The sequence below is a fragment of the Salmo salar genome, chromosome 11, assembly GCF_965601325.2.
Source record: "Salmo salar chromosome 11, fSalSal1, whole genome shotgun sequence".
Lineage (NCBI taxonomy): Eukaryota > Metazoa > Chordata > Actinopteri > Salmoniformes > Salmonidae > Salmo > Salmo salar.
The window spans coordinates 98,880,428-98,950,749 of NC_138301.1; the positions used below are offsets into that span (position 1 = coordinate 98,880,428).

At 42.3% G+C, this 70,322-nt stretch overlaps 3 protein-coding genes and 1 long non-coding RNA gene across 6 annotated transcripts; 1 reads left to right on the plus strand and 3 right to left on the minus strand.

Annotated features, from left to right (window-relative positions):
* Positions 1 to 12,890: 12,890 nt before the first annotated feature.
* LOC145859208 (uncharacterized) lies at positions 12,891 to 26,039 on the minus strand. Of its 2 annotated transcripts, XR_014379447.1 has the most exons (3): positions 25,281 to 26,039; positions 15,592 to 15,642; positions 12,891 to 15,443 (listed from the first exon to the last, which is right to left on the minus strand). It is a non-coding gene; the product is annotated as an uncharacterized LOC145859208 (long non-coding RNA). The 2 variants fall into 2 exon arrangements; XR_014379446.1 differs by having other exon boundaries at positions 12,891 to 15,642.
* A 141-nt stretch (positions 26,040 to 26,180) lies between these two features.
* On the plus strand, positions 26,181 to 27,988 carry LOC106563252 (fatty acid-binding protein, liver-type). Its single transcript, XM_014128669.3, has 4 exons — positions 26,181 to 26,445; positions 27,239 to 27,411; positions 27,739 to 27,828; positions 27,899 to 27,988. Exons 1-4 carry the CDS (start codon positions 26,379 to 26,381, stop codon positions 27,947 to 27,949), a joined length of 381 nt encoding a protein of 126 aa, XP_013984144.1. The 5' UTR covers positions 26,181 to 26,378; the 3' UTR covers positions 27,950 to 27,988.
* Positions 27,989 to 28,124: 136 nt separating this feature from the next.
* Positions 28,125 to 37,254, minus strand: LOC106563251 (histone-lysine N-methyltransferase SMYD1). Of its 2 annotated transcripts, XM_014128668.3 has the most exons (10): positions 37,009 to 37,252; positions 32,304 to 32,480; positions 31,885 to 32,092; positions 31,526 to 31,656; positions 31,408 to 31,446; positions 30,034 to 30,229; positions 29,227 to 29,319; positions 28,964 to 29,127; positions 28,690 to 28,858; positions 28,125 to 28,541 (listed from the first exon to the last, which is right to left on the minus strand). In XM_014128668.3, exons 1-10 carry the CDS (start codon positions 37,140 to 37,142, stop codon positions 28,320 to 28,322), a joined length of 1,533 nt encoding a protein of 510 aa, XP_013984143.2. In that variant the 5' UTR covers positions 37,143 to 37,252; the 3' UTR covers positions 28,125 to 28,319. The 2 variants fall into 2 exon arrangements, with proteins under 2 accessions (XP_013984143.2, XP_045545951.2); XM_045689995.2 differs by lacking the exon at positions 31,408 to 31,446 and having other exon boundaries at positions 37,009 to 37,254.
* Positions 37,255 to 38,775: 1,521 nt separating this feature from the next.
* Positions 38,776 to 42,275, minus strand: spr (sepiapterin reductase). Its single transcript, NM_001140274.1, has 3 exons — positions 41,774 to 42,275; positions 41,173 to 41,463; positions 38,776 to 40,386 (listed from the first exon to the last, which is right to left on the minus strand). The coding sequence occupies exons 1-3, from the start codon at positions 42,117 to 42,119 to the stop codon at positions 40,196 to 40,198; spliced, it is 828 nt and encodes a 275-aa protein (NP_001133746.1). The 5' UTR covers positions 42,120 to 42,275; the 3' UTR covers positions 38,776 to 40,195.
* Positions 42,276 to 70,322: the final 28,047 nt, after the last annotated feature.

The window sequence follows — 70,322 nt, forward strand, 5'->3', positions numbered from 1 at the left end:
AGTCAACACATCTTCTAAACTTCCATGTCTTGTTTCTCTCCATGAATTAATCCAAAAATGTGTACGCCACCATGTTGTTTACTTCAAATCTTCTCATTGACCAAGACAGGTGAGTGTCATGCGGCACTTTGGGGTGTACAGCCACCTGTCTCAATCAATGAGAGAAAATTTGAAATAGACAAGTTGGCGGCGTACATGTTGTTGGATTACTAAATGGATAAAACATTTATTTAATTTAAAGATGCAGAAATGCACTATGCAGAAATCACTCCGGCATTTCCTGGTTGCTAAAATTCGAATAGTTCGCCAAATTTCATTTTGTGAGTAAATAAACAAGTATAGTGCAGAGAATCATTGTACCATCTAAACCGCTGTAAAATATATTTTCCATAACCAAAAATATAGTATTTTCAGCTGATGTCCAAATTTAAAGTAAAAGACGCAAAAAGTAAACTTAACAGGAAGCATAAAAATAGCGCACATAGAACCGATCTACCGATTCTTAGACTTGCCTTCAATGACAGATCTATAACTGATATTTCTATGTGAATTTGCTGGGGGTCGCCCAAAAAGTTACATATTGAAGCATTAAAGGGTAGGTAGCATAAACGTAACCACATGTAACATTAAGGATTTGTATTAGTATATGCATCACGGTGGAAAAATCTGCCATGCTGTCCTAGAGCAAGGCAGTTAACAACCAATAATAACTGCTCCCTGAGTGCCGATGACATGGATGAAGGCAGCCACCCCCACCTCTCTGATTCAGACGGGTTGGGTTAAATGGACACCCACCTGTCTCAATCAATGAGAGAAGATTTGAAATAGACAAGAAGGCGGCGTACACATTATATGATTAATAAATGGATTACATTTTTTAAATTTAATTTATAGGGTAGGTAGCATAAATGTAACCACATGTAACATATGTATCTTAATTAGTGTACGCATCAATGGGGAAAAATCAGCCATACTGCACTTGAGCGTGGATGTCATGGACGTCGATTAAGGCCGCCCTCCTTTATTTTGGTACTGTCCATATGTAGCTTGTTTTTGGTCACAGGTCCAGGAATGGCTGAAGAATTGCAACATTTACCTAGAACTAACGCTGCGGATAGCAATACTGGGTGATTTCAAAAGTCATAGTCAATCGATCAATAATATAATAATTATTTTAGCAAAAAAATGTATCTTTCATTTACAATCTGTAGAAGCTATGAGAATCGAAAAGTTCAGTACTTTTGTGAAGCATCACAGCACAGTTGAAAAATATACTGCTCAAAAAAATAAAGGGAACACTTAAACAACACAATGTAACTCCAAGTCAATCACACTTCTGTGAAATCAAACTGTCCACTTAGGAAGCAACACTGATTGACAATAAATGTCACATGCTGTTGTGCAAATGGAATAGACAACAGGTGGAAATTATAGGCAATAAGCAAGACACCCCCAATAAAGGAGTGGTTCTGCAGGTGGTGACCATAGACCACTTCTCAGTTCCTATGCTTCCTGGCTGATGTTTTGGTCACTTTTGAATGCTGGCGGTGCTTTCACTCTAGTGGTAGCATGAGACGGAGTCTTCAACCCATACAAGTGGCTCAGGTAGTGCAGCTCATCCAGGATGGCACATCAATGCGAGCTGTGGCAAGAAGGTTTGCTGTGTCTGTCAGCGTAGTGTCCAGAGCATGGAGGCGCTACCAGGAGACAGGCCAGTACATCAGGAGACGTGGAGGAGGCCGTAGGAGGGCAACAACCCAGCAGCAGGACCGCTACCTCCGCCTTTGTGCAAGGAGGAGCAGGAGGAGCACTGCCAGAGCCCTGCAAAATGACCTCCAGCAGGCTACAAATGTGCATGTGTCTGCTCAAACGGTCAGAAACAGACTCCATGAGGGTGGTATGAGGGCCCGACGTCCACAGGTGGGGGTTGTGCTTACAGCCCAACACCGTGCAGAACGTTTGGCATTTGCCAGAGAACACCAAGATTGGCAAATTTGCCACTGGCGCCCTGTGCTCTTCACAGATGAAAGCAGGTTCACACTGAGCACGTGACAGACGTGACAGAGTCTGGAGACGCCGTGGAGAACGTTCTGCTGCCTGCAACATCCTCCAGCATGACTGGTTTGGCGGTGGGTCAGTTATGGTGTGGGGTGGCATTTCCTTGGGGGGCCGCACAGCCCTCCATGTGCTCGCCAGAGGTAGCCTGACTGCCATTAGGTACCGAGATGAGATCCTCAGACCCCTTGTGAGACCATATGCTGGTGCGGTTGGCCCTGGGTTCCTCCTAATGCAAGACAATGCTAGACCTCATGTGGCTGGAGTGTGTCAGCAGTTCCTGCAAGAGGTAGGCATTGATGCTATGGACTGGCCCGCCCGTTCCCCAGACCTGAATCCAATTGAGCACATCTGGGACATCATGTCTCGCTCCATCCACCAACGCTACGTTGCACCACAGACTGTCCAGGAGTTGGTGTATGCTTTAGTCCAGGTCTGGGAGGAGATCCCCCAGGAGACCATCCGCCACCTCATCAGGAGCATGCCCAGGCGTTGTAGGGAGGTCATACAGGCACGTGGAGGCCACACACACTACTGAGCCTCATTTTGACTTGTTTTAAGGACATTACATCAAAGTTAGATCAGCCTGTAGTGTAGTTTTCCACTTTAATTTTGAGTGTGACTCCAAATCCAGACCTCCATGGGTTGATAAATTGGATTTCCATTGATTATTTTTGTGTGATTTTGTTGTCAGCACATTCAACTATGTAAAGAAAAAAGTATTTAATAAGATTATTTATTTCATTCAGATCTAGGATGTGTTGTTTAAGTGTTCCCTTTATTTTTTTGAGAAATCCAAAATGGATGGTGTTAAGAGATAGATGGGAGGGGTTGAATGGAACTGAAGGGTGGGACTAATAACAACAAGATAACCAATGTAAAACATACGGGGTCTGTAAAATGTATATAGGTTCAGAAATGTGAAATAGCACAGTTACAAATAGAAATCAAACTGGTTGGACATCAGAAATAGAGGAAGGACTAAAAACAAACAAAATATTACTATTGATAAAATAGATTGTGTCTGTAAAATGTGTATAATATGTATAAACTGAAGGTACAGTGGGGGAAAAAAGTATTTGATCCCCTGCTGATTTTGTACGTTTGCCCACTGACAAAGAAAGGATCAGTCTATAATTTTAATGGTAGGTTAATTTGAACAGTCAGAGACAGAATAACAACAAAAATATCCAGAAAAACACATGTAAAGAATGTTATAAATTGATTTGCATTTTAATGAGGGAAATAAGTATTTGACCCTCTCTCAATCAGAAAGATTTCTGGCTCCCAGGTGTCTTTTATACAGGTAACGAGCTGAGATTAGGAGCACACTCTTATAGGGAGTGCTCCTAACCGCAGCTTGTTACCTGTAAAAAAGACACCTGTGCACAGAAGCAATCAATCAATCAGATTCCAAACTCTCCACCATGGCCAAGACCAAAGAGCTCTCCAAGGATGTCAGGGATAAGATTGTAGACCTACACAAGGCTGGAATGGGCTACAAGACCATCGCCAAGCAGCTTGGTGAGAAGGTGACAACATTTGGTGCGATTATTCGCAAATGGAAGAAACACAAAAGAACTGTCAATGTCCCTCGGCCTGGGGCTCCATGCAAGATCTCACCTCGTGGAGTTGCAATGATCATGAGAACGGTGAGGAATCAGCCCAGAACTACACGTGAGGATCTTGTCAATGATCTCAAGGCAGCTGGGACCATAGTCACCAAGAAAACAATTGGTAACACACTACGCCGTGAAGGATTGAAATCCTGCAGCGCCCGCAAGGTCCCTCTGCTCAAGAAAGCACATATACATGCCCGTCTGAAGTTTGCCAATGAACATCTGAATGATTCAGAGGACAACTGGGTGAAAGTGTTCTGGTCAGATGAGACCAAAATGGAGCTCTTTGGCATCAACTCAACTCGCCGTGTTTGGAGGAGGAGGAATGCTGCCTATGACCCCAAGAACACCATCTCCACCGTCAAACATGGAGGTGGAAACATTATGCTTTGGGGGTGTTTTTCTGCTAAGGGGACAGGACAACGACACCGCATCAAAAGGAAAGATGGACGGGGCCATGTACCGTCAAATCTTGGGTGAGAACCTCATTCCCTCAGCCAGGGCATTGAAAATGGGTCGTGGATGGGTATTCCAGCATGACAATGACCCAAAACACACAGCCAAGGCAACAAAGGAGTGGCTCAAGAAGAAGCACATTAAGGTCCTGGAGTGGCCTAGCCAGTCTCCAGACCTTAATCCCATAGAAAATCTGTGGAGGGAGCTGAAGGTTCGAGTTGCCAAACGTCAGCCTCGAAACCTTAATGACTTGGAGAAGATCTGCAAAGAGGAGTGGGACAAAATCCCTCCTGAGATGTGTGCAAACCTGGTGGCCAACTACAAGAAACGTCTGACCTCTGTGATTGCCAACAAGGGTTTTTCCACCAAGTACTAAGTCATGTTTTGCAGAGGGGTCAAATACTTATTTCCCTCATTAAAATGCAAATAATTTTATAACATTTTTGACATGCGTTTTTCTGGATTTTTTTGTTGTTATTCTGTCTCTCACTGTTCAAATAAACCTACTATTAAAATTATAGACTGATCATTTCTTTGTAAGTGGGCAAACGTACAAAATCAGCAGGGGATCAAATACTTTTTTCCCCCACTGTAGAAGCCTAAGTGTTATTGTTTATTAGTTTACTCCAATTGGGGGAGGGGTGGTAGGGTTTGCGGGGAATAATAAAGGTATATTCCAAAAAAAGGTGTGTATATGTATGTATGTCTGTATTTTTTTTTTTACCAAAACAATATATGGGGGATTGGAAATGATGCAGAGAATTACAGCAAAAAAAAAAAAAAAAAAAAAAATGTATGAAAATGTATGAAATTGTATGAAATGTATGCATTCCCTACTGTAAGTCGCTCTGGATAAGAGCGTCTGCTAAATGACTAAAATGTAAATGTAAATGTACATTGATGGAAGCAACAATCTATCCGCAATATTAAAGCTGATCCACCCGCTGGGAAAAAAGGAAATAAAAGGCCGCCCTACATCACACCTCCTCGTGATTGGTGGATTGTAGCTCACGACAGCCAACACTCTGTCTGCATGGCTAGTGGCTAATGTTAGCCACCTCAAGCTAGCTAATGCCACATTCCAAACAACTTGGAACTCTGAGACTTCCTACTTAAGTGCGTTCAAGATAACTGGAAACCCTGGGAAAAACCGAGCTCCGACAGGGAAAAATCGTTTTGAAAGGTCATCCAACTCAAAATTCCAAGTCGGGAACTCGGGTATCTTTCTAGAACTCTGACTTTCCGACCTGAAGATCACCGATTTCGTGTCTTGAATGCATTGAAGTCGGAATTCAGAGATTTCCCAGTTCCGAGTTCCCAGTTGTTTTGAACACGGCACCAGTTGTCTTGAAAGTACCGTAAGGCAGGGTAAATTCTCCATATGAGGTTGAGAAATGGTGCATTGTGGGTAGTTTAGAAGATATCCGGAAATAAGTGAATAAATAAATAAATATGTTTTGGGGTTACACCTGCATTGCTTGCTGTTTGGGGTTTTAGGCTGGGTTTCTGTACAGCACTTTGAGATATCAGCTGATGTAAGAAGGGCTATATAAATAAATTTGATTTGAAGGTAACCAGATCATTACTAAGTCTTTTACATTTACATTTTAGTCATTTAGCAGACGCTCTTACCACACTGTACTTTGAGTAAAAACTCATGCTTTCTAGCCTTTAACAACAAAGCATTTTCTAATTTCAAATGAATCCCCTGCAACTAGAAATTGACGTTTAGAAAAGGTGTTGTCTTCCAAGTCGGGAATTGGGGAAGTAGCGCCAAGTAAAGGTTGGTCCAAAATTCTCAGTGTTATGCTTTACCTATTGTGTAACAGCTTCATTAAGGCATTCACATATCACTGCCATTTCAAAGTGTTGCTACTTTTTCCTTCAAGTAAAATCATTCAAATATGAAATCGATTACAGAGTTTAAAGACACATCAAATATAAGATTATATTAGGCAACTGAGAAGCAATTTATTTTTCGTTGTTGTTGCTGAAAGAGGCAATTTGCTGAAGACCCTGAAAAGGGCACTATGATGGCGAAACGTTGGTGGGAGCTTTTTTCTAGTGTGCGGCTGTTTAATTTTATAGCCTTCAGTATTATGTTATGTTTGATACTGGAGCTCTGAGGCATGCTTCTAAATTGCTAAACAGCCAATTTTGAAGCAGTGCGCCGATAACTGAGCTGTAATAAGAACTAGAGACAGCCTCCAAAATGGGCAACCGTTGTTTTCAACATAATTTACTCACGGTCACATACACTGATCCGTGGCTGCCACCATTTTACTAGTTCCGGATTTACTGGGACTACTTCGCCTGCGCTGTTCAAATTTCAAGTTTCAATGTCACATGTAACAGGTAGAGTGAAATGCCTTTCTTGCAAACTCAAAACCCAACAATGGAATAATCAATAACAATGTGTTACAACCTGGCTCAAGATTGTTTGTTACAATGAGAAACCACACACTGAGTAAAGGAATAACAAAATCGATTTATTCCATAAATAAAGTAAACACAACAATAATCAGATGAGGCATGAAGGTCAGTAAATTAGGTGTCAACTGCCAAAACAAACAAAGGCATGCATAGAGAGAGGAATCTCTTGCTGAATGGGGAAACAGTGGCTTTATGCCACAGCTGAGCTTTCACAGGTGTGCCCCATCAGCACTGATGACCCTCCCAGCTCCGCCCACCTCTCCTGCTCTGCCCACCAATCTCCTGCAGGGAGTAAGCGCAGCAAAACCCAGCAGACAGAGCAGGGATGGGCCGTCACAAATGTATTACCAGAAAAAAGCACGAGAAATAAGAATAGGAAATATGAAATACACAATAAAGTAAGTAAGCATACTATATACAGGAAATATTTAAAAAGTCAGATCCAATACCATATTTACTTGTGCAGGGATACTGGAGTGATGGAGGTAGATATGTATGGGGTAAAGGAACTAGGCAACAGGATATAAGATAGAGTAGTAGCAGTTTGCATGTGAGTGGGTGTGCGGGTTTGTAGAGTCAATGTAAATGTATGTGCATATTGTGTGATTGAGAAAATGATGGAGTGAGTGTTTGTGTGTGTAGGGCCCTGTGATTGTGCATAGAGACAGTGCAATATTGAAATAAAAGGTCAATAAAGATACAAGGTCAACTCAGTCCGTGGAGCTATTTTGTTATCTATTTATCAGTTGTAGTGTTTGGGGATAGAAGCTGTTCAAGAGCTTGTTAGTGTCAGACTTGATGCACCGGTACCTCTTGCCGTGCGGCAGCAGAGAAAATCGTCTATGGCTTGTGTGGTTGGGGTCTTTAATGATTTTCCGGGCCTTCTTTTTACACCGCCTGATATAGAGGGCCTGGATGGCAGGGAGTTTGGCCCCAGTGATGTACTGGGCCCTCCGCACAACCCTCTGTAGCGCCATGAGATTGAGGGCGGTGCTATTGCCATACCAAGAAGTGATGCAGCCACTCAATATGCTCTCAATGGTATAGCTGTAGAACCTTTTCAGGATTTGAGGGCCCATGACAAACTTTTTCAACCTCCTGAGGGAGAGCGCTCGCCCCCCGTTTCCAGTAGTCCACGATCAGCTCCTTGGTCTTGCTGACGTCGAGGGAGAGATTGTTGCTCCGGCACCACTACCAGGTCACTGACCTCCTCCCTGTAGGCTGACTCATCATTGCTGGTAATTAGGCCTACCACTGTCGTGTCGTCAGCAAACTTGATAATGGTGTTGGAGTCATGCGTGGCCAGTTGTGGGTGAACAGGGAGTACAGGGGGGGACTAAGCACACAACCCTGTGTTAAGGGTCAGCGTGGTGGTGGTGATGTTGCCTACCCTCACCATTTAGGGCTGGCCCGTCAGGAGGTCCAGGATCCAGTTGCAGAGGGAGGTGTTCAGACCCAGAGTCCTAAGCTTGGTGACGAGCTTGGAGGGGACAATGGTGTTAAACGCTGAGCTGTAGTCAATGAACAGTATTCCTCTTATCTAGGTGGGTGAGGGCAGAGTGGACAGCAATTGAGATTGCGTCATCTATGGATCTGTTGGGGCGGTATGCAAATTTAACTGGGTCTAGGGTCGCTGGAATGGTGGAGCGAATGTGTGGCACACAACTTCCTCTGTCCTACAACCCATACTCCCCACCTCTTCTTTAACTGACCGGTGCAGAGGATAAAATTGCCTCCCCCTTACTACTTCCGCCCCACACCCTTTGTCAAAGATCGAGCCCTTTTGCCCGGATCAAGGACTTGACTTCCCTGCGGCCCAGCGGGACCTGAATATCTACCCCTCTCTCCTCACAGCACTCTAAGCCACCACATCGGCCTTCTCATTACCTTCCACACCCACATGGGCGGGAATCCAGCAAAAACTTGTCACCACTCCCATCTTTTCCAATCCCATTAACAGCACCATCATATCCACAAACAAGTCTCCCCTATCCTACCTGTCCGTCTTCACACTACTCAACACTGCAGCCGAATCAAAGCAGATCACCACTAAGGGGTTTCACCTCCTTCACCCATCTCAAACCTATGATCATGCCATTAACTCGGCCGAATACACGGACACAGTCAGTTAACCTCTTAAATACTCTAACATTGACATCTGGAATATACTCCCCAGCCCCCATCCTACCACTGACTGGATCCTTTGAACCATCCTTTGAACCACCAAAACGAATAAAATGGATTATCTATATACAGTTAAAGTCAGAAGTTTACATACACCTTAGCGAAATAGGTTTAAACTCAGTTTTTCACAATTCCTGACATTTAATCCTAGTAACAATTCACTGTTTTAGGTCAGTTAGGATCACCACTTAATTTTAAGAATATGAAATGTCAGAATAATAGTAGAGAGAATTATTTATTTCAGCTTTTATTTCTTTCATTACATTCCCAGTGGGTCAGAAGTTTACATACACTCAATTAGTATTTGGTAGCATTGCCTTTAAATTGTTTATCTTGGGTCAAACGTTCTCGCGTTGCCTTCTACAAGCTTCCCACAATAAGTTGGGTGAATTTTGGCCCATTCCTCCTGACAGAGCTGGTGTAACTGAGTCGGGTTTTTAGGCTTTGCTCGCACACGCTTTTTCAGTTCTGCCCACAAATTTTCTATAGGATTGAGGTCAGGGCTTTGTGATGGCCAATCCAATACCTTGACTTTGTTGTCCTTAAGCCATTTTGCCACAACTTTGGAAGTATGCTTGGGGTCATTGTCAATTTGGAAGACCCATTTGCGACCAAGCTTTAACTTCCTGACTGATGTCTTGAGATGTTGCTTCAATATATCCACCTAATTTTTCTTCCTCATGATGCCATCTATTTTGTGAAGTGCACCAGTCCCTCCTGCAGCAAAGCACCCCCACAACATGATGCTGCCACCCCCGTGCTTCATGGTTGGGATGGTGTTCTTCAGCTTGCAAGCCTCCCCCTTTTTCCTCCAAACATAACTAAGGTCATTATGGCCAAACAGTTCTATTTTTGTTTCATCAGACCAGAGGACATTTCTCCAAAAAGTACGATCTTTGTCCCCATGTGCAGTTGCAAACCGTAGTCTGGCTTTTTATGGCAGTTTTGGAGCAGTTGCTTCTTTCTTGCTGAGCGATAAAGGACTAGATTTACTGTGGATATAGATACTTTTGTACCTGTTTCCTCTAGCATCTTCACAAGGTCCTTTGCTGTTGTTCTGGGATTGATTTGCACTTTTCACACCAAAGTACGTTCATCTCTAGGAGACGGAACACGCCTCCTTCCTGAGCAGTATGACGGCTGCGTGGTCCCATGGTGTTTATACTTGCGTACTATTGTTTGTACAGATGAACATGGTACCTTCAGACATTTGGAAATTGCTCCCAAGGATGAACCAGACTTGTAGAGGTCTACAATTTTTTTGGAGGTCTTGGCTGATTTCTTTTGATTTTCCCATGACGTCAAGCAAAGAGGCACTGAGTTTGAAGTTAGGCCTTGAAATACATCCACAGGTACACCTCCAATTGACTCAAATTATGTCGATTAGCCTATCAGAAGCTTCTAAAGCCATGACATCCTTTTCTGGAATTTTCCAAGCTGTTTAAAGGCATAGTCAACTTAGTGTATGTAAACTTCTGACCCAGTGGAATTGTGATACAGTGAATTATAAGTGAAATAATCTGTAAACAATTGTTGGAAAAATTACTTGTGTCATGCACAAAGTAGATGTCCTAACCAACTTACCAAAACTATAGTTTGTTGACAAGAAATTTGTGGAGTGGTTGAAAAACGAGTTTTAATGACTCCAACCTAAGCGTATGTAAATGTCCGACTTCCACTGTATCGCTCCACACACCATCTCACGTCCTCATTTTGTGCATTCTGCCAGTGTTGCCAGGGACATGGATCTGTGTGGCTGCAGAATGGTTGGGGAGGGGACATTTTCTTTCCCACCACCAGTGGGAGAGGAGATCTGCAGGCACCAGTGACCACAACCACTCTCAGCATGAAAGGTCATTTTGTGTATGCTGTTGTATGCAAGTAACTTATTAAGAACTATATCATCTGTGCTCTAGCTATCTCTACATGTGCAACTCAGGAGATCTAGCAGTTAGTTGTATGATATTTTGTATTCAACACAATGCAATCACAACAATACATACCACTTGTTACAAAATGAAAAGTTGGTGAAAAAAGTTATGCAGCTATGATTTGCCTGTTAATAATTTTAGCTGTGTCCCAATTAATCAGTAAAGTTGCCTTGTATAACAAAATGTACACAAATTGTAAATGATACAGTATTTAATAAAAGCTTTATGTACAAGTAGTATAATATACCAACTCCAGGATTCTATAAAACACTCACATTGTATTTACATTGACATGAGTTATGTCAAAAATATTAGGAGTGATGTCAGATATACTGTACTGTTTGCTGTGACATTATAGGGGTCCACCTGTCTTTTCAACATGAGTACAGCATGAGGTACTTTCTTTCTGTCCTCCTACTCAAAAACAATCAACAAGTGCTGCATCAGAGTAAAAATGACAAGATAAAGATCTCCTTAGAGAAGTGGAAGGTTATGCATCCTGATGTAAATTATATGCAAATATGCTCTTATATGTATCATTTTGTACACTGAGTGTAAAAAACATTAAGAACACCTTCCTAATATTGAGTTGCACCCCTTTTTGCCCTCAGAACAGCATAAATTCTTTGGGACATGGACTCTACAAGGTGTTAAAAGCGTTCCACAGGGATGCTGGCCCATGTTGACTCTAATGCTACCCACAGTTGTGTTAAGTTGGCTGGATGTCCTTTGGGTGATGGACCATTCTTGATACACATGGGAAACTGTTGAGCATGAAAAACCCAACAGTTCTTGACTCACTCAAACCGGTGCGCCTGGCACCTACGACCATACCCCTTTCAAAAGGCACTTCAATCTTTTGACTTGCTCATTCACCCTCTGAATGGCACACATATACAATCCATGTGTCTCAACTGTCTCAAGTCTCCTCCCCTTCTTCTACAATGCCTTCCGAAAGTATTCACACTCCAACTTTTTCCACAATTTGTTGTGTTACAGCCTGAATTTAAAATGGGTTAAATTGAGATTTTGGGTCACTGGCCTACACACAATACCCTATAATGTCAAAGTGGAATTATGTTTTTATACATTTTTACAGATGTGCTTAATGAGTCACATAATAAATTGCTAATCTAATGCCTCGCAAAGAAGAGCACCTATTGGTAGATGGGTAAAAAAAAAAAAAAAGAAGCAGACATTGAATATCCCTTTAAACACAGTGAAGTTATTAATAACACTTTGGATGGTGTATCAAGGATGCAGTAACTACATTGTAGTTACTGCACAAAACTAACAAATGAGAGTGAAAAGGAAGCCTGTATATAACAAAAATATCAAATTGCATCCTGTTTGCAGAGGCACCGAAGTAAAACTGGAAAAAAATGTGGCGAAGAAATTAACTTTACGTACTGAATACAAAGCAAAAATCCAACAACACATCACTGAGTACCACTCAATATTTTCAAGCATGGATGTGGCTGCATCATGTTATGGGTATGGGAGTTATTTAGAATACAAATAAACGGAATAGAGTGTAGGTGTATAAAAATGTTGAATAATAATAATAAAGTACATTTATCAATCTGACTCCATTATTATGTGAATAAATGCAACATGCCCTGTACGTCACTGTAGGATCTAGCAAGATAGCGAATTATTGTATCACTGACTTAGTACTATAATGAACATGTGTCTATCTTGCACTGTTAAGCAGCTAATCCTGGCGACAAATGTTCTAGCATTCATTTGAGGCAAACAGATCACAGATGTCAAGGTGGTACCCAAGCATGTGTATAGTGTAATTAATAACTATCAATAGACCTACTAAATTATAAGCGTATAGTCAAAGATTTACTCTAAAATGAGGAATGCATTTACTCAATTCAACTAATAATCTATTAGTCAGGAAATAATTGACACAAACAATTACAGTGTACATGAAATACTTGATATTTTAAACTACTGAGTAAATTACTATTATCACCATTAGGCTAAGACTTAACGTGGTTACACGTGTCTTCAGTTCAGAATAATCTCTAAGAGAAAAAAAATGATGTCTGTTCCACACAGGAGCTTGGTAGCAACTTCTCAAAGTATGAGCAAATTCACTGCCCTTTTAACCAAATTCAAGCGGGAACGCACCCCCAACCTGAATTAACATTTCTTAGCACTTTGTTAGTAAAAACAAAAAGACAGGAACAACACACCCATATTCTAATCAACTCAATTTTAATGTTATGACCAGACAACAGGAATGTGCCTGATAACCAGTCAACTCAACATACAATTTCAATCCAGTCACTTTAAAAATACACCATCAAGAAAACATACAATGCAATAATACATATCAAAATGCATAGCTCTTTATGAAATCTTGAAACAATCCAAACATGACAATTTAATTCACACAGCAACATACATTTTGTCAATTCAAGTTTATCAGTCGTCGCACCTCTCCTGGCGTCAGACCTCAGGACTTCCTTGGGAACGTCTCTTCCCCGAGATTTCCACTGTGAAGGTGACACTCCTGTGAGATGCAAATATAAAGCCATCCATCCGGACAATGTCAAATTGAATCAACACGCCAGGCTGGCGTCAGCAAGCGGCATCATCGTTCACGCTCTATTTTTCGTCTACGAGAGCTAAGCACAGGCAAAATGCTAGAGGAAAACCTGGTTCAGTCTGCTTTCCAACAGAGACTGGAATACAAATTCACTTTCAGCAGGACAATAACCTAAAACACAAGGCCAAATATACACTGGAGTTGCTTACCAAGACACTCGCTTTGTGAGTCATTTTATTTTGGAATTGAACAAGTCAGCAAAACAAACACGGTGGAATGTTGACAAACACTGAAGGTCCAGAGAGACGTCCTGGATCCATTCCTTAGATACTTTAGTCCCAGAGGTCTTAACCTAGAGAAGGACTAAAGCATGCTTTTGTGAAGGACCCCATCGGTTTGTTGGTCCAGTGACAACCCCCCCCATTCGTACTTCTTGTTTACACATGGAGGGAGCTTACTAGCTCACTAACTGTTGTCCAAACCACTTGTTAGATCTCTTTGCCTAAGCTTTTTATGTTTTTTGCTGTTATCCCTAGTGTTGCTTAGCCCTGTTAACTTTCCAATACTCAACATATTCAACATGCATTATATAGTAATATATGTATATATCAATTACACCTACGGTAGTTGAAAAAAAGCTTTCCCAGTTTTCCAATATATTTTTTTACTGGTTCCACTTCTGTATTTCATTACTAGGTGGAGACAATGGCCATAGCACCCCACACCCTGAGTACCAGCCTGTAGGAAGACTGGGCTGTGGGCTGGAGCCCACAGGAAGACGTCTCAGGGCAGGCTGCGCTGACTTCAGACAATGAGCATGGCAGAATGGGCCCCAGCAGTCAAGTCTATGAGGGGATTGTGTTGCTGGAGCCAAGAGATTCACAATACCACAGGAACCCGAGGAGACTTAATCAGCATAAATTGGATTGGCTCGCTGTGGTTCCCTAACACTTGTAGGTTGATGGGAGTGGTATTGTGAGTGACCCGGGCCTATAGAGCGCCCGACCAGCGCTCTAACGTCCACGGGAATGGAGAGGCGCTGAGTGGGGATGCCCAGCTCAGACACCAGGGTAGCATCCCCAAAAAAACTATGTCAAACAATTGAAATATAACAGTCTTCTCTGATGTATAAAGTGTAATATTGGGATGCACTCAAAATTGAATGCATTTCAACTCTATAACTGGCATGTTAGAGGTGTCTTATTTCTTTATGCCCATAACCATGTGTGTGAGGTGTGTACTTTTGTTTCAAAGTATATGTGTTTAAGACTACCAAGAAACACTGTGTGACCCTGACTTAGGCCACTGCAGTAAAATGTTTTGAAATAACTTTCAGAAAGCAGTATGCAAGATTGATAATAGCATTAACAATAGTTTCTCCTATACTTCCAAAGCCATATGGTTATGCCTCTAATCATGCTGCTTATAAAACATCTTAGATGCACACAAGCACCATTGTCAATTCAAATGTAAAGGAGTCTTTGTATTTAACCAAGACACTATACCATTGAGGATCTGCTGCATGGTTTGTCGTATTGGATCCTCTGCTGAGCTGAAGTGTGGGAACATCGCCTAGTGATGCAGCCTGCAGCTCCACTCTAGTTAGCCAGGTAGCTCTGGTAGAGGCAAGGAAACAGCAGCGGCCAGCCTTGAACACAATTGAAATTGGATAAATGGTATGCGATTAACGTTAGCTGGAGGTGGAACACACAAGAGGACCTCAGGTATCTGGCATGTGAAAACAAACAGTAAATGACATTCACGCCAATGAAGAAAAAAAATGCAGGCAAACTGGGATAGAGCGTGGGTTTGTCGGTATTGGATTTGGATCCTCACTACTCAGCTGAGGTGTGGGAACGTTGCTTGGTGACGTCAGTAGCCTACAGTAGTAGTTTTCAGGAACAAGGGCTGTCCAAGCATAAACATGATCATTAACCCAAGTATCATGGACCTCTGACGCCACACTTTCCTCACTTACATCGACTATCAGTTATATCATTGTATGCCTACGTTACATCTGACACTAACTGGTGTCATCATGCAGATCCAGCATCACAGTAATATTGCTGTGACCAGCATCCTCAACAACGTTACTTACACAGTAAGTGTGATCATGTACAGCAGACGCTTTCGCATGATCAACGTTCACACTTACCTCTGTACCAACCGTATTCCTTTGTCTTTCAATGGGGCATTGTGACCCTATTGAAGATGATCAGGGAAGGAGAAAATGGTGGGCACAGCAGTCAGGATGAGGCGGACCTTTCCCTTGTCATCATGCTGAAAACACTCATGTTCAAAGTGATGGGCACAGAGTCGAGAGTGTTGGCTTTGTTTGCAATTCACCCACCTGAAATCTGCTACCCACTGCTGCAGCCTGAGCTTGTCATAAAATGGGAACCTGTGGAAAAAGAATGTATTTAATAGTCGGCTAGGTTTTAGCCAAGTGTAAACAGCAAACGACAGTGTAAACAGTCCTTACTTGACACTAAAAGGTTTTATTCTACACCCATTTGAATAGAAGAAAATATAATAATTTGTTTGTATAGATCTTCTCAGGGGACCTCGACCAAGTTTGGGAAGCACGTACCGAGACCACCTTTTCATCCTAATCTTCTAAAATAAGTTTGCTCAAGCAATGTAGACACATTAATCAATGTAATTACGCTCTGCCTTATTTTTACTTAACAATTATGAGCTAGATAGCAGGATAGTAATGGTGTTTACCTAGCCATCTATAATTGTGTTTGAAAGCTATTTAATGCGAATTTGACACACACTAGCTTGCTATCCTCAATCAACGACATTCAATGTGGGCTGGCTAACCAAGATACTAGCTATAGAAAATCACTAGCTAGACAAACTGCACAGATCAATTCTAAAACATTTTTTTTTTTTTAGGATAAAGTATCTAGCTAACGTTAGTTATAGTGAGGCTGAGTCACACTAAGCTTGTTAGCGAGCTGGCGATCTCACTAATAGCAAGATATCCAGCTAAAATGGATATACACACACACACACACACACACACACAAATACATATATATACACACACACACACACAAACATATACACACACACACACATATATACACACACATACATATATATACACACACACACACATATATATACACATATACACACACACACTACCAGTCAAAAGTTTGGACACCTACTCATTGAAGGGTTTTTATTTTTACTATTTTCTACATTGTAGAATAATAGTGAAGACATCAAAACTATGAACTAACACATATGGAATCATGTCGTAACCAAAACAAGTGTTAAATTGAAATATATTTTATATTCTTCAAAGTAGCCACACTGTCTTGATGACAGCTTTGCACACTCTTGGCATCATCTCAACCAGTTTCATGATAAATGCTTTTAAAACAGTCTTGGAGGAGTTCCCACATATGCTGAGCACTTGTTGGCTGCTTTTCCGTCACTCTCCAGTCCAACTCATCCCAAACCACCGCACTTGGGTTGAGGTCGGGTGATTGAGGAGGCCAAATTATCTGATGCACTACCATCACTCTCCTTCTTTGTCAAATAGCCTGGAGGTGTGTTGGGTCATTGTCCTGTTGAAAAACAAATGATAGTCCCACTAAGAACAAATGAGATGGGATGGCATATTGCTGTTGCAGCCATGCTGGTTAAGTGTGTCTTGAATTCTAAATAAAATCAGACAGTGTCGCATGCAAAGCACCACCACACCACCTCCTCCATGCTTCATGGTGGGAACTACACATGCAGAGATCATCTGGTTAGAAGAGGATAGCATAGAGACAAACAAAGAACATGAGGGAAAAAAAGGGAGAAAGGAATGTAATCTACAAAGTCTGATTTTCTGCGTCTCACAAAGACAGTTGGAACCAAAAATCTCACATTTGGACTCATCAGACCAAAGGAAAGATTTCCACTGCTCGTGTTTCTTGGCCCAAGCAAGTTTCTTCTTATTATTGGTGTCCTTTAGTAGTGGTTTCTTTGCAGTAATTCGACCATGAAGACCTGATTCACACAGTCTCCTCTGAACAGTTGATGTTGAGAAGTGTCTATTACTTGAACTAAAGCATTTATTTGGGCTGCAATCTGACATGCAGTTAACTCTAAAGGACTTATCCTCTTCAGCAATGACCTGCCACTGGCATTAAACAACGCATGTGTCCATGTATGCTGATGATTCAAGCATAAATGCATCAGCAACCACAGCTAATGAAGTCACTGAAACCCTTAAAGATTTGCAGTCTGTTTTAGATTAGGTGTCCAGTAGTAAACTGGTCATGAACATCTCTACAACTAAGAGCATTTTATTTGGTACCAAATCATTCCTTAAGTTGTAGACCTCAGCTGAATCTGACAGTGAATTGTGTGGCTGTTAAAAAAGTTGAGACTAAATTACTTGGTGTTACCTTAAATTTTAAAACTGTCATGGTCAAAACATATAGATTCAATGGTTGTAAAGATTGGTAGAGGTCTGTCCGTAATAAAGAGATGCTCTGCTTTTTTGACACCACACTCCAAAAAGCAAGTCCCGCAGGCTCTAGTTTTGTATTATCTTAATTATTGTCCAGTCCTGTGGTCGAGTGCTGCAAGGAAAGACCTAGTTAAGCTGCAGCTGGCCCAGAACAGAGTGGCACGTCATTGTAATCAGAGGGGTAATATAAATACTACGCATGCCAGTCTCTCTTGGCTAAGCGTTAAGGAGAGACTGACTGCATCACTGCTTTTTATAAGAAACATTGTTTTTTTCTGACCATTTCAACAGAACATCAACAATCAATTGGCAAAACTGAATATATACAGTACTTTCAGAAAGTATTCAGACCATGACTTAATTTTGTTACGTTACAGCCTTATTCTAAAATGGATGAAAAAAATAGATAAATCCTTACACACAAACAGGTTTTTCAAATGTTTTGCAAATGTATTAAAAATAAACAGAAATACCTACATAAGTATTAAGACACTTTGCTTTGAGACTTGAAATTGACCTCAGGTTTCCATTGATCATCCATGAGATGTTTCTACAACTTGATTGGAGTCCACCTGTGGTAAATTCAATTGATTGGACATGATTTGAAAAGGCACACGCCTGTCTATATAAGGTCCCACAGTTGACAGTGCATATCAGAGAAAAAAGCAGGCCATGAGGTAGAAGGAATTGTCCGTAGAGCTACGAGACAGGATTGTGTCGAGGCACAGATATGGGTACCAAAACATTTCTGCACCATTGAAGGTCCCCAAGAACATTTAAGAACCTCCATCATTCTTAAATGGAAGAAGTTTGGAACCGCCAAGACTCTTCCTAGAGCTTGACGCCCAGCCAAACTGAGCAATCGGGGGAGATGGGCCTTGGTTAGGGAGGTAACCAAGAACCAGATGGTAACTCAGACAGAGCTCCAGAGTTCCTCTGTAGAGATGGTTGTTCTTCTGGAAGATTCTTCCATCTCTGCAGCACTCCACCAATCAGGCCTTTATGGTAGTGGCCAGACAGAAAGACACGCCTCAGTAAAAGGCACATAACCACTCACTTGGAGTTTACCAAAAAGGCACCTAAAGGACTCTCAGACCATGAAAAACAAGATTCTCTGGTCTGATGAAACCGAGATTGAATTCTTTGGCCTGAATGCCAAGCGTCACGTCTGGAGGAATCCTAGCACCATCCCTACGGTGAAGCATGGGTGTGTCAGCATCATGCTGTGGGAATGTTTTTCAGCGGCAGGGGCTGGGAGACTAGTCAGGATCGAGGGAAATATGAACGGAGCAAAGTACAGAGAGATCCTTGATGAAAACCTGCTCCAGAGCACTCAGGACCTCACACTGGGGAGAAGGTTCACCTTCTAACAGGAAAACGACCCGAAGCACACAGCCAAGACAATACAGGAGTGGCTTTGGGACAAATCTCTGAATGTCCTTGAGTGGCCCAGCCAGAGCCCGGACTTGAACCCGATCCAACATCTCTGGAGACCTGAAAATAGCTGTGCAGCGACGCTCCCCATCCAACCTGACAGAGCCTGAGAGGATCTGCAGAGAAGAATGGGAGGAACTCCCCAAATACAGGTGTGCCAAGCTTGTAGCATCATACCCAAAAAGACTCAAAGCTGTAATCGCTGCCAAAGGTGCTTTAACAAAAGTACTGTGTAAAGGGTCTGAATACTTATGTAAATGTCACATTTCCGTAAAAAAAGAAAGTGTTATACATACACACACACACTTCTAAAAAAACATGTTTTTGGTTTGTCATTAGGGGGTATTGTGTGTAGATTGATGAATTGTTAATCCATTTTAGAATAAGGCTGTAATGTAAACAAAATGTGGAAAAAGTCAAGGGGTCTGAATACTTTTTGAATGCACTGTATATTGTGTGGGTATTTGTATTAGGGTGGTCATAGTTGGTCAGCTAACTTTAGTGTAATATTAGTAAACAAATGTTTTAGTATTACATTGTCTAAAGCTGTTCACTGAACACATCCCAAATATCATCTATACAGCTAAAAACTGGCATGTCAACAAATGTTGCCATTAAAAGTGCGCTTTTGCTAAGTTACTTTGGACAAAATCAAAAACAATTTTTTATTCATCTTACTACAGCTCAATTTGAGCTAATTCTGAAAGTGATTTATTTAGAGCAAATTCTGCTATACCTTAATAGTTCGATGGCCCTAGGCCACTTAAAGCGCCATACTTTATGGTACTGGATGTCCATGACCCACACATGCAGCTGTAAGATTACCTTATCTGACTGATAGCTAATCTTTGCAATTTAGCTCAATGGTTATTTGCAACCAATAGCACCCAACACAGAGAAATACGAGCCTTAGGTCATTAATATGGTCGAATCCGGAAACTATCATCTCGAAAACAAAACGTTTTTTCTTTCAGTGAAATATGGAACCGGTCCGTATTTTATCTAACGGGTGGCATCCCCAAGTCTAAATATTTCTGTCACATTGCACAACCTTCAATGGTATGTCATAATTATGTAAAATTCTGGCAAATTAGTTCGCAACGAGCCACGCGGCCCAAACTGTTGCATATACCCTGACTGCGTGCAATGAACGCAAGAGCAGTGACACAATTTCATGTTAGCAGGCAATATTAACTAAATATGCAGGTTTAAAAATATATACTTGTGTATTGATTTTAAAGAAAGGCATTGATGTTTATGGTTAGGTACATTGGTGCAACGACAGTGCTTTTTTCGCAAATGCGCTTGTTAAATCATCACCCATTTGTCGAAGTAGGCTGTGAGTCGATGAGAAATTAACAGGCACCGCATCGATTATATGCAACGCAGGACACGTTAGATAAACTAGTAATATCATCAACCATGTGTAGTTAACTAGTGATTATGTTAAGATTGATAGTTTTTTATAAGATAAGTTTAATGCTAGCTAGCAACTTACCTTGGCTTCTTGCTGCCCTTGCGTAACAGGTAGTCAGCCTGCCATGCAGGCTCCTCGTGGAGTGCAATGTAAGGCAGGTGGTTAGAGCGTTGGACTAGTAACCATAAGGTTGCAAAAACGAATCCCCGAATCCCCCCTGAACAAGGCAGTTAACCCCCGTTCCTAGGCTGTCATTGAAAATAAGAATGTGTTCTTAATCTGACTTGCCTAGTTAAATAAAGGTGTGTTAAATAAATAATAATCGGCCAAAAATATTGATTACCGATTGTTATGAAACTTGAAATCGGCCCTAATTAAATCGGCCATTCCGATTAATCGGTCGACCTCTAATAAAAACAATTTCTACTAGGGATGCACAATATATCGGTGAACATATCGGAATTGGACGATATTAGCTAAAAATGCCAACATCGGCATCGGCCCGATGTCTAGTTTAATCCTCTCCTCCCTTTCTGCATCCTTTGACTCTCTATGTCCCCCATCTTCCCGGCCGGCTCGGTCCTCCCCTCCTGCTCCGTGGCTTGACAACTCATTGCGAGCTCACAGAACAGGGCTCCGGGCAGCCAAGCGGAAATGGAGGAAAACTAGCCTCGCTGCGGACCTGGCATCTTTTCACTCCCTCCTCTCCACATTTTCTTCCTCTGTTTCTGCTGCTAAAGCCACTTTCTACTACTCTAAATTCTAAGCATCTGCCTCTAACCCTAGGAAGCTCTTTGCCACCTTCTCCTCCATCCTGAATCCTCCTCCCCCTCCACCCCTTCCTGCGGATGACTTCGTCAACCATTTTGAAAAGAAGGTTGACGACATCCGATCCTCATTTGTTAAGCCAAACGACACCGCTGGTCCTGCTCACATTGCCCTACGCTATGCTTTGACCTCTTTCTCCCCTCTCTCCAGATGAAATCTTGCAACTTGTGACGGCCGGCCGCCCAACAACCTGCCCGCTTGACCCTATCCCCTCCTCTCTTCTCCAAACCATTTCCGGAGACCTTCTCCCTTACCTCACCTCGCTCATCAACTCATCCTTGACCGCTGGCTACGTCCCTTCCGTCTTCAAGCGAGAGTTGCACCCCTTCTCAAAACCTACACTCGATCCCTCCGATGTCAACAACTACAGACCAGTATCCCTTCTTTCTTTTCTCTCAAACTTGAGCGTGCCGTCCTTGGCCAGCTCTCTTGCCATCTCTCAGAATGACCTTCTTGATCCAAATCAGTCAGGTTTCAAGACTGGTCATTCAACTGAGACTGCTCCTCTGTGTCATGGAGGCCCTCCGCACTGCTAAAGCTAACGCTCTCTCCTCGGCTCTCATCCTTCTAGACCCATCTGCTGCCTTTGATACTGTGAACCATCAGATCCTCCTCTCCACCCTCTCCGAGTTGGGCATCTCCGGCGCGGCTCACTCTTGGATTGCGTCCTAACTGACAGGTCGCTCCTACCAGGTGGCGTGGCGAGAATCCGTCTCCGCACCACGTGCTCTCACCACTGGTGTCCCCCGGGGCTCAGTTCTAGGCCCTCTCCTATTCTCGCTATACATCAAGTCACTTGGCTCTGTCATATCCTCACATGGTCTTTCCTATCATTGCTACGCAGACGACACAATTAATCTTCTCCTTTCCCCCTTCTGATAACCAGGTGGCAAATCGCATCTCTGCATGTCTGGCAGACATATCAGTGTGGATGACGGATCACCACCTCAAGCTGAACCTCGGCAAGACGGAGCTGCTCTTCCTCCCGGCGAAGGACTGCTCGTTCCATGATCTCACCATCACGGTTGACAACTCCATTGTGTCCTCCTCCCAGAGTGCTAAGAGCCTTGGCGTGACCCTGGACAACACCCTGTCGTTCTCCGCTAACATCAAGGCAGTGACCCGATCCTGTAGGTTCATGCTCTACAACATTACGACCCTGCCTTACACAGGAGCCGGGGCAGGTCCTAATCCAGGCATCTCCCGTCTGGATTACTGCAACTCGTTGTTGGCGGGGCTCCCTGCCTGTGCCATTAAACCCCTACAACTCATCCAGAACGCCACAGCCCGTCTGGTGTTCAACCTTCCCAAGTTCCCTCACGTCACCCCGCTCCTCCGCACACTCCACTGGCTTCCAGTTGAAGCTCGCATCTGCTACAAGACCATGGTGCTTGCCTACGGAGCTGTGAGGGGAACGGCACCTCCGTACCTTCAGGCTCTGATCAGTCCCTACACCCAAACAAGGGCACTGCGTTCATCCACCTCTGGCCTGCTGGCCCCCCTACCTCTGCGGAAGCACAGTTCCCGCTCAGCCCAGTCAAAACTGTTCGCTGCTCTGGCACCCCAATGGTGGAACAAGCTCCCTCACGACGCCAGGACAGAGGAGTCAATCACCACCTTCCGGAGACACCTGAAACCCCACCTCTTTAAGGAATACCTGGGATAGGATAAAGTAATCCTTCTAACCCACCCCCTCCAAAAAAAAGATATAGATGTACTATTGTAAAGTGGTTGTTCCACTGGATATCATAAGGTGAATGCACCAATTTGTAAGTCGCTCTGGATAAGAGCATCTGCTAAATGATGTAAATGTAATGCCGATGTGCAAAACCGATGTCAAAGCTGACATGCATACCTATATAACGTAGGTACATGACGTAATGACGGCAAGTTAAAGTTTGCGCTACACGTACAACACAGCATTCCTAATCTAGCCCACAATGTCTGCTGTGAGGATCGAACAGTCAACAAGTCGAGCAGTCATTTGAAAGAGTAAGAACATTTCAGCGAGACAACTCAAAGGCGAAATCCATTAATGCAAAGGTAACGGCATTCAATGGCCTTGACAATCAACGTTTCACCGACTGGTCCAGCACTCCGGTAGACGTTGCCCTACCGGAGTTACACAGTAATAGCGTCACTGCTATTAGCTTCTCGACATATGGAACGCCGTTTGGGTATTTGCGTGTCAAAAAAGCTACACGTCAAATAACACCATTTGACACGTTGAATAAGCTTTTAATTTTACACGTCAAATAACACACAACATTCTATAATAGAACTGTGTTCTGAATTTGCACGCGCAAGCAAAGCGCCACCACTATTATCAGTAGCACTGTCAAAGCTGTACAAAAAAAGTCTGCAAACAAGCAAACGCCGGCCACGAACGATGTGTTTACAATACCACGTTGGTAATAAAGCATTATTTGTTAGACCGCACTTCTGGGGTAGCTAGCTTTAGCTTGGTACCTAGCTAGCACCAATACAACCAGCCTGAAAACAATGACCAGTAGAAACTGCAGTCATTTTCATTATGATTTAGGAAATTCCTTGTAAGTATTAGCTAGGTAGCCACTTGTTGAAATTTAACTTAAGTTCATGAAAATAAATAGCTAGCCAGCTACTTAACCCTGTTGCCCAAAGCTAACGTTATAAGCAGCCAGCTAGCTTCATCTGGCTAGTGAGGCTCAACCAGACCGTGTTATGAAGCTAGCCACAATAAGGATTAGGCACAATAGTGGAATTTGCAGTTTGCCTTCAAAATAAAAGTATGTCTTTGAAAGCAATGCAGAAGGTTACAATTCGTGGAATCATGCCATATTTAGACTAGATAATGTTAAATTAGGTTGGAATGTGAAGCAATGAAATGGGGTATCAGTCTACTTTGTGACACACACAGAACAAATGTGAAGACTTTAGGCAAATATTAGTGTTGTAACTCTTATCGCGGGAATGTGACTGTGTGAAAACCTCCCCAGTCAGCCTATTGTGTGTGTGTTAAGCATTCTAGTACAGTTAAATAGTTAAAAGCTCGCTAAAAAATGTAATATCGGGATCGTTTTTTGGGGGGCAAGGAAAATATCGGATATCAGTAATCGGCCAAAAATGTAATATCCCGATATTACATTTTTTAGCGACCTTTTAACTGTACTAGAATTCTTAACACACACACACACAGGCGCTGCAGTCTAAGGCACTGCATCTCAGTGCAAGAGGCGTCACTACAGTCCCTGGTTCGAATCCAGGCTGTATCACATCTGGCCTTGATTGGGAGTCCAATAGGGAGGCGCACAATTGGCCCAGCGTCGTCCTGGTTTGGCCGTCATTGTAATTAAGATTTTTTTCTAACTACTTTGCCTTACACACACACACACACACACACACACACACCTGACCAAAAAGTTATTTTGTTTGCATTTACATATGGCCCCATTACTAGTTAAACATAGTCATGTGTTGTTTCGTTGTTCATTTGTTCAGTCGTTTCATTCTCATACTATGGAACGCCGTTTGGGTCTTTGCGTGTCAAATAACACTAATTCACATGTCAAATAAGCTTGTTGACCAATCACTAATTTCTACCATATAAAACCTCACAAACATTGTGGTGGTGTTAACAACACCAACCTCTCTCAAACATTGTGGTGGTGTCTGGGGACATACAGGGGATATGGATGCAGACAGCGCGTAAGTAGGTAACAACGTATTTTTAATGCGCAAAGAGTCACTTGGTGGACATTCGATGATGCAATTAGGTCATACATCAGATAACATTGGCAATAGGCTAGATTTGTAACTAGATTTGTTCCTACCAACCTAACGATTATTTTGATAACCCCCATGTAGCTATAGCTGAAACACGGACCAAATCGAAGTTTACCTTGTGTAAGATGTTTGCTGAAGAAGTTGTGTAAAATAAACATTTTGACTCTCGGGTCTGGTGATCGATAACGGTAAGTCACAGGCAGACAAATAAGATATCCACATGATCTGTGGAGTCCTGGCTTTCGGTGTGTACCAACTTACTCCGTGTTTATTTCGTTTATGCTTCACAACGCTAACCGGAATGTAGGTAGCAGCCATCTTGAAATGAGGTCATTGGCTCGGCCTGCCCTTATAAATGTGTATGCCCATATATTGTAGTAAGACGAGACGGCACTGATCAATAGCCAATATACTCAGTTTTCCGCAAACACCCTGCTTTTGTAGAAAGGGGTTACCGGTCTCATACCAGACTGAATTGAATTAAAACAAATATGGGGACTTTACAATTAAGAGTCAGTGCTTGACTTGGAATGAAATAGGCGCCAGTACTCATTTTAGGTGCCGGTAATGTTTACATTTAGGTACACGAGCTCCACAATCCTTTTGAGCTAATATTTTCTAAGGGTAAATGGAGCAAAACATTTGAGGTGAAGGTACTCGGGTCCGGTGAGCTCCTGCATAAATTAAACACTGGGTTAACCCAGTAAATTACTGGGAGCGTGTGACTCTTTTTTTATAACCTATTACAGTTTACTCGCCAGCACATCTACTGTTTTGGGTGTGCCCCAGCTGATATTTTTCACTATATGTTTTTTTGCCATTATTCAAATTATATACAGTGGACGTTTCAAAGGTAGATCTGATACGCACACAGTCAAGGATAATGACTCTCGGTGAATCAGTCATAGGCCAAGTGATAGGCCTAATTCGCCCTTACCAATAAATGTTTTCCAAATTAGCTTGAAACTATCGTCGGCATAGTTGAAGTTGATTGAAGTCCCCCGATTGCAGCTGTGGGAGAACCAGCTAATTGTCGCTCACGCGTTTCACAATTGATGAGCTCACCTGAAGCCACGTTGTAATTAAGTCACCTGATGGCCACGTAATAATTAAGTCACCTGATGTATCTATCTGTTGGTTAATAATTACCCCAGTCTTTGGTATATAAAGGTAGAAGGGTCTCTCCTACATTCCACCCGCTCTTAAGTTCACGATGGCCTTCACTGGGAAATATCAGCTTGAGTCTCAGGAGAATTTTGAGCCTTTCATGAAGGCAATTGGTAAGTAACAAACTATTAGTAGGGCTATGCTCTTGTCATAGACTGTATAAAACAGCCTCTTATGAATGTGCAAACAGTCAGTATTTTGTTCTGTGGTACTATCTTCTCAATTTCCACTGTCACACTTAGTGATAAGCCAATTTCTGACTGTTTCAACAGAACATCAACAATATAAATTGGCAAAACAATATTTAGAGTGGGCTGTCATAGTTGGTCAGTTAACTTACATTGAACACCCCAAAACTCTATACAGTTGCCATTTAAGTCTTTGTAATTTGTAAGCAATCAAGATGTAATGTTCTGGAATTAGTCTTATTACAGCTCAATTTGAGAGAATTTGGCATTTGCTTTATTTACAGCAAATTCTGCTGCAACTTAAACCTTTTCCTTAATAGTTTGATGGCCCTAGGATATTGCACTTAAAGTGCCATACTTTATGGTACTGATGTCCATGACCCACATGCAGCTCAGAAGGTCATCTGTGCAATGGTTATTTGTAACCAATAGCATAATCTGCACCCAAAAAACCTGCACCCAAAAATACTGCTTGGTCAGTTGGCTTTCTCATAACTATGGTGCTCCTCAGCTATGGTTATTCTTAAATCTAAAGATGTTGTCTTGACTACAAATTTCCAAATTGAAAAGCATGGATGTGTAATCCAAAGGGAACCTGCACACCATTGTGAACGGCTATAGGCTGAAAAGTAAAATGTACTAAGTTTTAAATAATAGTTTGTATATAGTTCAATGTGTACTGCCAACCCCTTTTAACATGTTCTTCCTCAACACTTAGGTTTGCCAGATGATCTCATCCAGAAGGGCAAGGACATCAAGAGCTTGTCGGAGATTGAGCAGAATGGAGACCACTTCAAAGTGACCGTGACCACGGGCACCAAGGTCATAGTCAACTCGTTCACAGTCGGCCAGGAGGCTGAGCTCGAGACTTTGACTGGAGAGAAGATAAAGGTGAGTTGGTCAACCAGACATGCCTGCAATTACTTGGCCTTGTGGGAACACCTGAACATTGGTTAACTTGTATTTGAGTTAAAATGACATGGGTGGGCTATTATGGTACTTGAGGGCCAAAGTATGCAGCCACTTTTCCAGTTCAACTTTTGCAAATGATAAACTGTTTCCTTAGTGCTTGTGAAAAAGTCTTGTTTCTCTCCCAACATCAGCTGTTTAATTTTATGGTTTGTGTTAAACCTACTTATGACAAGATGTAGTGCAGTAACTTGATGTAGTTTTACTCCTACATGGTATGTCATGCACTGACTCCTCTATCCTTCCCAGTCTACGGTGAATCTGGTTGGGAACAAGCTAATGGTCTCATTGAAGGGCATTGATTCGGTCACTGAATTCAATGGGGACACCATAATCGCTGTAAGTATGTGGTTGTTGGAACTGTAAACAAATGTAACTGCTGTAGACCCTAATCTGTGCACCTTTCCAGACAATGACGCTGGGCCCCATCGTCTACAAGAGGATAAGCAAACGCATCTAGGGATCTCTCAACCCTCTTTGAATAAATGAAGAAAATGTATTTTGACTTTGTGGTTTGTCTATAAAATTTATCTGTAGCTTTGCTTGGTAGAGCTGCAGTATATAGCACTAGATGACACTATCAATTATTCACTTACGTCTTATGTTCAATATTTCACATGGTACTTAAGCACATGGTTGGTACACTGATTCAATGTTTACTAGCATGAAGGTGGGAGCAATAATGATTTCACAGGTACTTTGAGCCTTACAGATGAAGATGAGGCCTCATATTGTAGTTCATACAGATGGCAATCTCAATGTTAAAAGCACGAACTTCACTACTTACTTAACAGAATATCTAGCTGTTGCAAAACTTGTGTAACCCACTTTCAATGTGAGAACAGTGATACTTTTGGGTAGATTTGGTGACTACTCTCATACCCTTGAAATGCAGTGTCTAAAAATGCTTGTGGCTGAGGGCCTTTGTTGTCATCAACACTGATTGCTTCAGCCATGGGCTTGTTCTGCAGGGCAGCCTCTCTCATGCTGTTGTAGACATGCTCATTCTGCTTGAAAATCCTCAGCTCCATCTCAGTCTGCATACGCATTGACTAGGAAACAAAGTCAGGGGTCAAAAGTCTGGTAGCGATTGAGGTAACACTACCTGACATTCTACACATTTCTTTTTAATTTAACATTGTGCTCTACTGAACAGGGCTGCCTTTAATTCCAAAAGTTAAATGACAAGGTATTTGGTACCTCAAGGTCCTTGGTAATGGCGTGGTTGGGTCCGTGGGTGACCATGAGGATGGCGTAGGCCTTGCAGATCATTTCATGGCCAACCTTGATGAGCCCTGCGTGCCAGTGGGTCACACCAGCACGCATGGTGGCCATGCCCAAATGGGCATTATTGGGGTGGTACAACTTCCTGCTCAGGGGATAAAGATTAGGTAAGGCTAAGTGAAATCACATTCCTTTCAATGATAGACATGCTAATCTTATGGGCACATTGGTCCCCTTTCCTGTCACTCACATGTAGCCCTCCACCAGTCTGCCTGCATATTCTGCAGCCTCTGAGAAGAACTGCAGGTAGGACAGTGCCTCACTGGCTGTACTCAGCATACGCAGGTGGTACAGGTGTGTATTACCCAACACAGGCTCCTGTTTGTCTAGACACTCACGACACAGCTTCACAACCTTTGGCGGGTAAAATAGAGTGAGTTATATGGGCAAGAGAAAGGTGGTTATTTATCAAGCTCCAATGCCGTTCCTAATGGTAAAGGATGGGCTTGTTACCTCGTGGAAGTCACCAGCAGTGCGAGCTGCCTCAACCTTGGCCAAGCACTCCAAACTGAACTCCTGTACCTCCTTTACCAGCTCATCAGAGGGCTGAGAGAATAGTTTGAACAAGTGTTAGTGTAGAACTATTTAGGGAACATGCACAGCCCCACATTCACAAACTATCATTGACAGTAAAATAAAGCTCATGACAAATGCACTACAAGTGACATCCACAACTCTGTTTCATTGAAGGACATGTTGCTTAACGTGTTGGTCCAGTAAGTAGTGACGCACCTGGTGACCTAATCGGCAATTTGCTCCAAGTCAATGCCTATACATGGATATATAACGTATATCCATGTCGTTGACCCGTGTCTAAAGACATGGCCATGTGCTGAGGGAGTTAGTCATAGGATTTAGCAATGTCTCAGACAATCAATTGGAATTCAGCATCAGGTGACCAAATCACAGATAACCAGAATAACTTGATTTATCAACTGCTACATGTATTTTGTTTTATGGTCTCAGCTGATGTTTAGAGTGGGGATCATGCGAGGCACGATTAAGTTGAGGGGAAGCATGGAACTAGACTCAACTGAATAGTAACTAGGCTGAAGTGTTTAAGGCCCCTGGGCCCTCAGAGGTATGATAATTTTAAAAGGTGCTTCTGATGCATCAGCTGAGAGGTACCCATCTGCATGCTAGAGTTACGTGCCCAACGTGAGTCTGGGTATGGCAGGGTCCAGGGACCCAGAACCCCATTGTTTGGAATGGAAGGAATTGACACCAACCCTGTCCTTAACCCGCCACTACTTTCCCCACCTTGTTTCCGTCGGTCTCCTTGGCAGCCATCTTTAGGTCATCCTTGAGGTGCTCACTGCAGCTTTTACATGTACAGTCAAAGTGGTACTGATGCTTCAGGGCGCGCTGGCGGTCTGTTGACACATTCAGGAAGTCCACGTAGCCCACCGTCAGCTCCTCGTTCTCAGCAATCTTACTCAATGCACGCAGCTCGATCCTGGGGGAGCAGGGCGGCATGGTTAGCCCTGGGCTTTAGTGTACCGGCTGCTCTAGGTTCAGCTCTAAATGTCACATGCTGGGCCATAGAACAGGCCCTAGAGAAGTTGATAAGCGGGATGCTGTAGTGTGATGTCATGGGAGTAACCATAGCGGAGGGTAAAGGGGTAGTGTAGCCCCTAGGAGGTCTTTGGACCTTTATGGCACAGGTGGTAGTGTGCTTTCCCTGTTAGGGTAGGGCTGTGACTGAGTTCAAGCCATCCTACAAATGTTCCATCTCAATTGCTACGATAGCAAAAGTGCAGGAAAGCTATTGCATTGACATAGTTTGCCAGGTACCTGGCAGCATTTTGGGTCTATGAGATAGGAAACTGTGAAACCTTCATTTGCCAGTCAGCAAACATAAACATCACTGATTGGATAGTCCTGGCTGCTCAAAGTTCAGAGAAGGTTATATTGATCGTTCAGAGTTCAATAACTTCTTGGACTGTTGGCTCCTGATGAGCAATAAATGAAGCTTTAGAGAAACATCAACAGCTAGCTTGCAGAGACAGTGGGGGTTTCCATTTCCCTCAACTTGAAGAAACATTCTATCAAAGCAGTTGGGGATTTTGCACTGACAGATGACCAAAAACACATCTCAGGTCATCACCACAATGCAGGCAGTCTAAAAGTAAAAAAAAAAAAAAAAAAGCATTCTTGTTATGATGGGATGTTTTGAAGTAATATTAAGGTAGATGACTGTTTGATTTCAGTCTCTCACAATAGACACTCAACAAAGCCCCAAGCAGGACAGCAATTCAGTCCTACTGGGAGCTAAACAAACCATGCTCTACGTTTTAGTTAGACAGACCCAATTTGTTGAGTTTCATAATATTTAGTTTTTCCCTCCTAGGGGTTAAATTTGAGACTTATGATAATTACTCTTTTGATCTTGTTCACTGAGCAAAATAGTCCTGTAGGCTACTGCTAAAGAAAAAAATGAGAAATATATGGAAAATCACATCAATGTCAAGGTTAGATTAGAATGCCTGAGTGTAATTTGGTACAGTTCTGTTTTTACTTCCTCACTATCATCCAGTGATAGAGGTTTATAACAGGTGTTAAAGAGATCTTTGAGGATCGGATGTTCAAGGTTCAAAGGTTAGACGTTAGCTCAAAGCAGGCAGGCAGACCCACCTCCTTTTAGAGTGGTAGGCTGTGTTCAGAGCTGACTGACTGGAAGAGAAGATGGCAGTCATAAAGTTTACAAATCACATAAATCTCACTCTTTATCTTTCTCTCTCGGGATACATACTTGCCATGGTTCAGGATGACAGTACAGTTGGGCCAGCAGTCATGGTTGACCAGACACAGGTTAGGGAACAGACCCACTCCCACTGCCTGCAGACCCCTCTGGTCACTCAGAGTAAAGCCATTACACTTGATCTACAGATGGATGGAGTGAGGGAGAGGGACAGATGGAATGCCAGAAACGAAGTGAAGAGAGAGAGAATGATAGAGGGAGAGACCAAGGTTAATGATGACAATACTTCACAGTACATAGAGTAAAATAACACATACTATAGTCATAATAGATTAACCAGTGATCTTGTATGTACTGTGCCAAAGTTTGAGAGAACTGGATGGTAAGATGACTAACTCAGTGATACGTACTATGCCAAAGATGTGTGAGATGTACTCCTTGCCATGCCTGGTTTTGGGACAGTAGTCCAGGAAGTTTTGTATGTCGATCTTGAGCTCTTTGAAGTCATCAGCGAGCATGTCGGCCACGTGGTCCTCCAGCTGGTCCACAGAAGTCAGTTGGCCGTCCGACACGATGCCTGTGTCCTTCTGTATGCGCCACAGCACACGGGCACTAAGACTGGAGAGGAACAGGGAGATTTACCATTAATTAGCATTATAGGGTTATATCAACTTGCCAAGGCATTGACAACAACCCACCCTGGTATTTCTTCCACTTACCCTTTCCCTCCATTCTCCTCCTACTCCCTTTTCCTTTTCCACCTCCTCTCTTCTTTAACTCTCTCTTTCTCCTCTCCCTCCCTTCACCCTCTCCCTCCTTGCCTCCTTACCGTACATTCTCATTAGGGGCCTTTTCGTACTTCTTGATGGCGGCACACTCCTGCTTGTGCTCATCCCAGCATGCAGTCTGGCAGGTTCGGTCACAGTAGTGGGCGAATTTACACTGGGCGCAGCGGTGCAGGTTGGACTGGTGACGGAAGCAGCTATGGCACACCTGCTGAGACAGACTGGGGGAAGGGTAAGGGAGGTCAAGGGTTAGAGGTCATGATTCCTTATGGGGTTGCCCAGCCCCCTGGCACTCTTGTAGTCAAACCCTGTTGCAGTCTCATGCTCCCTCCTATCCTTGTTACTTTACTTTAACTATCATATTCATATGGGCTAGATATGAACAAAGCAAGGCAATAACCAGTGGATGATATCATGGACTGATAATGGAGTGGATTTATTTAGCTAGCTATTTTCACTGTGGTGGGTCTCAAAGCCAGTGATTGTGTCCATTTGAAACTGGGGTTGATTAGATGGCCATGGTAGTGTGTGAAGCCAGCAGGTTGGAGAGGCAAATACCAGGGATATGTTGGTGTGCTGAAGAGTAGGCTTTTTAGGGATGAACGACGAGCTCTCATCAAACTGAGTGGGGAGCCATTTCTGTACCTTATCAGTAAAGAATAGGACCTGTTCTGTGTCAGCATTTAAATCTCTAAGTCGTTACTCCTTACCTCATCATATGTCCTCTTTCCTTTTTTTCTATAGGTCTTTCCTGGCTATCCTCTTGTTTCCCCTCACCCTTTTTCAGTGTCATCATACATATCCCAAAAATATTGGCTCGTATTACTTGTGATATATTTACGTAATGGGCTATTCTGAGATGACATTACAGAAACATGATGACATTCTCCACACACTTTCCACACGCCTCTCTCTCCTCTTCTCTCTCTCTCTCTCTCTCTCTCTAAAACTCTGTTTGTACTTCATCTGAGAATGTTTCCACTGTCATTCCATGTACTTGTCGAGCTCCACCTGCTGGTTTTATATATATATATATATATATATATTTATTTATATAATATAATTTATATAATTTATTTATATAATATAATTTATTTATTTATATAATATAATTTATTTATTTATATAATATAATTTATTTTATATATATAATATATTTTATTTATATAATATATTTTATTTATATATATAATATATTTTATTTATATAATATATTTTATTTATATATATAATATATTTTATTTATATATATAATATATTTTATTTATATATATAATATATTTTATTTATATAATATAATTTATTTATTTATATATATAATATATTTTATTTATTTATGTGGGGTTCGGTGGCTAAGCTATTAGCCTCATCCATAGCTGGGAGAACTTTAGCTATTTATGGTGAAAGGTCTTGGTCTACTAGTCATATGAGAACTAGCCTATATTTCTGTTGACTTATTATAAAGTAAGGCCCTTAATTGTTCAGTAAACAAACTGAGTACATGACTTACTCTACCCATGACGGTTGAACATCAAGCACACATCAAAATATTTAAACAATGTGGACAACAACAAAGTTACCTTAAAACAATGCGTACTGTAATTCTCTTTGTGATTGTGCCTGTAGTTTCATAGTTTTCAATTAAAACAGACCCCAGCTGCCTAGGGGCCCCCACTTTATATAGCCTATATATTGAATAAATTCCTAAAATTAAAAATGTATATGAAATACATATTTTCAATTGTTGGATAAACATAATCATAGCAACTGTCTGGTGAAAAATGTGCCCTTTGGGGGTGGGGTGGGGGCTCAAAATGTCCCCTCAACAACAATATTCTTAAAACGCCCATGTAGACAGACACCTGACTGGTCCCAGCTTTCACTCCCTCTGATGTGCCAACAAACCGGTACCCGAGATCCCATTTCTAAAGTAAAAAAATCACACTATACACAAGGCTAGACTTCCTAAAAAAATATATAATAATCTAGCAGCATTCAAACCTACTTTCTGAACATGCATGTTGTACACAACTTCATCGATCTCTGAACTTTGCCTTAAGGTGAAGGCCGGTGAGTACAGTATGTTTTTGTATATAAAAATAGAACATTTGTGGCACACATTCAATATTCCTGGATAAACATGTCCTACTGCTCTGGACATTACTGTGTAGGCTAGACCCTCTAGAACATTTTTTTTCCTAGGTCTGCAAAAAGTTTTAGCATAGGTCTAGAAATATGTGTAAGTGACACAGCAATGCCAAAAACATCATAATACTTAACAGCGGTTGCTTAAAATAAACTGCTACACCTTGAAGACAAGCTATGGGCTGTGTGTGTGTGTGTGTGTGTGTAAACAGTTTATCCCATGGGTGTCTGGGAGTGTGTCTAATAAGAAATAACTAGTTTGTTAATGCCTGCACTGATTGTTGGCATGCTGAAAAGCTTCAAGAACACATGTGATCTTCTTTTCTAAGAAATATGAAATGACTGCCTGTTGATCTTCCTTCTGCTTTCCTGAATTTTCCAATACCTGTCTGATACATTTCAATCACTTGAAAGCATATTTAATTCATATTTAAATTCAGCATTACCTGATTTGACATCTGTGTGTTATTTATAAGGCCAGATTCAAAAGAATCATAAAATAATTTGGACAGATTTGTTTCCGATACGCCTAAGGTCCTAAAATAGAAAACAAAATAGTGTGATGGTCAATGATAACCCTATTTTAAAACAAATGTGTTAATATTGGAGTAAATACAGTACCGAAATGCATGTTTTCAGTGGAATGCACTGTACTTCGACATTGTGAAGGTCTGCCACATCTCTCCTTTGAAAGTGAACTGAGTCATTGGATTATTATATTTTCTTTAAGCAGTTTGGCTCATTGACCAGGTCAGAGTTTGTTTGAAGTTGTTGAGTGGTATGGAGGTTTTTCGCAATAAGCTGTAGATGTATGTGTTCCAGAGTAGAAATCCACAGTAGCTACTGAGTTATCTGAATGTGTTGTATTTATATGGTATTGGCTTTTCATTCTTAGTAGATCGTGATGCATTTGGCTGTTAAAATTCATTTTTTCCCCTCAAATCCTAGCAAAGCCCCTGTACATCTGCTGTTTAGTAAGACGTGGTTGGGCAGGGGGGAAAGTATATGGCACTTTGGTGGTTGTAGATAAGCAACAAACAGGTATTACAATGATACACTGTATAATCTTGTTAAACCTCCATCTACTACTGTACAGTTGGATGGTCACTGAATAAGACCACACTTTCAGTTCAGTGCACTCTGTTTTTATGTGTATATGAGTGTGTGTGTCGTGAGGTCACGGTCTCTATATTTGCTGGAATGCTGGTCACAGATATGCCTGCTTATGCTGCACTCTTAGCGTTCAGGAATTGAGTCATAATTGCTAATATTTGCCAGGTCGCAGTTGTAAATGAGAACTTGTTCTCAACTAGCCTACCTGGTTAAATAAAGGTAAAATAAAAATTCCAAGCATTTTTAAGGCTGGAGCCAAATTAATAGGAAGAATATCACAAATGCATTCAAATCATTTCCGCCAGTCATTTTGTGCGGTTTTGTCAAAGCCCCTTCTAACGAGTCATGCGCGAAAACAAATTCAACGTGCCCCACTGGCTATATAAACCTGTGGGTGCAAAGTCAAACAGCCCGCCTGCTGGTTTCGCGGTGACCACATGGTCCTAAGGAACACAGGTGCTTTTTTATTTTTTTACAGCCTGCTATTTAACCATCAAAAGGTTCCGGGCTGGACCAAAAACATTGCCAGTGACAGAACCTTGACAGTGAGTGAATCCTGCCTGGTAAGAACATAGGATTCTTTTTATGATCTAGTGTAACATATGTGGATGTGTGAAACTTACTCCTCGGCCGGCACCTGCGAATATCTAGCGTTTCGCGTGGCGCTGACTGGTAAGACGCTTCAGGAGGGCGGTCACGTGTGCTAGCAAGGCAGGGGTCCCGAGTTTGCGTCAGGTGTGGGCTGAATCGGATGAAGTGGTACTCTCTAAGCAAGCAGCGTGACGTCCTTTGCACTAGCTCCATGTTGATTTACAAAGCTTGGGCACCTACTACACTATACCCAACATTGAACCCAATGCTGAGGACCTCTCAAATCATACAAGTTAACACGATGAGCTGAACAATCCGCACTAATGCTAACGTTTTTCTGTGTGAAAAGCCACGATTTTGGGAAGAATAATGCTGAATCATGAATCTTGCACTCCTGGAGGCAAAGGACACACAGTATGACATCACTTTACTGTATATGAGTAGCACATTACTGAAAGTGTCAACAAACGCATTTGCAAGCATTTAAACAACAGGATGTGAAGTTTTGGACAAACTGAACTACCATTTATTTCAAGAATCTTTTGTTTGGTTGTAATATTAAACAGATATTAAAATTAATTACATTAATACTCGAACAGCAGGTAACCTTTTTAACCCAGCACCTGAGGAGTAACTATATGCTCATTCCACTAAGAGATACCAATACTATACATGGCCACCATGAATCAGGCCCTACCCGTCAAAGACATAGCAGAATGGATATTCTTTTTAATAAAAAGATCCACAATCTCAAATTGTTAAAGATATGCATTGATACAGGAACCATGTAGGTATCATTTGTGCATTCAATTTGGCTTTATTGCTGATAAATAATGGATGTGTGCATGCCACTGAGAGATTTTGCCATTATGACCCAAATCTCCATGCATTGGGCCCTACCTGTCGAAGACCACTGCAGCGAAGCTGGGCTCAGCGAACACTACCTCCCCAGCCCAAAGGTCTTTGGTGGTCCTAAGACCCCTGCCCTTCTCCCCAGCATCAAACACCTCTACGTTGTCCATATCCAGGTTCATTACCAAGTGGACAAGACTGGAACACCTCACAGATAGAGGTTAAAAAGAGAGGGAGGAGGAGTAGTGCTGGCTGGAGTGCGCTTCAAAAACGTTCAGCACCTGCCCTTCTCCTCAGCCTGACCCCGCCCTCCAAAAATAGACTGGCCTTCCTGGGACTGTACCATCTGTCTGTGTGTGTGTGTGTGTGTGGGGGGGGGGGGGGGGGGGGTGCTGTGGTAGTCTAGGGCCTTGAGAGTGGAAGTCCTGGGAAGGCTTACTCCATAGGAGGAAGAGTTGTATGGGTCTGCCTGGATGTCCTCCCCTTCTTTGGGGTTGGTTCAGGCCAGGCCCCAGTGGTATTTTGGTCTGGCAGCTGTGTCTGTCTGTCTGTGGAGGTAGGAGGCAACTGACTTGGAAGAGGCCTGATCAAACACTTCTCTCTGTTGCTTTTGTTTTCACTCTAGCTACCGTATCTGTCAGTACCACAGTCTGCAGTTTGCTCTTCTCTGCTTTGTCTCTGGCTCATTCACATTGGCTGTTCACACTTTCCTCTCATCCAGTGTCCCTTCCTCCCTTTTGTCAATATATTCATCTCAAGGACAGCAAGACTGTCATATATGAAGAATGGTCAATTGCAATTAAATACATTGTGCTGTAATTTGTAGTTATATAGGATAGCCCTATTTAATACCACACAATAAAACCTAATTGAAAGTCGTGATTTATAGAATGCTGTAATATCCTGTCTCAACAAACCAGGACTTGACAATGACAGATTTTGAATATATGCTGCATGGGTCATATTTTCCCTTTCACTTCACAGGGTGATTAATACTCTGAAAGAACACCACCTAAACAAAGCGAGGATGCTTCTGGGATTACACAGCCTTGTGAAGACAGACTGTTTACAGTGGGAGAGATGTGAGGGGAAGAGAAGTTAGAAAAGCAGTGGGGGGAGGAGAAGAGGATAGGATTCGTGTGCATGTAGCTCCTGGCAAATGTTCTTTGGAAGATGAAGATGGGAGAGACTTTAGACAGTGGCTCAGAGCATTTACCCTGTTTGTCCTGTTGTACTTAAAGGTCTGACTGGTCTGGTGCTGCAGAAACGAAACACTGATCAGCTGAGTAGGAAACTATGCAACACCATCTGTGAATATAAGATCATATACCACAAAGCATTTGAGTTCATAACAGCAGAATAACTGAATACTGTGATGTAAGCAGTCAAACGAGTATAATATTAGTTTCCACATAAAAATAAACTGCAGGAATTTTATTTTATATGATTTTCACTTTGCGGTTGAGCCGTTGTTGCTCTTGGATGTTTGCACTTCATAATAACAGCACTTACAGTTGACCGGGGCAGCTCTGGCAGGGCCAAAATTTTACGAACTGACTTGTTGGTTCCACGTTGAAAGTAACTGAGCTCTTCAGTACAGGACATTCTACTGCCAATGTTTGTCTATGGAGATTGCATGGCTGTGTGCTCGATTTTATACACCTGTCAGCAACGGGTATGGCTGAAATAGCCAAATCCACTCATTTCAAGGGGTGTCCACATACACTACATCTCCAAAAGTATCTGTATTCCTGACAGAGTGAAAAGGGAGTGGGTTACATTAATGGGTGTGTGGTTCAATACAAAAGGCCTTTAAAATGTCCCCAAAGTATTTTAAGCCAATACACAAATCAATCCATACAGTTACATGAGAATACAACAATTATAAGCAATATACAGTACTCAAACGCACACTCCATTTAACGAAAATGTCAACAGCGCATTTACAGTTCCCAACCACACTGAACACTAAAAAGTCCGCTCCAGCATAAAGCACTGGAGAGCGACAGACAGAGAGAGCGACAGAGACATAATGGTCTTGGCTGTTAACTTCCGGCTTGGAGTTGCACTCGTCTGCCTGTCTGTCCAATACACCGTTGGTTTGTCTGTCGCGCCAACCGAGAGCTCTCACACACAAACATTTACTTCCTCCTTCTTGATAGCTGGTGCGCTCTTAAAACCTCTTAAGGATCGGACCTCTTTTTTTCAACTTACGCCTAAAATGACATACCCAAATCGAACTGCCTGTAGCTCAGGCCCTGAAGCAAGGAAATGCATTTTCTTGGTACCATTTGAAAGTAAACACTTTGAAGTTTGTGGAAATGTGAAAGGAATGTAGGAGAACAACACATTAGATCTGGTAAAAGATAATACAGCAAAAAAAAATGTTGGTACCATATTTGAAATGCAAGAGAAAGGCCATATTGTATTATTAAAGCCCAGGTGCAATTTTGATTTTGGCCACTAAGATGGCAGCTATGTATGTGCAAAGTTTTAGACTGATCCAATGAACCATTAGAGTTTTGAAAAATAAATGGTTTCAAGACTGCCCAAATGTGCCTAATTTGTTTATTAATAACGTTTCATGTTCAAAACTACACTCTCCTCAAACAATCGTATGGTATTCTTTCACTGTAATAGCTGATGTAAACTGGACAGTGCAGTTAAATTAACAATGTAAGCTTTCTGCCAATATCAGATATGTCTATGTCCTGGGAAATGTTCTTGTTAATTACAACCTCATGCTAATCGCATTAGTCTACATTACCTCAACCGTCCCACAGGGAACCCACCAATCATGAAGAAGTTAAAGTGGTAGCGCACGGTGAAGGCTCTGCAGGATTTCACCACAACACTGAAACATATGCAATACCTCCATGAAATGCCACAAGTAGAGTGCTACAACTCTTAAAAAGCAAAGGCATTCATAAAAGTGCAGACAGGAAGAAAGCAATTATTTTCAGTAACTTCAGTAGGCCTATGGCTTTGGATGACGGAAACATCTTCAACCTTCCTTCTCTCCATGTTTCCTTCTGATTCGGTAAAAGGTTCACTTAATCCTTACCACCACAAAAACCAGTTTAGAATCAGATCTTATTAACCCAAAACCATCTTTGAAGCAAACTAACTAATCTGAACCAGTACCAGTTGTTCTGGCTATAAAAATTGTACCTACACCAGAAATATTCATCTCCAGTCTGAGCCCCACTGTGTCTTCTAGTCCCCCCCCCTCTCCCTACAGATCATAGAAATCAAGGTGTGCTCCGGAGGGGTAGTCATCCTCCAGCAGCACCTTCATTAGCTTAGCACAGGAGTCTTCACAGGTGAGTATCTGACCCTGGGAGAGCATGACTGAGAAGGACTTCCTCACGCCTGGGTCTGCAGTGCAGTCCCTGGCCTCCACCAGCATGTCTGTCTCCAGGGGACCTAGAGAAACACAGAGAGACAGGATCTAGTTTGGTCACAAGTCACGGGATGGTCATGTAAGAAATGACAAAAATTGCAATATCGTGAGAATGTGTAAAGTCATAATCCGTTTCAAGGGTAAATTTCAGCTGAATTGAAATTGACCCCATGGCCTGACCGTAACATAGCTAGGTTCATAGGTCAAAGACATCCGTAATAAGTCCATTCAGTGCTCTATTTCAAAATCAGTAGTCTTACTACCTAGGGATTAATTTCATCTCCAATGCCAGGTTGAATTAGTCTGGCTAACGCCAAACTCTGGAAGTCCTCCTGACTTCAGAGTCTGAAATGGCTATGATGTTCTCGGCACAATGCATCAAATGAAGGGGGCTGTGCTTTTACTGGTTGACTATCCTCTGTCTTTCTCACTCAAACACCCACAAGCAGCCACACACAGCCCCAGGGCACCACCCCCTTCCATTAAAATGGTTGGATTTTCAAATCCCAAAAATTTGAGGGGAAAAAAACATTTCAGGAAACCAATCAAATATGTCGCACAATTTCTGAGCGCATATGGCATTAACAAACAGCCTCCAGACCAGTGTGGTCACAGCTCACTCTGCGCTGTAAGTCACGTGGGTCGTGTCAGCCAGGCTAAGGTTGAATGGCTCTTGACAGACACATGAACGATGACCAAGTCAATTTCATATGCTTTTTAAAAATGTTATAACTGGAATAAAGGTAATTCAGGAGTGTGTACCTGAGGTGTATTGTTTTATTTATCAGGAGTTTAAAGCCTAAAGCTACCTGGGGAATAGTTGAGTACGCGGAGGTCCGACTCCTCCTCTGCCAGCACACGGAACATCATTGCTCGGGCTGCCTTGCCTGTGCAGTACAGCACCCAGGAGGGGAGGGGCTGCAGAGCACACAGCGAGCTCACGTTGACAACACAGCGCCGCAGCCCCTGTCGTCGTGGAAACACCTGCAGCAGGCCGGCTGTCAGGCTGAGGGCGGAGCTTACGTTGAGTGACAGGTAGGAGTCCACCTCGTCCATGTTGGTGAAACTCTGGGCATAGCGCGACACGTCTCCCAGAGAGGCTGGAGGGGGAGGGGAGCAGGGGGAAGGAATGGGAAAATGTCAGATTACACAACGGTTGAATTATATAATTGAATTGCAGTGTGTGGACTCGGCTGTATAGTCCGACTATATTGTAACTTTTGGGAGATTTGATGAGCACAATCAAATACTAATTTATTTATTAATCAAATCTAATAGTATCTAAAGATGTAAAAATCCTGAGACCTAATTTGAAAATCTATAAACTGAACACTTTTTTTGTTAGATAATTGTCATAGTTAGTAGACGTATGGAAGTCAGTAACCTGTTACAGGCGGATGAATAATTTACCAGCATTGTTTATCAGTATAAAATGGTCAATATCCTCGGAGGAAAACTCTTTCGCCGCCCTGACGACACTTTCCACCCCTTCTTTCATTCCCAGGTCTACGACAACACAACGAGTTACCAACCCTGCCCTGCCCGCATCCGACGAAGCCAAATTTTCCTGGAGTTCCCGTAATTTCTCATCGGAACGAGCCGCCAAAACAAGCACCGACCTCGGTTTGAGCAACAGTGAAATCTCTTTCGCTATGGTTCGGCCAAATCCTTTGGACGCCCCGGTGATGATGCACAGCGCTCTCCCTAGGTCCTTCGCGTCTGGTAAAATTACGTTGGAGGTAACATTGGCCTGCATTTTGTTGAAATGGGAGCGGAGATGTACAGCTTCTACTTATAAAGGCTGGCAGAGTTTTGTAAAGAACCGTTTCAAATAAATGTTTCAAATCGATTAGATTGAGGAACGGATATGGATGCCAAAAAATAAACATGAAGAATGAGCACGCCTCTTATCCCGCCCACTTTATGGTGTTCAAACAGATTCGCGATTTAGTTTGTAAAATTAATAAGCAAATGTTTTATTATATGCCTAGATGTGGGCTGTGCAGGCTAAAATGTGTTTTTATCAATGATGTATCATATTGTAGCGATATCCGCGCTTATAAACTGGGGTCGCTACATTATTTAAGGAAATGAAAAATGAAAATATAAGATAAGACAACCGAGGTAAAGACAGTTTCAAGTTGGATATTCGACGGATATTCGCGCTTTCAAACCTCAATAGCCACTTGAGCCACAGACTCCAAATAAGTGTCACGATGTTGGAAACATTGCGCACAACATTGCACAGGTCTTATTTTCACGATTTGGACATTAATTCGCTTTCCAAAGCTAATAAACATGTGGAAATGTGAGCAGCATTTTGTATTCCTAGTTGAATTAGTTAGGGAGCGTAAACAAAGAACACACATTTTTTTTACATTCAAATTTCAATAGCTCCTTGGTCATGTGACCTGGGGACTTCAAACAAGGTTCAGAATGTCCACAGACTACGCTTCTATATTGCACACCCTTTAGTTTGTCCATTTCCATCTCACAAGATTTTACATACATTTTTCAAAATGTAGAATTTCAAAAGCTCCTTGGTCATGTGACTTCAAACAAGGTTCAGAATGTCCACTCAGTGGGCCTACACATTGCACGCCCTTTAGTTTGTCAATTTTCATCTCACATGGTTTTACATGAATTTTATCAAAATTAAAAATTTCAATAGCTCCTTGATCATGTGACCTAATGTCTGCTGACTACCCTTCTATATTGCACACTTTTGTTTGTGTACTGTAAAATCACACATTTTAACATACATTTTTCATAGTTTCACATTTGCAATAGCTCCTTGGTCATGTCAATTACACACCTAAGAAGCATGCAGTGGATATACACCCATATTGCATAACCGCTAGTCATGTATCTTCTATATTGTTGTACATTAATATTAGTTTGACAATTAGGGGGTTCAGGCCAGTGTTGTCTTTACCCTTTTCTTTAATATTTATCTATAATAATTGGTAGTTCTAAGTACTTATTTTCCCTGTTTTTTTTTATTTTTCCACAGTATTTAACAGTGGTACACAATAGGAGAGAGACAGATAATATCTCCTTTCGTCGTTAATATCAGCCATAAAGGAAAAGGGCAAAGTACAGAGTCATGTTATTAATTGTCCAAAGCAGGGATGGAGAGTGAGCTGGTGAGGTAGGCTGCAGTCGGTTTGCTGGTCAATACATATACTGAACATGTAACCACAGTAATGGTGGCCAGTAAATCAATGAATAAAAATGTAATATTAACAAATTAAACAAATTGTAGAGCTTTAATCTTTTCCAACATGTCAGAAACTTCAAATAAGTATGAAACATTTCACAGTGTTAACTTCTCTTTATCCCTGGTTTATGTACATTTCAGAGCCTCTTCAGAGTGGATGGGGTATAGCATACATTTTCAGCAACAAAGACTGCACTTCCAGTTTGTGTTCTTTACTCTGTTGAACTCTTTTGTCTTCATTCCTAGTTACAGCACATGGAACCACCGTTGGCATGCAAAACATTCAATCTAAAACAAAACAAAGCGTAACACGTTATAAATAATATCAAATATCAATGCTGAATGACGAATTAGCCATCCATTGTGTTATATCATAAATTGTCTTTCATGCGGTCACTGTTGTCAAAAGATTCTAAACATGTTAAATAAAGTTACTAACCCAGTCAGTCTTTGGGCCACATCCGGGTTGTTTATCAGTGGCACACATGAAGCAGTTGTTGGCTTTGTTGAACTCTGAAATCATAGGCATGAACTGAACATATGGCTGTCCCACACAACTACATAAAAAGAAAGAATTTACATTTACTTTGAATTAAATGTCATTACATACCAGACATTTTTAGTATATCCTCAGCCATTTCTTTCGCAATTGCTCCATGTGTTTTTGAAGGTTCCATATCAATTTGGGAGGGGATGTTGGGGAAGTTCTGTGCAACTTCCTTGGCCAAGACCAAGACCTACACCAAAAAATAAAATAGAGTTTTTGACCTAATTGTCACATAACAGCTAACCATTCATTATTTGAAAGTATAACTATCAAACCTGCATTACAAAGACCCCACAGCTGAAGGTGTCCTGCTGCATGGTGTGAGTTATTTCCCCTCCCTTCCACTTTATGTCCACCTAGTCATCTTTTCCATGGCAGGATCTTCTCATTTTGAAGTATTCTCTTTTTTTATGTAAACATAATGGAATTCTGATTAGTTATAGGCAAATGAATACACAAGACACATTTGTATGCTGTTTTCCTTATCACTATAATCTAGCAGTAATTTATTAGTAGAGGTAATTTCCTTTATGCCCTGTTCTACACACAGCCTAAATTATAGGCACTGAACCATTTACAGGACAATAATAAAAGTAGCATATAGGATCCAACCCTATCACAGAATGAATACATGTAGAGCGTTTGTAGACTTTAAGAAAAAAATATGAAGTGACAGTTTCATCAGTACGTGCTTAAAGAAAGTCATATCATAAAGATCACAGATGACAGTGCCCACCAAATCTATGACTATAGAGAATGAATTCTAAGCACCAGTGTGTTTGTCAAAATAATATCTGAAAATGTCAGCTGTTGAACATAATACTTCTATTTGCAGTAGCAATTTATGATATATGCAGTTGAGGAATATTCCATGTACCAACACTACATGTAGGACGGACATAAGACATTCCCACATACAGTATTTTTTTATTTATTTTTATTTCACCTTTATTCAACAAGGTAAGCCAGTTGAGAACAAGTTCTCATTTACAACTGCGACCTGGCCAAGATAAAGCAAAGCAGTGTGACACAAACAACAACATAGAGTTACACATGGAATAAACAAACGTACAGTCAATAGCACAATAGAAAAGCCTATATACAGTGTGTGCAAATGAAGTAAGATTAGGGAGGTAAGGCAATAAATAGGCTGTAGTGGCGAAATAATTACAATTTCACAAATAAACACTGGAGTGAGATGTGCAGAAGATGAATGTGCAAGTAGAGATACTGTGGTGCAAAGGAGCAAAAAATATATAAATAAATAACAATATGGGAATGAGGTAGTTGGATGGGCTATTTATAGATGGGCTACGTACAGGTGCTATGATCTGTAAGCTGCTCTGACAGCTAATGCTTAAAGATAGTGAGGGAGATATGAGTCGCCAGCTTCAGTGATTTTTGCAATTCGTTCCAGTCACAGGCAGCAGAGAACTGGAAGGAAAGGCGGCCAAAGGAGGAATTGGCTTTGGGGGTGACCTGTGAAATATACCTGCTGGAGCGAGTGCTACGGGTGTGTGCTGTTATGGTGACCAGTGAGCTGTGATAAGGCGGGGCTTTACCTAGCAAGGACTTATAGATGATCTGGAGCCAGTGGGTTTGGCGACGAATATGAAGCGAGGGCCAGCCAACGAGAGCACAGAGGTCGCAGTGGTGGGTAGTATATGGGGCTTTGGTGATAAAATGGATGGCACTGTGGTAGAGTGTTGCAGGCTATTTTGTAAATGACATTGCCAAAGTCAAGGATCGGTAGGATAGTCAGTTTTACGAGGGTATGTTTGGCAGCATGAGTGTCTGTTTGGCAGCATGAGTGAAGGATGCTTTGTTGTGAAATAAGAAGCCGATTCTAGATTTAATTTTGGATTGGAGATGCTTAATATGAGTCTGGAAGGAGAGTTTACAGTCTAACCAGACACCTAGGTATTTGTAGTTGTCCACATATTCTAAGTCAGAACCGTCCAGAGTAGTGACGCTAGGCGGGTGGGCAGATGCAGGCAGCGATCGGTTGAAGAGCATGCATTTAGTTTTACTTGCATTTAAGAGCAGTTGGAGGCCACGGAAGCAGAGTTGTATGGCATTGAAGCTTGTCTGGAGGTTAGTTAACACAGTGTCCAAAGAAGGGCCAGAAGTATACAAAATGGTGTCATCTGCGTAGAGGTAGATCAGAGAATCACCAGCCGCAAGAGCGACATCATGATGTATACAGAGAAAAGAGTCAGCCCGAGAATTGAACCCCCTGGCACCCCCATAGAGACTGGCAGAAGTCCGCACAACAGGCCCTCCCATTTGACACACTGAACTCTGTCTGAGAAGTAGTTGGTGAACCAGGCGAGGCAGTCATTTGAGAAACCAAGGCTGTTGAGTCTTCCGATAAGAATGCGGTGATTGACAGAGTCAAAAGCCTTGGCCAGGTCGATGGATACAGCTGCACAGTATTGTCTTTTGTCGATGGCGATTATGATATCGTTTAGGACCTTGAGCGTGGCTGATGTGCACCCATGACCAGCTCGGAAACCAGATTGCATAGCGGAGAAGGTACGGTGGGATTCGAAATGGTCGGTGATCTGTTTGTTAACTTGGCTTTCGAAGACCTTAGAAAGGCAGGGTAGGATAGATATAGGTCTGTAACAGTTTAGGTCTAGGGTGTCTCCCCTGAAGAGGGGGATGACCGTGGCAGCTTTCCAATCTTTGGGGATCTCAGACGATACGAAAGAGAGATTGAACAGGCTAGTAATAGGCGTTGCAACAATTGCGGTGGATCATTTTAGAAAGAGAGGGTCCAGATTGTCTAGCCCAGCTGATTTGTAGGGGTCCAGATTTTGCAGCTCTTTCAGAACATCAACTATCTGGATTTGGGTGAAGGAGAAATAGGGGAGGCTTGGGCAAGTTGCTGTGGGGGGTGCAGAGCTGTTGACCAGGGTAAGGGTAGCCAGGTGGAAAGCAAGGCCAGCCGTAGAAGAATGCTTATTGAAATGATCGATAATCGTAGATTTATCGGTGGTGACAGTGTTTCCTAGCCTTAGTGCAGTGGGCAGCTGGGAGGAGGTGCTCTTATTCTCCATGGACTTTACAGTGTCCCAGAACTTTTTGAAGTTTGTGCTACAGGATGCAAATTTCTGTTTGAAAAATCTAGCCTTTGCTTTCCTAACTGCCTGTGTATATTGGTTCCTAACTTGAAAAGTTGCATATCGCGTGGGCTATTCGATACTAATGCAGTACGCCACAGGATGTTTTTGTGCTGGTCAAGGGCAGTCAGGTCTGGAGTGAACCAAGGGCTATATCTGTTCCTGGTTCTACATTTTTTGAATGGGGCATGCTTATTTAAGATGGTGAGGAAAGCACTTTTAAAGAATAACCCGGCATCCTCTACTGACGGAATGAGGTCAATATCTTTCCAGGATACCCGGGCCAGGTCGACTAGAAAGGCCTGCTCGCTGAACTGTTTTAGGGAGCGTTTGACTGTGATGAGGGGTGGTCGTTTGACCGCGGACCCATTATGGACGCAGGCAATGAGGCAGTGATCACTGAGATCCTGGTTGAAGACAGCAGAGATGTATTTAGAGGACAGATTGGTCAGGATGATATCTATGAGGGTGCCCGAGTTTATGGATTTAGGGTTGTACCTGGTAGGTTCCATGATAATTTGGGTGAGATTGAAGGCATCTAGTTTAGATTGTAGGACGGCCGGGGTGTTAAGCATATCCCAGTTTAGGTTACCTAACAGTACAAACTCTGAAGATAAATGGGGGAGCAATTAATTTACATATGGTGTCCAGGGCGCAGCTGTGGGCTGAGGGGGGTCTGTAACAAGCGGCAGTGAGAGACTTATTTCTGTAAAGGTGGATTTTTAAAAGTAGAAGCTCGAACTGTTTGGGCACAGACCTGGATAGCATGACAGAACTCTGCAGGCTGTCTCTGCAGTAGATTGCAACTCCACCCTCTTTGGCAGTTCTGTCTTGGGGGAAAATGTATACACATACATAGAGGCATTTTTCAGCCATGATTTTACCACTCAGAATCCAGAATGGTTATGACAATGGGGCCAGCACAGGATGTAATACACCCTTACAACAATCTACTTTTTGATCTTCACTTCTTATCTGGTAAACTGCTACTGTGTGTCAATAAAAGAGCCCCTATTAGGGGTTAGTGTACTCCAGTAAAAAAGGGCTGGTTTAGATTAAAAACTACTGCCCTTTGTCCCCGTTCCTAGGGGCATGAGAGACTAGTCAGTGGTAGAATTGAGTTGGCACTTTATTGGCCCAAACACCCACAGACCCACAAGGTTGAGGTTACTCATGCACAGTAATTAGTAATACATTTTTTGCATTGATGCATTGTGTCTTCTAACTGTCCAAGAATAGGATCCAAAGTGTTAGGAAATATTTGTTCCCATAAATACAAAGGAGGATGTCTCTCCGCATACCTCTGGCACTTTAGTCAGACTGCCAGACTGTGCACCACAGAGCCAATCAGGAGACAATACATACAAGTCAACGGTGCCAATTGAAAGCTAAGGGGTGTGTCTGTGCCTTTTGGATTACTCTCTCTTTACAGAGAACCCCTGTGGTTCAAGTCAAGAGCTACCCTTCCCCTTTCAGTCTGCTCTGCGCATGTCTGAAAGTGACAGAGCCAGCAGCCAAGAGAGTTTTTCACAGTATGTCATAAAAAAGTATTACACTTATGAATGTATGTAAAATGCTAATATGTATTAGATCCAGTACAATGGAATAACTAAGACCTGAATTTGAATGCAGCGTGTTCCGATTCCTCCTTCTCTTTCTATCCAGCAGGGTCAACCAAAAACACTTGGCCTGATGGTTCATGCACATACTGGGGAAGCAATATAGAAATGCATTGATCCCTTAAATGATTTTACTATTAAATGACGCGTATCACAACCCACATACCTCTTCACAAAAATGTACCTAAATCAATTTTGGAAAAAGGATTTTACTCACAAAAGATGTAGGAATTTATTTTTCCAGTTATAAATAGTAGGCCATGCATCAAATAACTATTTTCATAAGAAAAACGAACCCTCAAATGCACTATTGCATTTTGTAAGTTGTCTGCAGGTGGCTTGTTGTGAATGCACTCAAATATCAAGTCATTATCAGGTTATGTAAATTGCGTTCTAATACTCAACGTAGAAGGATTTGTCTTAATGTACAGTATATGAAAAGGATTCTTTCACCTTATCAAGCTCACGCTGACTGACAAATCACTGCCTATTACTGTGATTAAAAAGAGCATATGAAACATTGTTTTTCATGAGGCTTAACTGTGCGCCTTCCTTTAAGCACCTCTGTTTGAACACCTCTCCTGTCCTTGGTCCATATCACATACAGCCATTTGTGGATCTTATCAGTGTCCATGTGAAAGATAGTTGCGAGGATGGAACATTTTTAACACCCATGTAAAATGAAGGCCTGCAAGCTTACAGATTTAAGTCTAATAGCATGAGATGAAAGTAGACAAACATCAGAGTATGTGATATGAAGGTGTAACCGATGTGAAATGGCTAGTTAGTTAGCGGTGGCGCGTGCTAATAGCGGTTCAATCGGTGACGTCACTCGCTCTGCGACCTTAAGTAGTTGTTCCCCTTGCGTTGCAAGGGCCGCAGCTTTTGTGGCGCGATGGGTAACGATGCTTCGTGGGTGTCAGTTGTTGATGTGCGCAAGGGTCCCTGGTTCGAGCCCAGGTTGGGGCGAAGAAAGGGACGGAACCTACACTGTTACAAAGGCATAGTCAGTGGACATTCTGAACCTTCTTTGAGGTCACTAGGTCACATGACCAAGGAGCTATTGAAATTCTACATTTTGAAAAATTCATGTAAAACCATGTGAGATGAAAATGGGCAAACCAAAGGGTGTGCAATATATAAGGGTAGTCAGTTAACATTCTGAACCCTGTTTGAAGTCACTAGGTCACATGACCAAGGAGCTATTTAAATTTTACATTTTGAAAAATTCTTGTAAAATCATGTGAGATGAAAATAGACAAACTAAAGGGTGTGCAATGTGTAGGCCCACGGAGTGGACATTCTGAAACTTGGTTGAAATCACTAGGTCACATGACCAAGGAGCTATTGAAATGCTAAATTTGGAAAAATTAATGTAAAACCATGTGAGATGAAAATGGACAAACTAAAGGGTGTGCGACGTGTGTCTATGCATCGGGTTAGCTACAACCAGTTTTGAAAGTGTTAGGAGTAATGGTTAAAGAGCTATTGAAATGTTAACATTTTGATTTGTCTCCATGTTGACAGTCCCTAACTGCTGTTGGTGGACATAAGAAAAACTACAGGCGAATATCCGTCGAATATCCAATCTGAAACTGTCTTTACCTCGGTAATAAGACATTATTTACTAAATCCAATAACTTAACTCAGTGCAACTTATGTTCTTGTTTTAATTGTCTGGTATGATTGAATAGTTATCAAAATTGTGGCAATAATGAGAGAGATCAAGATATGGTTTTGAATGGCTTAACATTGTGAACAAAGATTTAGGCTTCACTACACAGGCTATGTAACACATGGGGCCTAAATGTCAAATGCTTTTCATAAAAAACAATTAACACACAGAGCATTACCGACATGTCATTGGGCAGCGTTTAGACAGCCCAATTCTGAACCTAATCCTGACATGTGTTCCACTAATTGGTCTTTTGATCAATCACAGCAGATCTTTTCACATTATGTTTTTTAGAGCTGATCCGATTGGTCAAACTAATAATTTGTGAAAAAAAGACCAGAATTGGGCTGCCTGTCTAAACGTAGCCATATATAATAGAACTGTGTTGAGGAATGTTTTCCAGTCTCACTTGATCTGTTTTGTCAAAACCAACAATCTAGTGATGCTCAACTTCCAGAGTATACGATAATGTATGCATTTTCACTAAACTAAACTATCACACCTATTTTTATTTTTTTATTCTTTTCCTTTTTGTGCACTTCAACATTGTCCCTTATGTGTTAATTGTCTGAGTACGATGAGAGATCCATCCTCAGATGGGATCTATTCTTTATCAATGAAGAAATCTTGAGTAAATTGGTCATTTAGGTTTACATAGTCTGTACACAAGAGATTATCCATTAAGTAAATAATTAGATTTTCCAGTCTGTCTCCAATTTTAAGAATGCATACATTGCCTGTCTAAACTGGTGTGTACATGTATTTGTAACAATTGTTTGTACACCTGAATGTCACACCATACACATTTTTCTTTACAACCAGATGGAAAATAGATATGGAATTCAATATGCCACATGATTTGTTTCATAAATACTTACAGAAGAACGTGTAGCAAATCTCACCACATGACTTGACCACATGACTCAATTCACTGTATTGGCCCACACCGAAGAGCAGCTTTTATTACAACTCCTTGAATCATGTTCATATCTATTAATTACAAATCATTTATAATTACCAATTTATTACCTATAAGTTACCTTGCCACACAGACCCGTCTTTTATCTGATACAATTATCATCCATGACCAAGCAATGCATGAAATGTATAAGTCTACAGAGTAAGGGGACAGCACTTGGTCACAGCATGCAACATTATGGTTCACACAGGATGTGGCAAGTACTGTATCTACAGTACATGGTGCACGGGAGCTGAGGAATATTGCCACATAATGTCATGTTGTAGATTATAATGTATGATGATATGGATCAGAATGAAGACGATTGTGGATGTTTAAAAAAAAAGTCAAATGTTACACTCAGTGCTTGACTTGAGTAATTTCTACAGCTTGAGTTCCTGCACCTCTTATAGAATATTACCTCAAAAGTATTGTGGAGTTCCTGCAACTAAATATAAAGACCTATTTCAATCCAAGTCAAGCACTGGTTACGCTTTTAGCATGACATGAATCCATGTCTTTCTTTTCTGTGGGAAAAGGGACAATCATTTTTAAAAGATATCCACCCACAGTACCAGTCAAAAGTTTGGACACACCTACTAAATCCAGGGTTTTTCTTTATTTTTACTATTTTCGACATTGTAGAATAATAGTGAAGACATCAAAACTATGAAATAACACAAATGGAATCATGTAGTAAGCAAAATATATGTTATATGTGAGATTCTTCAAAGTAGCCACCCTTTGCCTTGATGACAGCTTTGCACACTCTTGACATTCTCTCAACCAGCTTCATGAGGTAGTCACCAGGAATGCATTTCAAATAACAGGTGTGCCTTGAAGTTAATTTGTGGAATTTCTTAATGCATTTGAGCCAATCAGTTGTGTTGTGACGAGATAGGGGTGGTATACAGAACATAGGCCTATTGGGTAAAAGTCCATATTATGGCAAGAACAGCTCATATAAGCAAAGAGAAACAACATGCTGTCATTACTTTAAGACATGAAGGTCAGTCAATCCGGAAAAATTCAAGAACGTTGAAAGTTTCTTCAAGTGGAGTCACAAAAACCATCAAGCACTATGATGAAACTGGCTCTCATAAGGACTGCCACAGGAAAGGAAGACCCAGAGTTACCTCTGCTGCATAGGATAAGTTCATTAGAGTTAACTGCACCTCTGAAATTGCAGCCCAAATAAATGCTTCAGAGTTCAAGTAAGAGACACATCTCAACATCAACTGTTCAGAGGAGACTGCGTGAATCAGGCCTTCATGGTCGAATTGCTGCAAAGAAACCACTACTAAAGGACACCAATAATAAGAAGAGGCTTGCTTGCGCCAAGAAACACGCACAATGGACATTAGACCTTGGTCTGACGAGTACAAATTTGAGATTATTGGTTCCAACCGCCGTGTCTTTGTGAGACGCAGAGTAGGTGAACGGATGATCTCCGCTTGTGTGGTTCCCACCGTGAAGCATGCAGGAGGAGGTGTGATGGTGTAGGGGTGCTTTGCTGGTGACACTGTCTGTAATTTATTTAGAATTCAAGGCACACTTAACCAGCATGGCTACCACAGCATTCTGCAGCGATACGCCATCCCATCTGGTTTGCGCTTAGTGGAACTATCATTTGTTTTTCAACAGGACAATCACCCAACACACATCCAGGCTGTGTAAGGGCTATTTGACCAAGAAGGAGAGTGATGGAGTGCTGCATCAGATCTCTCATTGATCTCTCATTGAAATAAACATTAAGTGTCAACTTGGAACTGTGGTGAATGAAGCTAACGGTATGGATAATGCCAACCTCATGCATAGAGCTTCAGACAAGTAGGGAATGTGGAGTTAATAATACATTAGCTTTAGATTATGTTTTGGTATGAGTTGAGGACAGGAGTGACAGTGGAACACCATGGTTTAATAGTACAAGTCTTGTAGAAATGAGTAATGTTGTTTTTATACCAACAAAATATTAGGCCTACAGTAAATGTTGTTTGTTGACAGAGCATAGTAGTAAAATGGGGAATAAAACCCTTACTATATGATAAATTTGGGTGTTTTTAATCTAGGTTTTAACATTAAATCTTGTATGTTATTCTCACAATCACATTCTATCAAGTTCCAAGCTCCCATGATTAGGCCAATGAGGATTTGATTGGTGATGTTATCATCTAGCCACACAGTGGCAGTGTTGGTCTTTCACTTTTAAAAATGGAAGACTGTAGTTGATCATGTAACAGAGGTCTTAGAAGCAGAACATAAAACACAGTGTCTCTCATGGATTGTTGGAGTAGGCAAGTGCAGCAAGTGAGGAGTGAGAGTAAAATCTCTATGGAGAAGCAGTGAAAGTAGTTCATGCAGACACAAGCAGGGCACCTAGAAGAGCAGGTATTCTAGAGTAGGCCGTCATTGTAAATAAGAATTTGTTCTTAACTAACTTGCCTAGTTAAATAAAGGTTAAATAAAAAAATAAAACTAATACAAAAACCGGGATGAAGTTTGAGAATGATGTAGGTAGCATAATGGGGGAGAACACAAGACTGGTAGTAGACATGAGGAAGGTTGCTACATTTGTGACAGCAGCAATCAATTGCACAGAAAAATTACAATCTAAGACTAAGATACAGATTATAGAGGAGCAGGCAGTAAATTATCTTGGAATTACAAGACTGACATGTGAAAATGTAAAGGGTGCAGTTTGGTTTTAGAAGTTGGGGGGACATAACCTGGTGGGGTGTCCTCCCCCAGAATTTCTTTGGGCATCTAAAGCTCATTTCCTGCATTTGTACACAATCCAATATGCTGTCTCTATTTAGAACAAAAAGTAAGCAAAAATGGCCACAGTCATCAAGCTAGGTAAGAGATCATTATTAAATATGTTTAAGTGATTAATAAGACTGAACTAGATCAAAGGTAATTCAATAATAAATATTGTGTGCACCTTTAACCAATAGCCTAACAAATGAACAATTCTTGAAAAAATACAAAGACTTTTGATTGTTTTTATGAAGACATCCCCTATATCAAGTTTCAGCCAGACCGACCAGCTAGCCCGAGCTGCCTACATGCCCAACCTCCACCAGTCTAGTCAATAACTCAACTCTCTCCCAACACAAGTTCCTTCCCAGTTCCCACCTTTACTTTTTTATGTTCCCAAAGGAAAGGTTTGGAAACAAAAAAAATCATGCAAAAAACCCAACATACACCTCAAATATACATTAACACACAGAAACAGCAAATCATCCATATAATTAATCTCATAGGCCTAATAGTACTATAGAGCTGTTTTTACACAATATAGCTGGAGTGCCCAGCTATTATCCTCAGTAATTTCCCATTCAGATTGTCAGACCCCAGTGGCTTGTCATTGTTGATAGACAACAATAATTATTTCACCTCTTCCACACTGACTTCACGGAATTCAAAAGTACAATTCTTGTCTTTCATAATTTGGTCCGATATACTTGGATGTGTAGTGTCAGCGTTTGTTGCTGGCATGTCATCCCTAAGTCTGCTTAACTTGCCACTGAAAAAGTCAGTAAAGTAGTTGGCAATATCAGTGGGCTTTGTGATAAATGAGCCATCTGATTCAATGAATGATGGAGCTTTTTTTCCCCAAAGAGTTGGCTTTTTTCCCCGAAAATATCATTTAAGGTGGCCCATTTTTTTTTACAATCATTCTTTATATAATTGATCTTTGTTTCATAGTACAGTTCATGTAAATTTAGTCACATGATTTCTTAATTTGCAGTACGTTTGCCAATCAGTTGGGCTGCCAGACTTATTTGCCATACCTTTTGCCTCATCCCTCTCAACCGCAACATTTTTCAATTCCTCATCAATGTAACAGTTTTTACAGTCATTTTCTTAATGGGTGCATGCTTATTAGTAACTGGAATAAGCAATTTCATAAATGTGTCAAGTGCAGCTTCTGGTTGCTCCTCATTACACACCACAGACCATCAAATATTATTTACATCATCAACATGTCACACCCTGATCTGTTTCAAATCTGCTTGGAATCAAGAGGCACTGTTCGATATGTTCCTGCATGGCGTCACGGAGGAGGTCAAGGACAAGCTTGCAGCCCAGGAGTTACCTATGGAGCTTGTTTCCCTCATCATTTTGATCATCTGTATCGATGGGCGATTACGGGAACAACGGAGGGAGAGGAAATTTGATTTCGCTCGCACGCCCAGGGATTTCGCTCGCTCGCACGCACCTTACCTCCGAGACATCCCGGAAGCTCCCGACAGTTTCGTTGCTGAGAGAACCCGAGGCTTCTCGACCTGCCCCGAGGGCTGCCGAAGATGTCTGAGTCACCGCTTCCTAAGCCTATAGCACTAAGCAGAGCTAGGCTGTCGCCAGTGGAACGGCAATGAAAGAAGATGGCGCCGAAGAACATTTGACGTTTGACATTCTCCCAACCAATTGTGCAATTCTTTTTTTTTTATTGCGTTTTGTGTAACTTATTTTTAAATGTATTGTGTACACAGGGGCAAAAATCTGATATCAACTCTGGAGGGGACAATTACATGACATTTTCTCAAGAGCAATTCCTGAGGGGGGCACCAAAAGTAGTGCTGTAACACATAGCCTACGTTGTAATATGGTAAATGTATATTGAGGAACCAAAGAAATAAGGTGTTTGCTGTACTCCTAACTACCGGTACCCAAAACTACACAACTAATCACAACAGCAATACCATTACCTTTAACAAATCTTAGTTCAGTCACCAGTGTAAGTTGAGAGTGGGGGTATCCATGGCATTTTCCAATTATGTTCCTATTTTACAAGTCAAAAAAATTGAGAACCTTTCATAATGTTGCCAAACTTACCTGAGACTCCCTGTCTCTGCCAGTCTGTCCCTGCCTATCTGTCCCCTGCTCTGCTGTCTGTGTGCCATCTGTTGCCTGCTCTGACTAATGACATCATTGTGAAAAATCTTCATTAGCATTTCACTTCTTTCTTATGAATATTTTATCAACTAGTCTTTGAGATATTAGGCTACTAGGGTTCTTACTTTGCGTTTTGGTGTACTGAAAAATACTCTGATGTCCGTCTTTTTTATTTTTTCTGCCATTTTTCTACCTGGCTGGCTACACACACTATGTGTGTAGGTTATTTACAGTAGGAGATGGGCTTCTATCATATCTTCTATCATTCTATATGGGCTTCGATCTAAAAGGTAGCTAGCAAATGTGAAACGGATTGCAGTGACAAGAGTTGACTGCTGTATGAGTTCACCATTTACACAACATATCCTGCAACCTTTTGTAATTTTAACCGTTTGTTTCATATTGGCTGGCTTCCGACAATAGCTGAATTTGCAAAGCTAGCGAGCACAAATTCCGTTTCAGTGGTGTTTGCTATAATCTTTGCTACCCGGGTTAAATAAAGGTGAAATAAAATAAATAAAAGTTCCCTTGCGACAATTTAGCTTTTGCAACGAGACCATTAAATATATTTAAGACAATGGTAGAAGAGAGTGTAGTTCTGTTCAGTTTGGACTTCAGTTTATCGCTAACCTTATCACAGGGACTTTGAAGCACTAACTTACATTGCTGATCTTGGAATAAATTGACGATAGCAAAGATTCCATCTTTGACGACGCCACATAAATGGAATAGGTACTAGCTAGCTTAATAGTTAATATTTGCGCGCTAGCTCTGCAAATTCAGCTAGTGTGTGTGTGAACCCTGCCAACATAAAACAAAACATTGCTATGGCGCGATTGACTGGATTAACCTCATGTCAGTTACGTGCATTGAGTGCCTTTCAGACAGTAGATACGAACCCTCTGTTACCTTGGCAACTAAGGAACTGGCAGTGGATCAAACCATTGTGAGGCAAAGGGTGGGGGGTCGCAATCTTTTGAAACTTAAAAAAAGCGCTATTAAGTGTCTATAATCAGCACAATTGCTTTCATTGCGTATTATTAATATTATTTAAATTACAGAGTTATGTTTACAGTGATATATTGGGGGGGACAAATCATATTTTTCCCAGGATGGGGGGGTCGTGTACCCCCCGTCCCCCCTGGGATTTCCGCCCCTGTATGTACATAATGTTGCTACTACCTTCTGTTATGACCGAAAATAACTTCTGGACATCAGAAAAGAGATTTCTCACCAGGGACTGTAAGAAAATTTTTCCTTTAACGAGTCCGACAAGAATGATATGCTGATTCCACTGGAACAGACCTAGATCCATGCCTTTTGCGTGAAGAAAAGACGCCGGTGTCACAGGCGTCGAAAGGATTAGACCAAGGCGCAGCGTGTATAGTGCTCATCTTAGATTTTAATGAATGCACTTCAAAACAACAAAATAACAAACGCTCAACAGTTCTGTCAGGTATACTAACAAACTAAACAGAAAGCAACCACCCACAAAACCCAAAGGAAAACAGGCTGCCTAAGTATGGCTTCCAATCAGAGACAACGAAAGACACCTGCCTCTGATTGGAAACCATACTCGGCCAAACATGGAAAACAAAACATCGAAATAGAAAACTAGAACAAATTCCCCTAGAACCAAAAAAAAACTAAACACACAAAACAACCCCCCTGCCACGCCCTGACCATTCTACTATGGCAAATTACCCTTTTCACTGGTCAGGACGTGACAGCCGGAAAAAGAGGACGCAGATCGGGGATTGTTCTGAGAAGCTGGAGGCGAGCGAGTAAACTCCCAATGCCTTCCATTCTGCCTTCCATTCTCCTTGCTAACGTGCAATCGTTAGAAAATAAAACTGATGACCTACTTTTAAGATTATCCTACCAACGGAACATTAAAAACTGTAACATCTTATGTTTCACCGAGATGTGGCTGAACGAAGAAACGGACAATATAGAGCTGGCAGGACTTTCCATGCACCGGCAGAACAGGTCTTTTTGTCAATAACAGTTGGTCTTTTTGTTGGTCTTTTTGTCAATAACAGTTGGTGCGCGATGTCTAATATTAAAGAAGTCTTGAGGTATTCCTCGCCTGAGGTAGAGTACCTTATGATAAGCTGTCGACCACATTATCTACCAAGAGAGTTCTCTTCTGTATTATCCGTAGTTGTCTATTTACCACCACAAAGCGAAGCTGGCACTAAGACCACTCTCAACCAACTCTATAAGGCCATAAGCAAAGAAGAAAATGCTCACCCAGAAGCGGCGCTCCTAGTACCCGGGGACTTTAATGCGGGCAAACTTAAATCCGTTTTACCTCATTTTTACCAGGATGTCACATATGCAACCAGGGTAAAAAAAATCCTAGACCACCTTTACTCCACACACAGAGATGCATGCAAAGCTCTCCCCTGCGCTCCATTTGGCAAATCTGACCATAAGTCTATCCTCCTGATTCCTGCTTACAAGCAAAAACTAAAGCAGGAAGTACCAGTGACTCGCTCAATACGGAAGCGGTCAGATGATGAGGATGCTACACTACAGGACTGTTTTACTAGCACTGACTGGAATATGTTCCAGGATTCATCCAATGGAATTGAGGAATACATCACCTCAATCATCGGCTTCATCAATAAATGCATCGATGACGTCGTCCCCACAGTGACTGTATGTACATATCCCAACCAGAAGCCATGGATTACAGGCAATATCCGCATCGAGCTAAAGGCTAGAGCTGTCGCTTTCAAGGAGCGGGAGACTAATCTGGACGCTTATAAGAAATCCTGCTATGCCCTCAGATGAACCTTCAAACAAGCAAAGTGTCAATACAGGATTAAGGCTTGAATCCTACTACACCAGCTCTGATGCTTGTCGGATGTGGCAGGGCTTGAAAACTATTACGGACTACAAAAGGAAACCCAGAAGCGAGCTGCCCAGTGACGCGAGCCTACCAGATGAGTTAAATGCCTTTTATGCTCGCTTCGAGACAAGCAACACTGAAGCATACACGAGAGCACCAGCTGTTCTGGATTACTGTGTGATAACGCTCTCGGTAGCCGATGTAAGTAAGACTTTTAAACAGGTCAACATTCACAAAGCCTCTGGGCCAGATGAATTACCAGGACGTGTACTCAAAGCATGCGTGGACCAACTGTAAAGTGTCTTCACTGACATTTTCAACCTCTCTCTGACCGAGTCTGTAATACCTGCATGTTTCAAGCAGACCACCATAGTTCCTGTGCCCAAGGAAGTGAAGGTAACCTGCCTAAATGATTGCCGCCCATGGGCACTCACGTCAGTAGCCATGAAGTGCTTTGAAAGGCTGGTCATGGCTCACATCAACAGCATCCCCCCGGACACCCTAGACCCACTCCAATTCGCATACCGCCCAACAGATCCACAGATTACGTAATCTCAATCGCACTCCACACTGCCCTTTCACACCTGGACAAAAGGAACATCTATGTGAGAATGCTATTCATCGACTACAGCTCAGCGTTCAACACCATAGTGCCCTCAAAGCTCATCACTAAGCTAAGGACTCTGAGACTAAACACCTCCCTCTGCAACTGGATCCTGGACTTCCTGACAGGCCACCCACAGGTGGTAAGAGTAGGCAACAACACGTCTGTCCCGCTGATCCTTAACACTGGGGCCCCTCAGGGGTGTGTACTTAGTCCCCTCCTGTATTCCCTGTTCACCCACGACTGCATGGCCAAACACGACTCCAACACCATCATTAAGTTTGCTGACGACACAACAGTGGTAGGCCTGATCACCGACAACGATGAAACAGCCTATAGGGAGGAGGTCAGAGAACTGGCAGTGTGGTGCCAGGACAACAACCTCTCCCTCAATGTGAGCAAGACAAAGGAGCTGACTGTGGACTACAGGAAAAGGCGGGCCGAACAGGCCCCCATTAACATCATTGGGGCTGTTGTGGAGCAGGTTGAGAGCTTCAAGTTCCTTGTTGTCCACATCACCAACGAACTATCATGGTCCAAACATACCATGACAGTCGTGAAGAGGGCACGACAAAACCTTTTCCCCCTCAGGAGACTGAAAAGATTTGGCATGGGCCCCCTGATCCTCAAAATGTTCAACAGCTGCACCATCAAGAGCATCCTGACAGGTTGCATCACCGCCCGGTATGGCAACTGCTCGGCATCTGACCGTAAGACGCTACAGAGGGTAATGCGAACAGCCCAGTACATCACTGGGGCCAAGCTTCCTGCCACCCAGGACCTATATAATAAGTGGTGTCAGAGGAAAGCCCATAAAATTGTCAGAGACTCCAGTCACCGTCACCCAAGTTATAGACTGTTTTCTCTGCTACCGCACAGCAAGCGGTACTGGAGCGCCAAGTCTAGGACCAAAAGGCTCCTCAACAGCTTCTATCCCCAAGCAATTAGACTGCTGAGCAATTCATAAAAATTGCTGCCGGACAATTTACATTGACCCCCCCCCATTGTTATTCTTAATGTATTACTTTATATTTTAGCTTACTTGGAAAATGTTTTTTTCTTCTTGAACTACGCTGTTGGTTAAGGGCTTGTAAGTAAGCATTTCACGGTGAAGTCAACACTTGTTGTATTCGGCGCATGTGGCAGATAAAGTTTGATTTGATTTGAATACAGGATCGACACGAAGAGTTGTTTGTATTGCGGGACTCTTGGTCATTTCGTGTCCTCTTGTCCTTTAAAGAAAACAGGCACCCCGGTAGGAGCGAGTACTCTATTGGGCCATATGGAGAACGTTCCTGCTTCTCTTGCTCGCACTCCTTTTCATGCCATTCTGCTGTGGGGAGACCAGTCCAAATCTCTCCGGGTTCTCATTGACATTGGGGCCGATGAGAGCTTTTTGGACACTACCCTGGCGTCTGAGCTGAACATCCCCACTCAGCCCCTCTCCATTCCCCGCTGGACGGGCGCTCTATAAGCCGAGTCACCCACAACACCACTCCCATCAACCTATATGTGTGTCAGGGAACCACAGCGAGGCTATCCAGTTCCTGCTCATCAAGTCCTCTCTGATTCCCATGGTATTGGGATTCTCCTGGCTCCAGCAACACAATTTCCTCATTAACTGGTCTACTGGTGCCATCATCAGCTGGAGCCCGTTCTGCCACGCCCATTGCCTGAAGTCAGCACAACCTGCCCCGGGACGTCTTCATGGGGGCTCGGAAGGTGCCCCGGACCTCTCTGTCATTCCCGCCAGGTACCAGGACCTCCGGGAGGTGTTCAGCAAGGCCCGGGCCACTTCGCTCCCGCTGCACCGACCTTATGACTGCGGGATTGACCTTCTCACTAGCACGACTCCGCCCCGGGGACGACTGTACTCTCTGTCGGGACCAGAGACCAAGACGATGGAGACCTATATTGGGGACTTCCTTGCTGCAGGATTCTTCCATCCTTCTTCTTCTCCCGTCGGTGCAGGGTTCTTCTTTGCATCCGTGCATCGACTACCGGGGTCTCAACGACATAAGGGTGAAAAACCGCTACCCTTTACCACTCATCTCCTCTGCCTTCGAGCCGCTCCAGGGGGTCACCATGTTTTCCAAGCTGGATCTACAGAACGCCTACCACCTGGTGTGGATACGGGAAGGGGACGAGTGGAAGACCGACCTTCAACACGGCCAGAAGTCACTACGAATATCTGGTCATGCCATTTGGCCTTACCAACTCCCCTGCAGTGTTCCAGGCTCCTGTCAATGATGTTCTCTGCGACATGTTGAACCGGTTTGTCTTTGTCTACCTAGATGACATCCTCATCTTCTCCCATTCCACCCAAGAACATGTGCTCCACGTCTGACAGGTTCTCCAAAGCCTCCTGGAGAACCAGCTGTTTGTAAAAGCAGAAGTGCGAGTTCCATCATTCCACCATTCCTTTTCTGGGTTTTAATCATCGCCGCAGGGAGTGTGCAAATGGATCCTGGGAAGGTGAGAGCATTGGTGGATTGGCCCCAGCCTACTTCCAGGGTGCAGCTGCAACACTTCATGGGGTTAGTCAACTTCTATCGTTGCTTTATCCCGGGTTACAGCACCCTGTCCACACTCACCTCGCCCAAGGTTCCGTTCATGTGGTGTCCAGCTGCTGACTGGGCGTTCCGGGGCCTCAAACATTGCTTCAACACAGCTCCCATCTTGGTATCGGCTCCCTGGTATCGTCTCGGGCAGAAGGTATGACTATCCACCCGGGATCTGCCCCTCTTGGTGGAATCCCACAAACTCTCTCCCCGGTTTATCGTCCCATTTCTCATCTCCAAGATTATTAGCCCCTCTGCTGTTTGTCTTCTGTTGCCTTATACCCTTCGTATACATCCCACCTTTCATGTGTCCAGAGTCAAACCTATGTCTCACAGCCCTTTGTCTCCTGTTCCTGCCTGCCGACCTGTACCTTTGCCCCACCTCTGGATTGTTGACCTCTGCCTACCCTGACACTGAGACTGCCTGCCGTCTGGAACCGTTGCCCCACCTCTGGTTAACTGACCCCTGCCTGCCTTGACCCGTCTATTGCTTGCCCTGTTGGAATATTAAACCATTGTCAATTCGACATGTCTGCATTTGGGTTTTACCTTGATTTCTGATACAACATATGAATCACTACCAAACTTATTGTATTACCTCTTATACACTATATTAGGCCCAGCCTTTGGAACTTTGGTTTTCCTAGATATGGCTATTATATTGTGATCACTACATCCTATGGATTTGGATACTGCTTTAAAGCAAATTTCTGCAGCATTAGTAAGAATGTGATCAATACATGTTAATGGTTTAATTCCTGTGCTGTTTGTAACTACCCTGGTACGTTGACTGACAACCTGATCGCAGGCACTGGTTACAGTTTGAAGTTTTCTCTTGAGTGGGCAGCTTGATGATAGCCAGTCAATATTAAAATCACCCAGAAAATATACTTCTCTGTTGATATCACATACATTATCAAGCATTTCACACATATTATCCAGATACTGACTGTTAGCACTGTCACGGATCCCTTCAGAACTGTCATTATGCACACCTGGTCCCTATTCCCATTGATTAGTAGTTATATAAGTGTGCCCTTTGTTTACCATTGTCCTGTCGATTATTGTTACAATGTGCGTTGGTCGTGTGAGTACCTGTGCTATGTTGTTTTGGCTTTCGTGCCACGTATATTGTGCAGATGATTACGGGTCTCGTCCCGTGTGATAATCATTGTGCAATTGTGTATTTATTTGAGATACTCCTCTCTCTTTTGTTTGGTCTTAGTCCCTATGCCTTTACACTGCATGCTGTAATTTGGGAAATAAAAACCCCTATTATGCATTCCTGTGCCTGTTTTCCGATCCCTTATGCCCACGTGACCAGCACTTGGTGGTCTATAGCAGCTTCCCACCAGAATGGGCTTTAGGTGAGGCAGTTGAACCTGTAGCCATATTACTTCAACAATATTTAACATGAGATCCTCTCTAAGCTTTACAGGAATGTGGTTCTGAGTATAGACTGCAACACTGCCCTCGTTGGCATTTCTCTCTTTTCGGTAGATGTTATAACCATGTATTGCTACCACTGTATCATCAAAGGTATTATCTAAGTGAGTTTCAGAGATAGTCAGAATATGAATGTCATCTGTTACAAGCAAGTTATTAACTTCATGGCCCTTGTTTCTTAGTTGTGTTATGTTAATCTGAGCTATTTTTAGCACTTTTCTGGGTTTCTTGATTGTTTTTAATGCTTTACTGGGAAGCTTATCAGAAGTAGACTTACTCATGTTATTTACATTGGAGCTGATAGCGCAGGGTAAGCTGCACAAAGATGTCTTCTTACTAGGGCACACCGCCTCAGTGCTAACAGTGTAACTTTGGTTCATAGGCTCATGATTACTGCATACAATAGCTGTAGGATAAACAGAAGTATTCGGTGCAATTAGGGGTACATAAATTAAATTACTTACATTGTGTTTGCCAATGCCCCTATGATCATGTACATTTGATGCAGCATTATGACGACTCATTGTCAAAATGGTAGGGATTAATTTAGGTGGTCTTGGATGATTGACCAGTCATTGTTTTAACTTAACACAGCCTCGAAGAGAGCATTGAAGTAATTTAGCTCATCTGGTAGGCTCGTGTCACTGGGCAGCTCGCGGCTGTGCTTCCTTTTGTAGTCTGTAATAGTTTGCAAGCCCTGCCACATCCGACGAGCATCAGAGCCAGTGTAGTACGATTCAATCTTAGTCCTGTATTGACGCTTTGCCTGTTTGATGGTTCATCAGAGGGCATAGCGGGATTTCTTATAAGCTTCCGGGTTAGAGTCCCGCTCCTTGAAAGCGGCAGCTCTACCCTTTAGCTCAGTGCAGATGTTGCTTGTAATCCATGGCTTCTGGTTGGGGTATGTATGTATTGATGAAGCTAGTGACTGATGTGGTGTACTCAATGCCATCGGAAGAATCCCAGAACATATTCCAGTCTGTGCTAGCAAAACAGTCCTTACAAGGCACCTGGACCTTTGTCCACGATACCTCCGTCTCTTTCTCCTGCGAATGAGGGGGATGAGGGCCTTGTCGGGCGTCTGAAGTAAATCCTTCCCGTCTGTCTCATTGAAGAAAAGTATTCCTCCAGTACAGGGTGAGTAATCGCTATCCTGATATCTAGAAGCTATTTTCGTTCATAAGACACAGTGGCAGAAACATTATGTACAAAATAAGTTACAAATAGCGCATACACAATAGCACAATTGGTTACGGGATCGTAAAACGGCAGCCATCTCCTTCGGCTCCTCCTTCGCCGCCATTTCTCCAGCCAGGAATCATGTATTGGTGTAACGGCTGTCGTAGGAGAGAGAGGACCAAGGTGCAGCGGAGGATGTGTTCATCTTGATATTTTATGAAAAAGAGAACACTTGACAAAAATAAACCAAAGACGACAGCAAAACAGTCCTGTCAGGAAAACACACTAACAGAATACAATCACCCACAAAAACCCAAAGGAAAAACAGGCTACTTATGTGTGACTCCCACTCAGCAACAACGAACTACAGCTGTGCCTGATTGGGAGCCACACACGGCCCAAAACAAAGAAATACAAAAACATAGAAAAATGAACATAGAACGCCCACCCAATGTAACACCCTGGCCTAACCAAAATAAAGAACAAAAACCCCTCTCTATGGGCAGGGCGTTAGAATTGGTTAATTTTCATAATGGTGTTAATCCTCCAATGGAATGCCAGAAGTTTGATGGCTAATGGGCAAGAGTTCAAAAAGTTTATTGAGGAGTTACCAGCCAAACCTGATGTGATATGTCTCCAAGTACATGGTTTAAACCTACTCTAGATTTTGTAATACAAAGTTATGCTGCAGTCTGTAGAGATAGGGTGGGAGTGGGAGGTTGTGCTGCCTTTATAAAGCTGAGGATCCCATATAGGCATGTGGGAGAGGGAGTTGAACAGGTGTATGTAGTGGTAGAGGTGTGGGTTGAGAGAGGGGAATATGGTAATAGTGAACTTTTACAACCCGTACAAGAGACTAGAGTTGATGGACCTTGGGAGTGTATAGGTAATGTGGTGTAGGGATTTTAATGCTCATAGTACGCTCTGGGGAGGTTTAAGGACTGATGTAAATTGACAAGTGTTGGAGGAACTACTTGATGAGAAAGGGCTTGTGAGTCTTAATGATGGCGGGGGGAACCAGGATTGATGCAATAAATGGAAATGAATCTGCTCTGCATCTTACTCTGATCTCGAGTTCAATGACAGACAGATGTAGTTGGGAGGTTTAGGAGGAATCTACAGGGGGTAGTGATCCCTATCCTATCATGTGTACTGTACCAATGAGGGTGCAAGATTCAGTTGGAAATGGATTGAGGAGATGGATATTTGGGAAAGTGGAGTGGGGTCAATTTCAGGAGTTGAGTGAACAGGAGCTGTCTCAGGTTGATCTCAATTCAGATATATACTGTAGAATTGGTGAATGATGGAGTAAGAGGAGAATAGTAGCAGCCCCAAGGCAGGTGATTCCTATGGGTACAGGGGGGAGTAAGAGTAACGCAGTTCGCTGGTGGACTGAAAAGTGTGGAGAAGCTGTGAAGAGTAGGAACAGGGCTTTCAGAATGTTGAAAAGGTCCCATAATTACTTGCACCTGATTTAGTATAAACAAGCACAAGCAGTGGTAAGGAGGATCATTAAGACGGCTAATAGGGAGTGTTGGCGCCTGTTCTGTGGAAACATAGGCAGGACCACACCTGCAGGAGAGATATGGGGGGATTATTAAGAGGATGAGTGGGGTCAGGCGAGATTGGGATCTCCCTGTGCTGACAAGTGGAGAGAGTGTTGCAGTGAGCGATACGGAGAAGGCAGAGATGTTAGCCCAGGTATTTGTGAAGGTGCACAGTTCCAATAATCTGACAGAAGAGGGTCAACGTGGGAGAGAGAGGGTCAGAGGAGAACATCCGGGAGTCCTGGATCATAGAGAGATTGTGGAGAATACATTGAATGCACCTTTTACGTTGAAACTGGAAAAATGATTTTATTTTTGGACAATCGATACAAGAGAGGGTGGTGTGCTCTATGTAGGAAAGCTATGAGGTAGATAATGGTAGATAATGGTCATTAGTCCTTTGTTTTTCTCGATTATGATTGACAATGTATTCTCCCACGTGAGGCCTGATATTGGGAGGTCATTGTTTGCGGATGACGGGAAACTGTGGAAGAGAGGGAGAAATATTCCCCATACAGCCAGGAGAGTTCAAGAAATGATCAGTGAAGTTGAGCAGTGGTCCCTAAGGTGGGGCTTCAAGTTCTCAGTTGAGAAAACACAGACAGTTTTTTTCAAGAAGGAAGGTTGGGAGTAAATATACTTTTAGCTGTATGGAAGGAATCTGGAAAGGGTTGGAATGTTTAGGTTCCTGGGGGTCTGGGTTGACACTCAAATGTATTTGGTAGAGCATATTAACAGAGTAGTTGTCAAAGGGAAGAAAATATTGAATGTGATGTGTTGCCTGTCAGGAATGGAGTTGGGGGCAGATAGAATGGCGTTGAAAATGCTATATACAGTGCATTCGGAAAGTATTCAGACTTTACTTTTTCCACATTTTGTTACGTTACAGCCTTGTTCTAAATTTTATTGGTCACATACACATGGTTAGCAGAAGTTATTGCGAGTGTAGCGAAATGCTTGTGCTTCTAGTTCCGACAGTGCAGCAATATCAAACAAGTAATCTAACAATTCCACAACAACTACCTAATACACACAAATCTAAGTAAAGGATGGAATAATGGATTAAATCGTTTTTTTCCTCATAAATCTACACACAATACCCCACAATGACAAAGCAAAAACAGGTTTTTAGAAATGTTACATAAGTATTCACTCTTCACTCAGTACTTTGTTGAAGCACCTTTGGCAGAGATTACAGCCTTGAGTCTTCTTGGGTATGACGCTACAAGCTTGGCACACCTGTATTTGGGGAGTTTCTCCCATTCTTCTCTGCAGATCCTCTCAAGCTCTGTCAGGTTGGATGGGGAGCGTTGCTGCAAAGCTATTTTCAGGTGCAAGTCCCGGCTCTGGCTGGGTCACTCAAGGACATTCAGAGACTTGTCCCGATGCCACTCCTGCATTGTCTTGGCTGTGTGCTTCAGGTCGTTTTCCTGTTGGAAGGTGAACCTTCACCCCAGTCTGAGGTCCTGAGCGCTCTGGAGCAGGTTTTTATCAAGGATCTCTCTGTACTTTGCTCCGTTCATCTTTCCCTCGATCCTGACTAGTTTTCCAGTCCCTGCCACTGAAAGAAATGATGCTGCCACCATCATGCTTCACCACAGAAATGGTGCCAGGTGTCCTCCAGAAGTGACACTTGGCATTCAGGCCAAAGTGTTCAATCTTGGTTTCATCTGACTAGAGAATTTTCTTTCTCATGGTAAGAGTCCTTTACGTGACTTTTGGCAAACTCCAAGCATCTGTCATGTGCCTTTTACTGAGGAGTGGCTTCCGTCTGGCCACTCTACCATAAAGGCTTGATTGGTGGAATGCTGCAGAGGTAGTTGTCCTTCTAGAATGTTCTCCCATCTCCACAGAGGAACTCTGGAGCTTTGTCAGAGTGGCCATCGGGTTCATGGTCACCTCCCTGATCAAGGTCCTTCTCCCCCGATTGCTCAGTTTGCCCTGGTGACCAGCTCTAGGAAGAGCTGGTCTTGGTGGTTCCAAACTTCTTCCATTTAAGAATGATGGAGGCCACTGTGTTCCTGGGGACCTTCAATGCTGCAGACATTTTTTGGTACCCTTCCCTAGATCTGTGCCTCGATATAATCCTGTCTTGTACCTCTACAGACAATTAGTTCGACCTCATGGCTTGGTTTTTGCTCTGACATGCACTGTCAAGTGTGGGACCTGATATAGACAGGTGTGTGCCTTTTCAAATCACGTCCGTTCAATAGAATTTACCACAGGTGGACCACAATCAAGTTGTAGAAACATCTCAAAGATGATCAATGGAAACAGGATGCACCTGAGCTCAATTTTGAGTCTCATAGCAACGGGTCTGAATGCTCATGTAAATAAGGTATTTCTGTATTTAATTTTTTATACATTTGCAACATTTCTATAAACCTGTTTTCGCTTTGTCATGATGGGGTATTATGTGTGGATTGATGAGGTAAAAAAAAGATTTAATCCATTTTATAATAATAATAAGATAACAAATTGGAAAAAGGGAAGGGGTCTGAATACTTTCCGAATGCACTGTATATCACTGTCAAGGTCATCACTGGGTTATGGAAGTGTAGCATATGGATCCCTTGCTCAGACAATTTTTAAAAAGCTAGATGTAATCCAGTCCCAAGCCCTAAGAATATGTTGTGGAGCACTCAGGATCTCCCCGGTGGCAGCGATGCAAGTTTGAAAAATGTAAAAAAAATATATATATATATCTATATATAGGGAAGGGTAAAACTGCTGGAATTACGGTGTTGGTAGAAGAAAACATTGCAGCTGTATCAATTAAAGAAAAGGCAAATGTCCTATGTGGCGCATTTGCAGCGGTTCATAGATGTGACTACCTGTAGGATGACAGTAAGAGGAGTTGTAGGGAAAAGTCAAATTAGTATGGCGATGTCTTAAAGAGAAAGAGCGTTGGAGGACTAATAATGTATTTCTTGGAGTTAGGGGTTTGATGAGCATAGCACAGAGTGGGTTCAGGAGGTCTGCCATGTATGCCCTGGTGACAGTTAGTATAGAGGCCCTGACAATAAAAGAAGTGATGAGTGTTGTGTATTTTGACATTGAGAAAGCTTACGATGCCATGTGGAGGGAAGGGTTGTTAATCAAAATGAGTGCATTGGGAGATGACTGTATGACCGGATCACTGACTTCCTGTTTGATTGAGTCATATGGGTGAGGGTGGGGTCAGAATTGTCAATGCGGTTTGAAGTGGACAATGGTACTCCTCAGGGAAGTGTGGTTAGTCCAGTGTTATTCACCTTGATGATAGATGACCCATTTAAGGAGGTGGGACAGGGAGTGGGTGTGGCCTTGTATGCCGAACGATAGGGTTGTTTGGAAGAGAGGTGGGAATCTGAAATATGTGATGAGGAAGATGCAAGAAGCTGTGGGAGTTGTGGAAGATTGGTCTCTAGCATGGGGGTTTAGGATGTCTGAGGCAAAGTCCTGCATTATAGTGTTTTCTAGGAGGAAGGTTAAAGATGTTAGGCTACAAATACAGTGGCAAGAAAAAGTATGTGAACCCTTTGGAATTACCTGGATTTCTGCATAAATTGATCATCCAATTTGTTCTGATCTTCATCTAAGTCACAACAGTAGACAAACATAGTGTTCTTAAACTAATAACACACAAATTATAACACACAAACTATATTGAATACATCATTTAAACATTCACAGTGTAGGTTGGAAAAAGTATGTGAACCCCTAGGCTAATGACTTTTCCA

Coding starts and splice junctions, on each gene's coding strand:
- LOC106563251 (XM_014128668.3), bottom strand. CDS start 37,142: ATGAACCTGGATATGGACAACGTAGAGGTGTTTGATGCTGGGGAGAAG. Junction 32,093..32,303: donor GCCCCTAATGAGAATGTACG/GTAAGGAGGCAA, acceptor GTTCCTCTCCAG/TCTTAGTGCCCGTGTGCTGT. Junction 29,128..29,226: donor CTGCTGGTGACTTCCACGAG/GTAACAAGCCCA, acceptor TACCCGCCAAAG/GTTGTGAAGCTGTGTCGTGA.
- LOC106563252 (XM_014128669.3), top strand. CDS start 26,379: ATGGCCTTCACTGGGAAATATCAGCTTGAGTCTCAGGAGAATTTTGAG. Junction 26,446..27,238: donor GCCTTTCATGAAGGCAATTG/GTAAGTAACAAA, acceptor CTCAACACTTAG/GTTTGCCAGATGATCTCATC. Junction 27,829..27,898: donor ATGGGGACACCATAATCGCT/GTAAGTATGTGG, acceptor GCACCTTTCCAG/ACAATGACGCTGGGCCCCAT.
- spr (NM_001140274.1), bottom strand. CDS start 42,119: ATGCAGGCCAATGTTACCTCCAACGTAATTTTACCAGACGCGAAGGAC. Junction 41,464..41,773: donor TATACTGATAAACAATGCTG/GTAAATTATTCA, acceptor CTCCCCCTCCAG/CCTCTCTGGGAGACGTGTCG. Junction 40,387..41,172: donor CGTACTCAACTATTCCCCAG/GTAGCTTTAGGC, acceptor GTGTTTCTCTAG/GTCCCCTGGAGACAGACATG.